At 43.4% G+C, this 72,089-nt stretch overlaps 2 protein-coding genes across 2 annotated transcripts; both read left to right on the forward strand.

Annotated features, from left to right (window-relative positions):
• The first annotated feature begins 7,481 nt into the window (after positions 1–7,481).
• LOC123503420 (neural-cadherin-like) lies at positions 7,482–15,826 on the forward strand. Its single transcript, XM_045253186.1, has 11 exons — positions 7,482–7,521; positions 7,951–8,273; positions 8,495–8,663; positions 9,143–9,268; positions 9,396–9,481; positions 9,681–9,819; positions 11,714–11,808; positions 12,400–12,519; positions 14,070–14,219; positions 15,011–15,208; positions 15,818–15,826. The coding sequence occupies exons 1-11, from the start codon at positions 7,482–7,484 to the stop codon at positions 15,824–15,826; spliced, it is 1,455 nt and encodes a 484-aa protein (XP_045109121.1).
• A 4,247-nt stretch (positions 15,827–20,073) lies between these two features.
• Positions 20,074–45,661, forward strand: LOC123503422 (neural-cadherin-like). The gene is made up of 23 exons (XM_045253187.1): positions 20,074–20,098; positions 20,363–20,432; positions 20,601–20,690; positions 20,821–20,941; positions 21,458–21,628; positions 22,765–22,912; positions 26,689–26,850; positions 27,434–27,558; positions 27,680–27,819; positions 28,427–28,547; positions 30,091–30,174; positions 30,609–30,758; positions 31,236–31,405; positions 32,373–32,565; positions 32,830–33,024; positions 33,241–33,528; positions 33,718–33,777; positions 35,385–35,588; positions 35,827–36,856; positions 37,238–37,420; positions 44,795–44,916; positions 45,090–45,183; positions 45,303–45,661. The coding sequence occupies exons 1-23, from the start codon at positions 20,074–20,076 to the stop codon at positions 45,659–45,661; spliced, it is 4,305 nt and encodes a 1,434-aa protein (XP_045109122.1).
• Positions 45,662–72,089: the final 26,428 nt, after the last annotated feature.

Consider the following 72,089-nt stretch of genomic DNA (forward strand, 5'->3'; position numbering starts at 1 on the left):
GATGGGTGATGGGGGACTGACGCGTGGGAAGGTCGAACTATAAATGGATGTCAAATAAAGCACAGTTGTGAATTATTCGGACACCAAACAATTGTAGCAGCTGTGATCACCATGAATTTGCTCCACTATGTTGTACCTTCTTTTTTATCTTCCTTTTTCCTGGAATGTCAAATTGCAGGCTTTGATATATTTTTGTTGTCACTATTTTGTGTCCTTGACCAATCACCTTCACGCACTAAAAGAGAAAAATACAACAGTTATTCTGATTTAAACCCAGAGTTGTTTAACGATACCACTCTTCTGTTGTGTGATAAGCGAACAGTGAATCCTTTCTTCTCTTTGTGTTGTAAAGGAGAGTACGAGCTATGGCCAATAAATCACGAGCACATTTGTAGCACATCGGGTTCGTTCAGTTATGTTGTTTGTCGTTAGTTGGTACACGCACGTAACTTACCATGAGCTGTTTATAGTTTGGTACATTGATGTTTTGGGCGCATGTACGGAGGAACACGTTTGTTGAAATATCTGTGTGTCGCTCAACCCCTTCAGTTAAACGACGCGTTTCCATATTCATTCTGGTTACTATTTGGCGATTCTATACAGCTTCATAAACATATGTTGGGGATTAGCATAGTGAAGACTCTGGCCATTAATCTTCTGAACTTCATAGACCTTTCCTAATATAAATAAAATCGTCTAATCATTCCCAAAACTCAAGGTTAAAATGCGTCCCAGCTTTGAGGTAGAAATGCGTCCCAGTACTGAAGGGGTTAAGAGAACCTTTATATGATGCAATTTTTACATATGTTTTTCAGATCATAAAGCAATCAATGAGTAAATGAAATAAAAGAAAATTTGTAATGAAGTATATAAATGAGTGTAAGGTAGTGCAGATGTGTAGTAGCTTAACCTAACCCTTCATAGTTTAAGAAGTATAAAGTGAAAATAAAACAGAAATTAAAGTTAAAATCAACGAAAAAAACAACAACTAAACTAAACAGGCGTTCAACTCTAGTGAATCGATGCTATATGGCTCATTAATCTTTACGCAGAGTTCTTAGCAAACCTGGTGAATGAAAAGGCGGGAAAAAACTTTACCTCTGACGCAAAATTTGTTATGCCAAAGTTCCCCCTTGATTGCTGTGTGGCTTGCAGGTGACGATGGCTTCCCTGACGCACAGTAAAGCGTTTAGCAATATAACTTTCCTCTTGGAGTTTTATTATGATGTGAAGGCGAAGGCGGCGCTGGCAATGGCGAGGACTGGTGGCGGGGGTGATGGTGGTAGTGGGGGTGGTGGTAGGTTGGTGGAATAGAGACGCAATGTTGTCCGGTGGTCCAATATTTTAGAACGCAGCTCACATCCATCAGACTAAGGCTTCGATGGACACAATACGCTTTCAGATGCATCAAAAGTCTTTTCTACAATTTGTCTGTGTGTGTGTGTGTGTGTGTGTGTGTGTGTGTGTGTGTGTGTGTGTGTGTGTGTTTGTGCCAGTATGATTTTTAAAAGTGCATAGAAAATGAAGCTAAAATCCTCATCCTGCTGTAGATGTAAAAGGACATTAAAAAATAGATAATTAACTTCCGCTGCGCAAACAGAAAGATTACAGAACAAGTAGGTTAAAAAAACTACTGAAATATTTGGTTGTGAATGAAAAAAATAATGTGAAATCAGTTACCTTTTAAAACGTAGCAAATACCAAACAGGGAAACAAGTAAATACACTCGTTAACTGTTGAGTAATCTCTTCAATTGAATAAATAAGAAAAGCAAAACGAATAGATTTTAAAATATTGAAATGTTTGGCTCTGAATATAAAGAAGAAACGAATTATTACTTTTTTTTTTCGATATCTTCATTAAAGTTGCGTTACATGTGGAAAATCATTAGCCCATTAGTGTTCGCCCCGCCGCCGCTCACAGGCCACGGCAAGGCGGTAATGACCACAACTCACACTGGGCATTAGCGCGATCACGGGGGGCGGCACGCGAGGACCTGGGCACTCGTAGATACCGCGTTGTAACATTGGACTCCATTTGCTGAGTGTTGGTGCATTGGTGTTGATCGTCGTATGCAAACACACACACACACACACACACACACACACACACACACACACACACACACACACACACACACACACACACACACACACACACACACACACACGTGATAGTTGAATGGGTACAAGTTGAACAGATAAAAAAAACAGCAGATTTTTCATTGGTAAATTAGAAAATTACAGTTTTCTCTATATATCTGTAATAAACTAAAAAGAAAGATATTAGAGGCGAGAAGTGTGTATCAGCTATGAAAATGAACAGAATATAGGGAAACATGAAAGAGGAAACATAACCGGAGGACTGTAACTCACTATCCACACAACAAACACAGCTAGTTAGTGCAAAAACACAGTAGTCTTGGCCTGTGGAGGGAGCAAAGACATGTAAGGGAAGAAAGAGAGGGAGCAGGACCGTGGACAGGTAGCACAAGGGACCAGTAGAGAGAGAGAGAGAGAGAGAGAGAGAGAGAGAGAGAGAGAGAGAGAGAGAGAGATCGGGTGGGATATTGACAAGGTTGTATTCTCTATTTTAATTTGAATTTATATATATATACGAGGGACACTGGCAAAATAGGGAGGGAGGCGAGGGTAGGGACTATTTCAAATACATCCAGGAGCAGAGACGATAAAATCAGATTGGTGACTAACCCACGAGAACCATTATCCAGATCCAGCGGGAGAAAATGACCCCCCATCCTAGTGATTATGCGAGCCACATTTTCCCTGCAGATAGCACCAGGTCGCGCGCCGCCCTCCGCACCGCCTCCCGTCTGTTGGATTGCTTCATAACTCGTCTCCATTAGTCCGTCTAACCTCCCCTGCCGTAATTTTCCTGACCAAGCGCACAGGGCGGGGAGGTTGTGAGGTGAGGCGAGGATCGGGGAGAAAAAGAAAACGTGATTGGTTAGTAATTTTATAGAAACGAAAACTCTTCTAAAAGTCATTAGGTGATTAGGTGTCTCGTCCCATTTTTTCTGGTTCTCGTTCTCGTCGTCTTCCTCCTCCTCCTCCTCCTCCTCCTCCTCCTCCTCCTCCTCTCCTCCTCCTCCTTTTCCTCTTTCTCCTGTCATAAATATTTCACTCAAAGAATTGGAATAAATATATAACTTAAGTCAGAATCATTTAGAATTGGATCGGATTTGTATGGTGTGTGAAAAGGCACTATACTTTGGTATGTGATCGACACAGCCAACGTGATCTACAAGAGTCAAATTTTACTTTGATATGGGATCTACATGTTTCATTTATTTATTATAGCTTAAACAGAACATCCTATACATACATACCTTTATCAAAATATTGAGCCAAAAAAGATAATAGTGATAACAATAATAAACACATCAATACTCGTAGTTACGAAACAAAGTGGCAGTGAAACGTACTTAGAGGCAGAGACAATACTTGAATTACGAATTCTATTACAACTACATTAAAGCGTCAATGAAAAGGTTCTCAGTGTGTCTTTCAAATGAAATGTGGAAATAAAAAAAATTGTAACACTGTTTCACATTGATGTGGAAAGTATGTAGCTACTTTTATCTCCCGAAATTACACAATATGTATTAGAAAAAAAAGAATCGAGCTTTGCTGGATTGCATCATAGAAGACTTGTACTGCTGGATAAGTTACCATGAGTTATGTATTAAGTAAACCGTTAAAATGAAAACGGATTTCAGTAAATGAATAAATGAATAAATAAATAAATAACGACGATTATGATGCGCATGACGGAAGTTAACGATCCGAGATTCCACGTTAAGAATGCGAGATTCCACGATAACGATGCGAGTTTCCACGATAACGGTACGAGTTTCTACGATAACGGTACGAGTTTCCACGATAACGGTACGAGTTTCCACGATAACAGTACGAGTTTCCACGATAACGGTACGAGTTTCCACGATAACGGTACGAGCTTCCATGATAACGGTACGAGTTTCCACGATAACGGTACGAGTTTCCACGATAACGGTACGAGTTTCCACGATAACGGTACGAGTTTCCACGATAACGGTACGAGTTTCCACGATAACGGTACGAGTTTCCACGATAACGGTACGAGTTTCTACGATAACGGTACGAGTTTCCACGATAACGGTACGAGTTTCCACGATAACGATACGAGTTTCTACGATAACGGTACGAATTTCTACGATAACGGTACGAGTTTCCACGATAACGGTACGAGTTCATACCAAAGGAACTTTATGACACGCAGACCACATACCAATGCATCACCGTCTGAAAATCGTTCTCTCTCTCTCTCTCTCTCTCTCTCTCTCTCTCTCTCTCTCTCTCTCTCTCTCTCTCTCTCTCTCTCTCTCTCAAAGGGCTTTCGTGAATTATCTCCTCATCCTCCACCACCACCACCACCACCACCACCTTCCTCTCTCCTCCTCCTCCTCCTCTTCCTCCTCCTCCTCCTCCTCCTCCTCCTCCTCCTCCTCCTCCTCCTCCTCCTCCTCCTCTACTACTACTACTACTACTACTACTACTACTACTACTACTACTACTACTACTACTACTACTACTACTACTACTACACTATCACTGAGTACGAAGAATAACAATGATAACAACAACACCGCTACTGCCACCACCTCGACACGCCCTTCTAAAACCGCCAACCTCCCACTACAGCGCCGTGCTCCTCATTATCACCTCATTACTAACCATGTCGTCAGCGCCTGGAGCCCACCACCACCGCCGCCACCGCCTCCTGTAGCTCTCAGATGCCTTCCCGCAGGACCCAAGGGCGTGGCCGTGGCGTGAGATGGCGTGGTGGTTTTGATAAGCAGTTTCCTTGATAGAACATAGGAGACTCGTCGTGTTTCTTGTTGAGAGAGAGAGAGAGAGAGAGAGAGAGAGAGAGAGAGAGAGAGAGAGAGAGAGATGCTGGGGAAGGCTGTTTCCTATTTTATTTATTTTTTATGTATGTAAGAGGAACACTCTCAAGGTTTACACAATAGCGGAAAAAATGTTAACTGAGGATATTTTTTTATTCAAGAGAGATATTGGTCAAAATAGCGACGAGAAAGGTATACTGAAGGTCCAGTCTCACCAAGAAAAGCTGGATATATCATTCAAATTTGAGAACAAGTGACACACAAAAGAGCAAATCAGGAGGAAACGGGACAATTGTAGAGTTTAAATGAAAAATGGGTGAATGATTGAGAAAAGTGAAAAACATACCTACATATTTAATGGTCACAATGGAACCATGCGTGCTTTGGGGTCCGAGGGGTCTCCAAGCGCACGGGTTCGAATCCTGTCCACGGTCCGAGTGTAGGTTGGGCTTCCTCACTCGGGGCAATGGTTTCCTAGCGGGTGGGCTTTGAGATAAGAGGTGCCCTAAAAAGTATCCCCTTTAGCCCATAAATTCCCGTGAAAAGCCCACATGCTTTAATAAAAAAAAAAAGTGGGATAGGACTATATGCATACATCGTGGCGTGGAGAGCGGCTGGCGGACCCTTGGCTGTCACCTGAGGCGGGATGTATGCGACCTGTCTTGGCTATCGATGCAGGAGTAAGTCAGCGTCACCTGTGAAATATTAAACTCACTGCTTCCCGAAAGAGCAAACACATTTTTAGTGAGTGTAAAAAGACTCAGAGGATTGTAAACAGTCAGGGAAGAATTGTGGCATCTTTCACCTTCAAGAGGCACATTGTGGGTGCGAAGAGCGCGCAGTAACATTATATACTCTTTGCTTGTCAATGATAATGGTAACTGTTTGTGGTGATGGTGGTGGTGGTGGTGGTGCATCAGTTTTGTTGTTACATGAACCACGACCACCACCACCACCACAATACTACTACTACTACTACTACTACTACTACTACTACTACTACTACTACTACTACAACTATCGCAATACTACTACTACTACTACTACTACTACTACTACTACTACTACTACTACTACTACTACTACTACTACTACTCTTGATATTATGTATTTACAACTGCATTAGGCACTAAAACTATATATACCATCATAATTCATATACGTACTACCACCATCATCATCATCAGTACTTGTGTTTTAATTCAATCATAATTTGATCATAGCCACAGGTGTGTTAATTCCTCACCTGAACACACACACACACACACACACACACACACACACACACACACACACACACACAACACACACACACACACACACACACACACACACACACACACACACACACACACACACACACACACACACACACACACACACACACACACACACACACACACACACTGACGGGATACAAAAGAGAGTAACATTTAGTCTTTCATAATATTCCTCTGTTTGTTGGTAAATACATTTCACTCGCGGGTAAACTTGGACCTTTTACTTTCTCACCTGCTTCAACCCTTTACATTAATTAACACCTGAATTATAAATGCTTAAACAAATGAATATAGTTGATAATATTCACTTTCAAACACAAACACACACTCTCTCTCTCTCTCTCTCTCTCTCTCTCTCTCTCTCTCTCTCTCTCTCTCTCTCTCTCTCTCTCTCTCTCTCTCTCGGCAAGGCAACAGTGTCAACCTGGCTCGGTAAGCACATCATCATAACATCATTATGAGAGTCACTTCCAGAATGTTGATGAAGGTGTCATTTGCATAAGAAAACCCTGATTACCACTGCGGCGAGGGCTGGAAAGAGACGGTGGAGAGGAACTGCTAATCTGAGGAGGATATGTTGAATTTACCCTTATTATTGTTATTATTATTATTATTATTATTATTATTATTATTATTATTATTATTATTGGTATATTTACGTTTTGCCTCATTGTCCGTTGCTCCTTTCTTCATCCGACTCTCTCTCTCTCTCTCTCTCTCTCTCTCTCTCTCTCTCTCTCTCTCTCTCTCTCTCTCTCTCTCTCTCTTGATATTCTTTTATAGTTTTTCTTATTCACTTTATTTAGTTTTCATCCGTTTCTCTTCTAAATTCATTTCTATTCCCCTTCCGTCATCATTAATTCTTTTTTCTCTACCTTTCTCTTTTTCCTTCCTCTTTTCCTTTATTCTTTCCTTACTTCCTCCTTCGCTTTCAGTGTCACCTCTCTTTTTTTTCTCCCTATCATTTTCTTCGCCCCTTCTTTTCCCTCCTCCTTCTCCTCCGCTGGCCGCTTTGAATCCTGGGAAAAGATGGAAAAAGAAGGACACGGAGAAGTTGATGGTGCTGATGGGACGGAAATACGATACTGACTTTTCTTTCCTTTTTTCCCGGGCAAATCGCCTCGGACATTCACGAGTTTGGTTTTGGAAAATATTTTGAAAGCGTCATCATCATCATCATCATCTGGCTTATAGTTTTCTGCAGTCATTGTTGTCTAGTTTGCTGTTAGTGTATTTGTTGATGATATGACCATTGTTTTTTCTTGTTATTGTTGTTATTGGTAAGAGCACGCATGCAAGTGAGAACTTCCACTCCAACCACACTTACAGACAGTAGGTGGTGGTAGTGGTGGTGGCGGCGGTAGGTGGACTGGAGTAGGATCGGAGTAGAGTGGAGTGGAGTGGAGTGGAGTGGAGGAGGTTGTTCCTGAGTCCCGCCGGCAATGCTTTCATGTCAGAGTTGTTTCTTAGAATATTCAAAGTGAAAGCATAAGAGATTTTCTCCCTCACGGTGGAGGATCGCTCGCAGCAATAGATCGTGACAGCAAACTGACGAAAAACGTTATATTATTTTCCCAGAAAAGAAAATGCATTGATTGAGGAAATATTAATGCAAAACATGTATATTCGTGAACATATCTGTTTCTATTTATAATTATGTTTGTTAATGAGTTTTGATATAAAAAATTTGTTAATCGTATCATCACTCGGCGCATTGCTCCTGAACAGTGTAATGTAAGACCTTTACTCTCTCACCCACAGGAGTGACGGCGTCTGCTTCTTCGACGATAGATGACGGGGAGGAGTGGAGTGTATCGTGGTGGTCCACGCTGGATCACCCAAACCAAGCCCACCACAACCACCATCACAACCACTCCAGCATCAGCACCAACAGCAGCCCCGCCGCCACCCGCCACCATAAACACTACCGCGACCAGAACCACCACAAGGTGCGCCACCACCACGACGAGCGGTCGTTGCGGCGGCGGCGGTACCTTCCTAACAGACATCAGCCAAAGTTCTCTCACAGTGAATATCAAGCCGATGTGCCGGAGAATATCCCTGTTGGTTCCACTATTATGCACGTGAGTACTTATCAGGGAGCAAAAATTTCTGAAGGAATTCTTGTCTCTGCTTGAGTGAAGCGTGCGAGTAGCGGGAAGAGGAACCTGGACTCGACACACGTGGTCTCGACAAGATGTTATACCTACATGCAGCTTGGCATTGAAATCGAATGTTAAAACTTCTTGCCGAGACTTTTCAGGGGATCTTCTTTGCTTTACCTTCCCTGTTTGTCCTCCCTCAGGTGGAAGCAACAGACGATGACCTTGATATCAATGGTCTCGTGAGGTATAGAGTGAGTGACACCGAGCACTTCGCGATAGACGATGGTGGAGTGGTCACGAACATCAAGCCCCTAGATTTTGAGCACACGAAAGGGGAGTATCGCTTCTACGTGTACGCCGAGGACCAAGGTGAGTGTGCTGGTCTGGTTATATTTCAACCTATTCAGTACTGGGATGCATTAATACTTAAAGTTTTGTGTATGATCAGATAATTTTATTTCCATTAAGAATGGTTTATGGAAGTCAGAAGATTAGTGGACAGAGTCTTCACTATTTTAATCGCCTTATAACTTTTTAATCACCTGATAGTCGGCAGAATATTTATGAAAATGTGTCCTGGTACTGAAGAGGTTAATTACTCGTACTCTTTACCCTCATATGGTTTTGAAGTCACTGAATAAGAGTTAAACAATCATCAACAGAACTTGTATATCTGCCCTTAGTCTGCCTTTTGTGTAATAGGTTAGAAGCAAAGTACATCAAACACTCACAGCATTATTATAATTGAATAGCATTAAAAACACTAGATCTCGCAAATGTAGGACAGAATTCTTAGTTTTTGGGAAAGTTAAAGCTCAGGGAGGATGCGTGTGGGGTTTGCTCTGCAGGCCACACGAGGTCTACGAGGAAGGAGACGAGGGCTGCTGCTGTCATCCGCGTTAGAGACACTGATGAGCCGCCTTACTTCGAAAACTCACAGTACACTTTCGCCATCACGGAATCAGCGAAGACAGGTGAGTGAAGGCCGAGGCAGTGAAGGAGCGAGCACTCTTTGTAAATACTTCCACTGTATATATCACCGAGACATGAGTAGCGGTAATGGTTTTATATTAACTGTCCTTTTGTTATGTGCCTTTCCAGGTGCTTACGTGGGGACGGTGGTGGCCAGGGACGCCGAACTCAACTTTAATAGATACGAACTGAGAGGAGTTCAGCCTCCTGGCACGGTGAGGCGGTCTGGCAGAGGAGTGAGATTAAGAATAAGCAAAGAATAAAAAATATATATCTAGGTGAATTATACTTATACAATTGCGTGACTGTGTGAGAGAGCACAGAGCCACACATTGCTGAACCGTAAAGGGCCAGTAATAGAAAGACAAATCTGCTTGGATAACAACCACCTATTTCTCTCCTTATCGTCTCTAGTTCGTGGTGGAGTCCAGACACGGCATTATCAGTGTCGGCAAAAACAACTTCGCCAACACGAGAGAGTTCGATTTCCAGGCAGTGGCGATTGATGACACCAACCTGAACTCCTCGGTGCCCGTCCACGTGAACATCATCGGTAAGCAAGGCGTCTAGTGTGATCTGGGATGGTGCGGCCGCTGTGCTTTGTCTTCCCTTGTCATATGTACTTGTAATGGTTTGTTAAGGCGCTTGTGCGTGTGTCTAGATGCTCTAACGTGATATTTGTTTGACTTTATAGCTTCCTACTTCTGTTGACTCAGTTGTATACTTAATGAAAGAAGTGATAGGTATTTCTTCATCTCGTGCTCAATCAACACTGAACGATGGTGATTGGTGAAGGTAGTGGAGTGGTGCAGCGTAGCAGTTCATTATGGCATAAGTTGTGTTTTGCTCCACGCAGTGTAGGGATAAGGTAAAAATAGCCTCCAGAGTATCATTTGCCCAAGTTAACACGACAACATTCTTCTTTCTCTCCTTTGTCCCGGCAGCCAACAGACCCGTGTATGGTAAGCCCGGCCACTTCCCTCCACATGATCAATGTAAATACCATCATAGGAACTCAAATTGTGAAAAGAGTGAATTTAAAATATCTGCTTATAGTCTGATATATGTAAAGTAATTAAATACTAAAAAGACTGAACAAACTCTTAATATTTATTTTCATATTTGATAACAATGAGACTCGTATTCTTAAACGCTTTGTGCATTCATAATGACTTTTCATACGCCACAGATGTCTAGTTGAGTATAAAGTGAGTTTTCCACAATAGCGATGCAGCATCCATTATGAAGCATCGCTATAATCATGGAAACACTCATTTAAAACTACAGTAACTTCAACTAGACTCTGTGAAAAAGTAATGGGGATAAAACACCGAATCGTTTGAGAATACAGACCTCAGAGATAAAAAGATAAGATGAGACAAAAAACACCAACACTAAAAATTAATCTTGAGTCTTTAATAATGACTGTTCATTTCGCATTCTCTTACACCGACGGCAGCAAGACTTACGTGGCCCAAGGGTAAGAAAAGTGAGTGCGAAGATTATACTTTGTAGTGCATGTCAGACACCAAAGATACACACACACACACACACACACACACACACACACACACACACACACACACACACACACACACACACACACACACACACTCCTGCCCTTTGGAATGCGAGAGTACATGGCAATTTGTCTCCCTTGACGGTAGATCACGTTCAGAAATGCTACAAATATCCGCATGAGCATGGAACTGATGTATTGTTATTATTATTATTATTATTATTATTATTATTATTATTATTATTATTACTACTATTATTATTATTATTATTATTATTATTATTATTATTATTATTATTATTATTATCATCATCATTATCATTTGAAGTATTGCTAGTATTGTTATTCTATTTTTTACTACTACTACTACTACTACTACTCTCTCTCTCTCTCTCTCTCTCTCTCTCTCTCTCTCTCTCTCTCTCTCTCTCTCTCTCTCTCTCTCTCTCTCTCTCTCTCTCTCTCTCTCTCTCTCTCTCTTATCTTCGTGCATTAGTATTTTGCTTGCTGTTTGTTTTTTCGTGTGTTTGTTTGTTTGTCTGTTTATTTGTTGCTTCTTCGATATTTGCTGGCAATTGTTGCTGTTTTGTTGTTTTGCTGTAGTTCTGTATGGTAGTGGCTGCGTAAGTTGTTTGTCTTGTAGCTTATGTTGAAAGTAGTCCATGTTTGTCTATATGTTATTAATCGGTTTATTTTTAAGACGATAATCCAACCTTTTTTTTCCTGTGTGTGTGTGTGTGTGTGTGTGTGTGTGTGTGTGTGTGTGTGTGTGTGTGTGTGTGTGTGTGTGTGTGTGTGTGTGTGTGTGTGTGTGTGTGTGTGTGGCAGCTCTCATTATTATGTGAATGATGCAACACGTGTGACAGCAAGAGGTGCAACTTTTACACTAATAGACCAGCTTTTCTCATTCCTCCTCACTTCCCTGCAGACGAGAACACACACAAGCCTGTATTCAATGAGTGTTCGGTGCTGGACGGCATTTCCGTGACCGAAAACAAGACTGCGGGACTCCGTGTTGTGATGGTGAGCATGTAGTCCTCATTCTTTCCTAGATTTCTTCGTGTTGTGCAGAAATTGTAGTGTTTTAATGCTTTGAAAATGCTTGTATAGGGTTTAGTAGTTATGATGGCATTGTTGTCGTGGATACAAGAGAAGGTTTTTATACATTGGACGATGACAAGGACAGTGTTTTCGGCAGATCTAAAATTTTGTGTCGTTCGTTGTTTTTTGGTGATAGACTATTTATTAATTGATTTGGCGAACACCCAGCAACACTTACCATTCTGTTGCGGATGAAAAGACCCTAAATCATTGCTTTCTTTCAATAGTTTGTTTTAGAAATAGGAAGCAAGCATGAAACTCTCAGGATTTATGAGTGAGGGGGATGAAAGAGTGAAGCTACAGTTCAATTTTATATTTGCAACGTGAAGAGAATAAGAAATTATGGATTCTTTGTATGCTTTTTTTTTAGAACTAACTTAGAACTAACTATCTGAACGAGCTTTTTTTACATTCAGATTTGTTCCATTGGCCAATGTTCTTGTACAGTAAACCACGATAGGAATAGAAACGTCACATTTAACTAATGGCCTTGCTGCGATGTCTTGTGTGCAGATGACAGCCACGGATGAGGACCAGGGCGTCAACGGACAAGTCACTTACCATCTCCTGAACGACCTGGAAACCTTCGCCATCGAGACCAAGACGGGCCACGGCTACATCACTACTACACGGGTCAGTAAACACATGCTTCTCCTTTCCTACCACCTGAGATGAGAACTGTCACCTCAACCTCCACGTTCTTCACTTAACCTTACCATTGTGTGAATTGCTTGTTGTGAACCACCAGCATCGACAATTACCTGAAAGAAATCCTACTATTCCCTCTATCACCCTCCCTTCTGCCTGGGATGTACCTAGATAGACGCGAACCAGATGGAGCAGTTCACAGCTAGCAAGTTTCATGGCAGTGGAGGGATTTTTAGCATTTGCAGTTCACGTGTATCCATTGTTTTAAAACCAGCTTTCTGTTCTCTGAGGAACTAAAGCCAAGATTGTTACCAGTAGTTGATGGCGTGACTTATAAGTAGCTAGAATTTTTGCAATGAATAGTAGTATATTTAACCCTTTCGTTCCTGTGTTTTTATTGCAAGTTTTCCGTGTGTGTGTGTGTGTGTGTGTGTGTGTGTGTGTGTGTGTGTGTGTGTGTGTGTGTGTGTGTGTGGCGAGAACGCAACGTACAAACTCTGCAAAATCTAAGTGCAAGTAATAATAGAGTGTGTGTGTGTGTGTGTGTGTGTGTGTGTGTGTGTGTGTGTGTGTGTGTGTGTGTGTGTGGCGAGAACGCAACGTACGAACTCTGCAAAATCTAAGTGCAAGTAATAATAGAGTAACAAAAATACATTGCAATAACTGCGGTATGTAAGTTCTAGGAAGCAGTGTGATGAGGCGGCTGGCACTGAGCGGCTTTATGTGACACACCGAGGGAAACATAGTGAAACTCTTCAGAATCTTGAAAACACTGCTATCAAAGAACACAGAAATGAATACTCAGGTTCTCACGGGAGTATTCCTTGTATTGACAGTGCAGAATTCTTATTACTTCACCATTAGAGTCACCAAAACATCCCCGAAGATCCCCAGTCACTTTTTAGCAGTGTCAAAAGTTATCGAGACCAAAAGGTGAAATGTTTGAGAAAGCGCCACCAGATGCTCAACTTTACAATTCACTCGTCGTCCAACTGACAGAGAGCCTCCGCCAGGTGCGCCCGGAGCCTACAACTAATTACTCACTCATAAATATTCCTAATCCACCAGAAAAAGGAGTACTAATATATTAAATTTCCGTTTTCGCTTAGGTCAAAACTTATTCCATGCCATCGGGGGACGAAAAAAAGAGTAAGAAAAAAAAAAAAACAGAACTTCAACTTAACAAGGTCGAAATGCTTGGAAAATGTTGTACTTGTCTATTCAGTTCTTTTGTTAATTTATTTATTGTATTTTTAAGCTTGCACAATTACATTTTTTTGAAGCTTACGTTTCTCTCTCTCTCTCTCTCTCTCTCTCTCTCTCTCTCTCTCTCTCTCTCTCTCTCTCTCTCTCTCTCTCTCTCTCTCTCTCTCTCTCTCTCTCTCTCTCTCTCTCTCTCTCTCTCTCTCTCTCTCTCTCTCTCTCTCTCTCTCGTAATCCACAACATATAAGACACTTGCTAATTAGTGCATCCACATCCTTTCATATAAATCACGTGCCATCAAGTTACTACGAGTGTTTTGTGTTCTGATCAGATGCTGGACAGAGACGGGGAGGACCGCGAGTTCTTCCTGACGGTGATCGCCAGGGATGGGGCGCCTCCTGACGAGGCCCTTCAGGAGACGTGCACCTTCAAGATTATCGTGGATGATATTAATGACAACCCGCCAAACTTCGACAAGCCGGTGTGTTAATAGAAGACGGGGACCAACTAGCCCTCCTCCTTTACCTGTTACTTATCTTACCTGTCTTTCTGCATCTCCCCTGTCTTGTCATTCTCTTCTCTCACTTCCATCCTATTCCCTCTTTCCATTTCTATCTTCCTTTCCAGTAAAAAAAATCTTCCCTTATTAAGTCTCCTTCGTTTTCCTCTCCCATATTTTCCTATCTCTTTTCATCTGTTTCTCTCTTGTCTCTCTCTTCTCTCTCTCTCTCTCTCTCTCTCTCTCTCTCTCTCTCTCTCTCTCTCTCTCTCTCTCTCTCTCTCTCTCTCTCTCTCTCTCTCTCTCTCTCTCTCTCTCTCTCTCTCTCTCTTTCCTTATTTTCTCTCCTCTCCGTTCACCTTTTCATCCTACTTTCCTGTCCTTTCACTTTTTATCAATTCCCGTCTTTCTTTTCCTGCTCGTTTCCCTCCTTCCCTCCTATCCATCTCCTTTCTTATGTTTCCCTCTCATCTTCCCTTTACTCCTCCCTTCCTATTTCCCTTCCAGTATTCACCTTTCATGTTGTCCATCTTCTTTCTCATCCTTCATCTCTCCACATATGCTCCTCTCTCTCTCTCCTGCCAGACCCAATATTTAGATTATAGTGCATATTCACAAGCTCAGAGGGTTAATTTTTCCCTGCAGAGAGTGATAGGGAAAGAATTCACTTGGTAAACTGGCATATAATATCTTGAGTATAGCGGTTTTTTCTGTGTGTGTGTGTGAGAGAGAGAGTGAATGCAGTGGTATGTTTTTTTCGTTCTCCGCTTCAGTTGTACGAGCAAAACATCGCCACGGACCACAACAGAGAGACGGCAGTGCTGAGGGTGACCGCCACAGACATTGACACTCTGGAGAACGCGGACATCAGATACACCCTCGACAGTGGAAACTTCGATGACTCCTCCTACTTCTCCATCAACGAGAATACAGGCATCATTAATCTGGTGAAGCCGCTGGATGAAAGTATGGTGAGTGTTGCTTTCCACACCATTTCTTCCTTCATTCTCTCTCTCTCTCTCTCTCTCTCTCTCTCTCTCTCTCTCTCTCTCTCTCTCTCTCTCTCTCTCTCTCTCTCTCTCTCTCTCTCTCTCTCTCTCTCTCTCTCTCTCTCTCTCTCTCTCTCTCTCTCTCTCTCTCTCTCTCTCTCTCTCTCTCTCTCTCTCTCTCTCTCTCTCTCTCTCTCTCTCTCTCTCTCTCTCTCTCTCTCTCTCTCTCTCTCTCTCTCTCTCTTTTTTTTTTTTTTTTTTTTTTTTTTATTTAAACTAGGTTACATGTGTTGTACATACCAGAGGTCTGAGACTATGGTATAGTTCAGGCCTATCTTGGCAACAAAAGAAAATACACAATATTTACAGAAGTGAGACAAGTTGATAATTTGATAATAGTATATAATTACACACTTTCACTGCACTTATTGGTGTCACACTAGCACTTTAGCCACTCGTTCACGCCTCTTTTGTACGCCTGGAGGCATGTAGAGTGGTGTATGTTTGTGTCTTGCACCAGCCGGTTCCACATGCGGCTGTAACGAGGGAGGAAGGAACGGAGGTGACTCTCGGTCCTCGCAAAGGGCACAGTCACAGTGAGGTGGTGGTCTATTAGGCCGGCGGTTCGAGTGTCATGTGTGGGGATGGATGGGTGGCAGGCGTAGTGGTGCCAGGTGTGGAGTCTGTTGCCTGAGGGCCTTGTACATGACGCACAGGCCCGCCACGTCTCGCCGCTGCTGTAGAGGTTGAAAGTTGGGCTGCTGATCCTGGTTCCTCATTTGCACCATCCTCTGCGCTCTTGCCTGGATCCTGTCAAGCCCGGCAAGATAGGAGGGTGGGCAGGAGGACCAGGTGAGGGGAGCGTACTCCATGACGGGCCTGACCTGGGCCCTGTAGAGGGACGCTATCCCCGGACCGTCGAGCAACTTCCCAACGCGTCGGACACAGCTCAGCCTCCACGCCGCATCCCTGGCAACCCTCCTCACGTGGGTGGTGAAAGTTAGGCCTGCGTCTACTTCCACCCCCAGGATGGAGATAGACTGCTGGAAAGGCAGCCTTTTGCCTTCAAGAAAGAAGGCTGGGGGATGGGCGTCTTCTCGCCGCCTGGAGATGTGCAGGACTTGAGTTTTCTCAGGGGCGAGGGTTATTTGCCAGCGGCAGCTCCAGGATGCAATAACTTGCAGGACAGCGTTGATTCTGTCCACCGTGTTCTGCCGGTGGTTCCTGTCGCTGATGAAGGTGAGGGTGCAGTCGTCTGCATAAGCTTTGGCCTCGGGGACTAGTTGCAGTATGTCATTGAAATATACACACCACAACAGAGGCCCGAGGACACTGCCCTGAGGGACGCTGGCTTTGATATGGTGTTGGGAGGACGAGTGGCCATCAACAACAGTGTGCAGGGTTCTGCCATGAAGGTAGTCCTCCAGGAGGTGCAGCAGTCCTCCACACACTCCAAGGCTCCTCAGTTTGGCTGCCATTCCCTTGAACCACACTCTGTCAAAAGCACCGGCGATATCCAGGGCAACGACGAACACCTCTTTCCCACTGTCTATCGCGGTGCTCCACTCCGTAGAGTTTAGGAGAAGCAGGTCGGCTGCCGACTTACCCTGCCTGAACCCAAACTGCTTTGAGTTAAGGAGGTGGTGGGCGTCGAGGAAGGCGGTGACTTTTCTCGTGATGAGGACTTCCAGCGTCTTCCCCACCACGGAGAGGAGAGAGATGGGCCTGTAGTTCTTAGGATCCGCCCTGCTACCCTTCTTGTGTACAGGCACCACTCTGGCCTGCTTCCAGAGTGCTGGCCATGTTTGGGAAGTGAGGCATTCCCGGTAGAGCTGGGTGAGTGGAGTGGCGAGCTCAGCTGCACATTGCCTGAGTATGTGAGGGCTGATGTTGTCTGGTCCCAGAGCCTTCTTCGTGTCGGTCTTGCTGAGCAGGGCCATCACCTCCTCCATGGTGATGTGCAGGCTGTCCAGCTCAGCAGTTGTTAGCACTGGGATCCTGGGTGGAGTGTTGTTTGGGTGGGTAACACTCATTTTGGTGGAGAAGTGGGCGGAGAATAGCTCGGCTTTGTCCCTCCCTCTCGTCACTACCTCACCGCTCGGTGTGGTGAGTGGGGGGGATGGTGGAGTCCGTGGCCAGGCCCTGCTGCTGCTTCAAGCTACTCCACCACTCCTTCTTACCAACATTCTGACCTGAGAGCTTTGCAGTCAGGTCAGTCTTCCACCTTTGGATGGCGGCTTTTTGCGCGTTGGCCATGTTGCGGCAGGCAGCTTTATATGACTCACGGTTGGCTTGGGTGCTGCTTGCTCTCAGTCGTCGCCAGGCCCTGCTCTTCAAGTCCGCCGCCTCACGACAGCGAAATCCAAACCATGGCTGATCCCCCTGGTCTTGATTTATATGTCTGGCAGGGCACATACTTTGACTGAAGGGACAGCAGGTGACTGGTGAAGGCCTCCACCTGTTCGTTAAGGGTGCCAGTGAGACGATCCTCCCAGTTTGTCTGGCTGAGCTCAGCTCTCAGTGCCTCCCAGTCAGCTCGCCGCCAAAGCCAGTTGGTGCGCGTTGTCGGTTCATCCCTGTCCACCCTCACTTTCACTGTCGTAAGGATGGCCACGTGGTCAGATGACCCAGGGGTACCGAGTGGGCGGCAGGTGACTAATCCTCTGGCAGATCGGTAATTACTGGATCGAGTGAGGAGCCAGAAATATGGGTTGGGAAGTCGACATGGTTAGTGAGCCCAAAATCTGTTAGCAAGTCATCAAATGCCCTCGCCACAAGGTGCTGGTTGAGGTCACCAATGATGATGAGGTGTTTGCAGGCTTGCTGGTACAGTAGGGCATCCAGATTAGTGTGGATAAAGTGAAGAGGCTCACTTCCCTGCCACTGAGGGCGGTAACACACACAAAGGAGCACTGCTTCATTATTGTGTGTCCACACCTTAAAAAATATGAGCTCCAGGTGCTCTGGCATGTCTACTTCCACCACCTGTACAGAGAGAGACTTCCTAAAGCACACGGCAACACCACCAAAAGTGCCATGCGTTCTGTCTCGGCGGTGCCATGTTGTGTAGTCCTGCAGCTGTCCGTAGTTGGCGGGCACCGAGGAGTTTAGGAAGGTCTCCACTGTGGCAATGACGTCAGGGTTGTGAGGCAGCACGTGACTGTGCGTCAGGTCGCCGATGTTAGTCTGCAGACCCCTAACATTGGCTGACAGAATAGTGAGCTTGTCCCGGCAGCGCCCGCCATTGCTCCAGTTGTTGTGGCGGTAATACTGTGGTGGTGCCGGGGGGGCGTAAGGGGGGGACCAATCTCTTGTCGTGGGAGTGGTGATTCTCTGGAGAGACTGAAACACGAGGTCTCTCGTCCGGTTTTGCTCGTTTATGAGGTGAGCAAATAACCTTTCCTGCCGCTCCTGGTTGAGGCGTGTGAGGCAGTCCTGATGTGTGTGGCCCAGGCGGTTACAATGCTCACACCTCGTCCTCCTGGTACAGTCTTCCGTGGAATGACCTCTCTTCCTGCAGTGACGGCAGTACGTGCTTGGACGTCTGTGCTGGCTAGTGTTTTGCCGTGAGTTGTGAGGTGGACGGGTGGCAGGCGCTGGGATAGCGGAGGGCGGTGGCTCGGCTCGCTGTCCAGGTCGTGCGCGCGGCCCGGCAGGGGGGTGGCGGGCGGCTGGTGCGCTGCGGCGTGGGGGGTGCTGGGTTCTGGGTGGGAGGCTGCGTTTGTTTGTGATGTTCTCTCACGATGTGTTTGTTGTTGTTGTTGTTGTCTTCGAGCAGAGCGGTGATTGTTGAGGACTTGGTTTGGTTGGTTGGGGGGTGGAGTTCCCGTAATCCCTGTTTGTGGTGAGTCAGAGGCAGGTGGTTGGAGAGGCGCAGTTTGAGTTGTGGATGCGTCAGTGGTGGGGGTGATGGGTCGGTCAGTGGACGTAGAAGGAACAGTAGAGGTGGTGGTGACGTCAGTGGATATAGGCTCTACGGTTGTGGTGGTAGAGGTGGAGATAGTAGTGGTTGTGGTGGCGGAAGTGGTGGTTGCAGGGCTGGTAGCAACCTCTGGGAGGGTGGGATTCACCTGACTAGGCACGTGTGAGGTCTGGCCAGGTGGGCTGGAAGCAGGGTTGGGAGCAGCTACTGGTGGGGCGGAATTGACCTGACTCTGCACTTGTGAGGTCCGGCCAGGTGGGCAGGAAGTGCTTTCAAGATTATGGGGATTTATCTGGCTAGATACTCGAGGGGTCTGGAAAACACGTGGTTTACCTGAGGTCCACCAGCTACGGGCTGCCTCGTTGCTGGTCACGTGTTGCTGCCACTCCTTGTCGATCCTCTCCGAGCGTGCGGTGCAGGTGATGGAATTCCTCTAGGCTTGATCTGAGCGCCACAATCCTGTCAAGGAAGTGGATGACGGACACCAAGTACTCCCTGTTTTCAGCGATGTGGTGAGTGTGAGGCTCAAACAAGTTAAGGATGGCTTTTTTTACTCCTTAGTTCCTTACGGAGTGACTTGTTTAGTTTAATGAGCTCAGGCTTGTCAAGGCGTAACAGATCACTGTCCTCGTCGTGTTGTTCAGTGAGGTCGTGCTGTGGGGGTTGGTGCTGCTCTTTGCTCAGGTACTCCACGTGTGCATTGACACCCTGAGCCTCACGCAGGTTGCCTACCTCGCTGCAGTCAAATGATGTACTATCCCTTAGGCAGTGTGTGTGGCAGGAGTTTGGGCACTCGTCGGTGTTGCAGTTGACAGAGGGTTTGTCTGCGGTGGTTTTACCGCACACCGCACACCATTGCCGCGGAGCGTACCCAAATAACCCTGGAGGTCGAGCAATAAGAGAGTGGTTTCCCGGATTGCCAGCCATGACAGGTTACACTCTAGATCACAGTAAGGTGCATTAGATCACTGAGTAGGTTACTAACGCTCACAGTTTGTCACAAAATGTTGCTGACACACACAGTTTTTCAGTGGTGGCCAGTCTAAGCACACACTGGTCTCGTACCTCGCAGCTGTCGCTTGAGACTTCACTCTTGGTATTTGTATGTATGGCGTGTTATCACTTAAGTTGACGCTTGCAGCACTGTAAGTTTCTCACAAGAATATGTTTTTATGTTGAGCAGTAACTAACACTAACACTTCACACGTGTTTAGAGGCACAAAGTTTCACTTTCCTTGAGTGTTGCTACCTTGACTGGGGAGTACAGGTAGGCACGTCCTCTCGGTGTGGTGGTCAGGTCAGGTCTCTCTCTCTCTCTCTCTCTCTCTCTCTCTCTCTCTCTCTCTCTCTCTCTCTCTCTCTCTCTCTCTCTCTCTCTCTCTCTCTCTCTCTCTCTCTCTCTCTCTCTCTCTCTCTCTCTCTCTCTCTCTATTGTCCTTGTGTTCTCGCCAGATCCAATGTGCCGAATGATCCTGACGTGTTCTTCATCCTGGTGACGGGCAACACGGGGGACACTAACGCTGACGGCACCTTCGCCATCAGGTGGGTGCTCGGTGGACGCTTCTCAGCAGGGGGGATGAAATAACCTTGAATGATGTTTTCTCGCCAATACGACTACCGAGAAATACTTTAATAACTTTGCTTCTCTTGCTTTTCTGTCTTGCGTCAACAGAAAGCTTGCCAACAATGACCCTTCGTGTCCCGCGGGAAGTCGAGGAGTTGTCATCTATCTCGCGGTGAGGAATCTCGACTATGAAACTATCACGCAATACAAGTTGATTCTCCAAGTCGTGGTGAGTTTTGCTTTACCTTCTAAAGGTTTCACTTCTGTGTTAGTAAAACGTATTGAATAGATCAAATAGATTTATATGGCTTTGCTCAACAGAGTGGAGTGATAAGACCTTTTAACCTCTTCAGTACTTGGACGCACTTTTACCGTGAGTTTTGGTTATGATTAGACTATTTTATTTCCATTAGGAAGGATCTATGGAGGTCAGAACATTAATGATTGGAGTCTTCACTATTTTAATCTCCCATGTAATTTTCTAAAGCTGTATCAAATCACTAAATAATAGATATGAAATTGCGTCATAGCACTGAAGAGATTAATTTAATCCACTCCTCTCCTTCAAATAGCTGTCTACAATCTCTCACTCAATCCACTAAGATGCGTCTCTCGCTTTTCTGAAATTCCTGACTGTATGCACTTGTATAAGTATGTACTTCTGGCGGCCGCTGTGATCACTGGATCGTTTGTCGGATCTGAACCAACAAGAATCATAAAGCACGAGTCTCGTCTCCATCCACAGAACACCCAGAACGCGAGGGTGGACGAGCAGGTGTTGGTGGCCATCGAGGATGTGAACGACATTCCTCCCCTGCTGCAGCCCTTCGACGGCGCCATCACGGAGAACTCCCCGCCCATCCTCATCACCACCATCAAGGCCATAGACAAAGACGCCTCGCCTCAATTTAGAAATGTAAGTGTCTTGATTCCTTTCGGTGTTCCTTTCACGTCTATTTCTAGTAATGTTTTGCTTTCACCACGACTATTTTCAAAGGCCACTGTGAAAATTGATTGGATTCTCAAGAGAGTTTTTCATGTTTATATTGTAGAAATTTTGTTAATTTGTCACTAGTTCTATAAAAAATACTCTTAAAAAACCGTGTAACTTCAATTAGAGCCTCTTGAAATTAGTGGATGTGAGGGCAGAAGTGTTGCAGAATATGGGTCTTAACTGAAGGCGGGATAGATTGACCTTGAGTTGTCGCCGCGGGAAACAGAACCATGGCAGGGACGTTTATGGAGTTGCTATTCTAATACGTTACCGGTCAGACCATAAGTGACCAGCAAAACCTAAGTGAATTTGGTCTGCCTGATCACACACACACACACACACACACACACACACACACACACACACACACACATATATATATATATATATATATATATATATATATATATATATATATATATATATATATATATATATATATATATATATATATATATATATATATATATATATATATATATATATATATATATATATATATATATATATATATATATATATATATATATATATATATATATATATATATATATATATATATATATATATATATATATATATATATATATATATATATATATATATATATATATATATATATATATATATATATATATATATATATATATATATATATATATATATATATATATATATATATATATATATATATATATATATATATATATATATATATATATATATATATATATATATATACACACACACATATATATATATATCACACACACACACACACACACACACACACACACACACACACACACACACACACACACACACACACACACACACACACACACACACACACACACACACACACACACACACACACACACACACACACACACACACACACACACACACACACACACACACACACACACACACACACACGTATACTTATGAGTTGTTTATTGAATCAATGTCTGTACTGGAGAAACTGAAAAAAAGGTACTGGAATTATTCAGGTTTTTTCTGTGTTTTTGATGAGGTCTGCGTTGTGTTTCTCTCAGCTCGTGTACTCCTTCGACGAGGCTGACGTGAATCCTGACGTGAAGACCAAGTTCAGCCTCTCGCCGAATGGACAGCTGCGAACCCTCATGCCGCTGGACAGAGAGGACAAGAACAAGTACATGATTCCCGTCCACGTAACTGACGGAGGTAAGTAAAATGTTCTGTATTCCGAACCCTTTGATTGCTACTGATATAGTACTTGGTATTTTATTAGAGCTACTTTGGATGATTCTGGCGGGGAGGAATTATGTTTGGCATTATTTTTTTCTGATCTGTAATTATTTTTTGCTATTGGTGACGTCTTTGAGTATTGTGTTTAAATTTGGATCAGCTCATTTCATTTTTGAGTATGAAGATAAGCCATAGTAGTCGTGGTACAGTGGAACCATGCGTGCTTTGAGGTCCGAAGGGTCTCCAAGCGCACGGGTTCGAATCCTGTCCACGGTCCGTGTGTAGGTTGGACTTCCTCACTCGGGGCAACGGTGTCCTAGCGGGTGGGCTTTGAGATAGGAGGTACCTCAAAAAGTACCCCTTTTAGCCCATAAATTCCTGTGAAAAGCCCACATGGTATAAATAAAATATGAAAAGGTTTGAGGTGATTTTATTCTATGTAGGAGATGAACCGGCTTTAGTAGCAATGCTTGTAAATAAGAGTAAGTGGCTTTTCTATTAACCTGCATGAAAATATTTTCCTCATTGAAACTTTTTTTTTCACTGGCGCCAAAAAATATTGAGTTTCTTTATGTCCTATTTTCTCCAACAAATATCATATAACGGGAATAACAATTAGGAATGAACATCAGTAATCTAATATGGAAATAAATTAATCTTTCAATATATTTCTCAAGGTAGATTGATTAAGCGTTTTCATACCGTATCATGTATTTTTCATCATTTATTTTATGCTCTGATGTGCAGCGCCGTACCATCTTAATCTTGCAGCGTTTTATATCAATCGATGCATCAACCAACCATCTGGCTGTAGGAAAGGTCACCTCACTTCTGCAAAGTCCCGCTTAATCTTCCATCGAGTTGAACGCTTGTACTCGTACACTCAGACTTTTTTAATCGTCCCTGTGCTGGAGTGTCCTCAGCTGCTGGTATCGTGACAGGTTAAAGGTGAAGTTTGTGAAAGAACACTGTAATGAGAGGAAAATATACAGATTACGTATAACAAAATGCGCTGCCTGCTCGTTTATTGAGAGTCATCTTTTAAATCGGCCCACTAGTCATACAAGAAACGATCCACAATTGTTTCGTAAACTGCATAGCTTAAACTCGACCACAAAATCTATCCTCAATCAAACATCAAGCATTGAAATCAGCGCTATTGATCGGCACAAGATGGCTTACTGCAATACGACTAACGATTCAGCGTAAATCTAGTCTTCCCAGCCCACGTTCACCTGGCGCCCTCCTGTCCCGCTTCAAAGCCACACTAATGAGTTCGCTATTGCCGCTTCCTGGCATATTAGTGATCATCGGTTTAAGCTTTTGTGGCGAAGAGAGGCACGTGTCCTTCCACCACCTGCCCGTCCGTCCCTCACAGGTAATGCAATATCCGTGTGAACTGTTAGAGCTCATGTGTGTGGAACGCATGACTTTTGTGAAAGTAATAAGTGTTTGTTGCTCATGTGTAAAGGTTATTGCATGTTGTTTTGATGTGTATTTTTCAGAGAGAGAGAGAGAGAGAGAGAGAGAGAGAGAGAGAGAGAGAGAGAGAGAGAGAGAGAGAGAGAGAGAGAGAGAGTTAAATTTAATGGAAGTCATGTTAATCAATGGACGAATATATTCAAGTGTGATTATGTTCTTATTTTAATGAAAACACTCCAATGCCAATACAAAGCTTCCTTTTATTTCATAGAAATACTCAGACACATTCACTTCAGAGGAAAGACCTTCGCTCCCTATATATAGAAGCCAGAGAACGAATTAGCATTACATTTCCATCTAACGAGTATTTTGCTTCACTCACACCTTTACTACGAGCTGTATGTATCTCAGTGACACGGAAACCTAACCTCAAACCTCAGCATGGTGCGGCAGTGTGGGGGCAGTGTGGGCGGCAGTGAGTGGGTGTTTTGCTGACTTAACACAAACACAGGTCACGAGGGGGGAGTGCTACCTAGCTCTCCTCCGTCCTCACAGAGTGTTTATTTCCGTTCGTTCCTCTTGTTAACTCAACTGATATGAGGAAAATGTAAAGATAACACTGCTCATTGTGTTTTGTAAGTGTAAATAAAGCGGTAGAATAAAGTAAACAAAGTGATAAAATGAGGTGGTGCGTGGGAGTGGTGATGATAGATGTGGTGGTGGTGGTACGATGAGAGTGGTAGTGATGAGTGTGATGATAGTAAGGGTGGTGAGTGTGATGATAATGGTGATTAGGTGTGATGACATTAGTGGCAAGTAAGTGTGATAATATAAGGTGTGATGATAGTGATCGTGAGTAGGTATGATGATAGTGGTGGTGGAAGGGTCTACTGATGGTGGTGTTGAAAATGATGATGGATACAGTGGTGGTAGTGAATGTGGTGAGTGAGTAACAAAGCTTCCAGTCATGGCAACACTATATATCACCTCATCACTGTGACGCCTCAAGTTGTGACAGGAGGCGAACAGTGACGTAGTAACGATAACCTCCACCGCCACGCCACACTATACAGTAATACTTATAAGTGTGGATGCGAAATCTCATAATACTTCCGACTTCATAATATTTGCCTCTGAATTTTATGTGCATTATGAATCAGTTTAACATATGTAACCACAATATGCGATCTTTTATGAACTACATCAATTACTCTCATATACAACGACATGTAAGAAACGAATGTGTTTGCTGATTTTGTCCTTCCAGCGTCGTCCATTCTAGACTCGTGTTCAGAAACGCTTTGCTTTCTCACCGCAACTATTTTCAAAAACCACAAAGATGATTGCCTGGGTTCTCAAGAATATTTCTCATTTTAATATTGTAATTATCTCGTAGATTTGTCACTAGAACCATGAAAATGCCCTTGAAATACGTACATTTCTTCTGTTAAGTCAGTGTTAATTTCTTTAGCACCACATATGTCACGGAGCTTCAGTACACAAAGCCACTTCATTTCCTGCCTTCTCGTTTTATTTATTTTCTCGAGCGTTTTTTCAGTAAAAGCGTCGAGGAAATGTTTTATTGGTCATACCTTCCCTCTGTTGTCAAACACTGGCTGCTGCAGAATGTTACACAGCTTGTTTGCTTGTTCGTCCAAAACTATTGCGGCTCGAATACCGAGTTGAAGTTTTCAATATTCACTTTACAGTATCATGGGTTGGGGAGGTTCCAGGCGATTCTCTCAGATTTAGACGGGTTTATTAATGAAAGAACACTGTCTTTCTTTCTGTCTGGGTATCTGTCTTTCTATCTGCAGCCAGCGCTTTTTCAGTAAAGAGTAAGAAAAAGCAAGGTTTGAATAATTATGTCTCTATCAAAAGTCACCAGTAAAAGAATATGACAGTACTAAGAATAACTCAAAAGGCAGTAAAGGTCTTCACTTCAAAAATACATCTTTTCTGTAGACAGTGCCAGAAAAACGTACTACTGTTTTGATTTAACACAATTCACACCGCAGTGTCTACATGTGGCCAGCTCCGTCACAGCAAAAGCCCACTGAGTGACTTAAATGAATAATAATTGAAACTATTCCATCGAACATAATTCGCAGTCGCTTTATAATGATTGAAATCTTTCTATCCTGGCTGTTATTCTTTTACTTACTATTCACTTTTAATTGCCATTTAAGGCTCTATCTGCCACCATGAGACCTTTCTTTATTGAGTTCTTCGATGTTTTGAGGTGCATTTCTTGGTAACATTTCACTAGCACCAACGTCCACCAACACGTATGCTAACCGTGCTGTGATATCCGCCTCGTCTTCTCTCAGACCACAACCGCACCTCCATGTACTGGATCACGGTGCAGGACATCAACGACGTGCCTCCGCAGTTTGACGAGAACCTAGGCGTGTACGAGGTGGAGGTGCCCGAGGACAAGGCTGTCGGGAAGAACACGGGCATTGTCCTCAAGGTTATCGATCCGGATGTTGGTGAGTTCACTTACTGTATGTTGTCTCTTTTTTCTTACTCTTTTATTGATCCTTGTGTTATTGAGTTGAGGCTCATTTCTCGTATCAGGAGCTGTGGTGAGTTTTCTGTTTTGTGCATGTAGAATTTGATTGGCTAATGGAGAGAGAGAGAGAGAGAGAGAGAGAGAGAGAGAGAGAGAGAGAGAGAGAGAGAGAGAGAGAGAGAGAGAGAAACTATGAATTTTTCTCCATTACGCTTCATAAATATCTTTCTGTCTGTACTTTTACGCACATTACTCATTAAAGCAATGCAGGAGATGGAGGGTAAGTCCGTTCATGAAGCAAACACATCTCCCAACAATGAGCGTGGGTTTCTCTACACCAGAACCTTAACCCTCTCTCTCAACAGTGAATTGGTTTTCAAATAGGGAGCTTTAAAAGGAGATTAGACAAATTTATAAATGAGGATGAGATAGACATGTTTTAGATATGTTTTGTAAAGTAACTGACACGTGCAGGCTTGATGTGTTCCTGCATTTTCCCTTATTTTTTCATGTGTTCTTATGTTGTGACGCACGATCTTTCTTCCTCTCCCTCTCTGCAGTGAACCACAACGACTTCCAGATCATCACGGGCAACCAGCAGCGCAAGTTCAGCATTGATTCCACGACGGGCGAGGTGACGGTGGCCTCCAAACTGAATTACGACGACCCAGTGCGGGATAGAAATGTGAGTTATGCATTAGAAGTACAGTAACTGCTGCTCTGGGCTCCGTTCAGAGTAGGAGCCTTTACACTCCCTCCTAGTAGATGCATGAGTAAGATAACGTTTGTGTTTTCCTTCTCTCCAGTTCACGATGTTGGTGCGGCTGAGTGACGGGGCTAACCAGATGGCGGAGACGTACATCACCATCGTTGTCATCAATGTGAACGACTTGCAACCAGTATTCGACAAGTCCTCCTACTCCTTCACCGTCACCGAGAACATCCAGTGCGATATTCCCTTTGGCCAGGCGAGTGGACCTAATGATGGTAGTGGTGGTGGTGGTAGTGCTCGCTCAGCTTGTGTGGGTCTAGGTGTTGGTTAGCTCTCTGTCCATGGCCGGTGATGAGTGGGGTTCATGTTAGGTGGATGGATAGTACTACAAGAATTGCTGCTTCTCTTATAACTGCTACCTCTACCATTACTATTATTAATACTTATTCTACTATTACTACTATTAATACTTATTCTATTATACTACTACTACTACTACTACTACTACTACTACTACTACTAATACTACTACTACTACTACTACTACTACTACTACTACTACTACTACTACTACTACTACTACTACTACTACTACTACTACTACTACTACTACTACTACTACTACTACACACACACACACACACACACACACACACACACACACACACACACACACACACACACACACACACACACACACACACACACACACACACACACACACACACACACACACACACACACACACACACACACACACACACACACACACACACGGAATATACAACAAATAGATCAATGATTCAGAGCTTTAATTCCATTTTCTTTCTGTCTTGTCCAGGTCTATGATGGACCCCGACTTGCCCCCCGATGTGGACCAAAACATACAGTATTACTTGGCGGGCAACGAGAGGATCAACTTTACCATTCACGCCACCACTGGGAAGCTCTCCATTGTTGGGGTGAGAGAGAGAGAGAGAGAGAGAGAGAGAGAGAGAGAGAGTCTGTGTGTTTGAGTGTATGGTGTCTTTGCAAGTTCAGTCTTTCTCCCACGCTAATAAAAGTATGCCTGCTTGGGACAGGTAAGTTTTTAGCACACAGTCGCTGCTCACTGCCGCTGCGGGAAGCCTCCTTCACTCCACATTAGCCATGCTCTTGAACCAAGGAACTAGATTACGTATTTATTCTGTGCTTCTATACCTCATTTACTACATCACGAGTCTGCAATTGCTTGTGTGTATGTACAGTATGTTTGTGTGTGTGTGTGTGTGTGTGAGAGAGAGAGAGAGAGAGAGAGAGAGAGAGAGAGAGAGAGAGAGAGAGAGAGAGAGAGAGAGAGAGAGAGAGAGAGAGAGAGAGAGAGAGAGAGAGAGAGAGAGAGAGAGAGAGAGAGAGAGAGAGAGAGAGAGAGAGAGAGAGAGAGAGAGAGAGAGAGAGAGAGAGAGAGAGAGAGAGAGAGAGAGAGAGAGAGAGAGAGAGAGAGAGAGAGAGAGAGAGAGAGAGAGAGAGAGAGAGAGAGAGCAAGTTTTGGTTTGAGAGGTGAGAGGTGGTTTACATGAGGCTGCGGGCAAGACATGGTTGGCAGGTGCAGGTGGTGGGGCCCTCCTCAGCATAGGCACAGGTGTAATGAGTCTGTCACCTGCCTGTGCACCTTGTCGTTTGCTCCGGGATGAAGTATAGACCAACAGGATATACTTAAGTTTGGGATATGTCGAGCAAAGTGTCTCAGGATTTAGTTTCTCGTGTGTGTGTTTTGAAATAGTTAAGGCTGAGAGTGAAAGCATGACGTAAGGCTGGCAATACCTCAATTAAGCTAGCAGAAAGGTGTGCGTGTGCGTGTGCATGTCTGTGTTTGTATATGTGTGTGTGTGTGTGTGTGTGTGTGTGTGTGTGTGTGTGTGTGTGTGTGTGTGTGTGTGTGTGTATTTATGCTGTTTTTTTTTTTCGTTTTTATTTTTATGTACGAAGAAGAAAGACCGAGATCACAAACCTGGAGAATATCCTGCCAAAATGTATATCCTGGGAAAAAGAATGGAAATGATTTACGTTTTAGGAATGTCGCTGGAATCAAATGCTTCCGTTAATTCATTACTGCACCATGAGACATGAAAGGAAGGTTAATTGTGATATTGAAATTGGCTCGCATTGTTTTCCCGCCACAAGAACATTTCCATTAAAAACAATATTTATGTTTGGTGGGAAATCGATTTCAATAGAACTCTCGCTAAATCGACGTTCTACTCTACAGCCATAGGATGTGTATAAACAAAGGTACACAAACTTGGCTTCGTTGTTTGTTCCTGCAGAGCCGTGTTGTGCTCCAAAGAGCACCATGCGTTGGCCACCAGACCTATAGAGGAGTCAGGTCCCCTCTTGGCTATTTCCTGAAGTCCTCGATATGTATTTCGCGGCTTGACTGGGGGACAAGAGGGCGGCAGGCGGAGGCACAAACGCCTGGTAATCTCTCACTGAGAGTCAACTGGTGAATCTGAACGTTTGCGCAAGAGCTTTATCGTGAACTTCAAAGCCTTGTCTGCCGCGCTGGAGGAGAAGCAATGGATGGGCGGACTCCCTGCTGGCGAGAAAATGGTTTGGGAAGTCCTCGCTGCTGCACACACACAGCGAGGTAGAAAAAGAGCGAGGCAGGAAAACGAATCCTTTGCTTGCTAATTACTCGGTTGACACTTTCCTCTCAGGCCATGAAAAATTTGTGTTTTGATTATTTCTCAGTTGTGGCGAGTCTGCACTGAATTGTTACTTATTCGATCATAACTTTATCGGTTCGGTGATTATTTCATTGTGACGCATGAAGAAAGACCTAAATTCTCCTATGTATCCAAAATAATTTAAGAGTGTGTGTGTGTGTGTGTGTGTGTGTGTGTGTGTGTGTGTGTGTGTGTGTGTGTGTGTGTGTGTGTGTGTGTGTGTGTGTGTGTGTTAAACTATACAAAGTGGAATGAATCTTCTGTAATGGTGATACACGTGCTCTCCTACTGACCTTGCGTGCTTGCTTGTTCCTTCAGTGTCTGGACCGTGAGGCAGCAACCAGGGGCTCCATGACCATCTACCCGAGGGCCAAGGATGACGGAGGGGATGGTTTTGACGCCGACCCGCCCGCCGTCACCATCAACATCATCGACGAGAACGACAACCATCCCTTCATCCAGAGTCCGGTAAGTCTCTCTCTCTCTCTCTTTCTCTCTCTCTCTTGGACATTTTTCAGTTCTATTTTATTTGATTTCATTTTATATTTTGATGAAATTTATACTGTACTTGTAAAAAAAATAGTAGTCAATGAAAAAAAAAGATCATACAGGGATTGCCGCTTGTAGGCCTAATGACTTTCTACATCTTTTATTATTGTCTCTATTCCTTACGTTCTTATTTAATCTTGAACTTAACCTCTTCAGTACCATGACACGTTTTCATATTTATTCTGCTTACTATTTAGTGATTCTGTACAGCTTCAGAAACTTATAAGGGGATTAAAATAGTGAAGACTCTAGCTTTTAATCTTCTGACTTCCATAAAACCTTCCTAATGTCAATAAAGTCGTCTAATCATATCCAAAACTCATGGTAAAAATGCGTCCCAGTACTGAGAAAAGTTAGCTCGTTCTCAGTCGGTCCATACCCCTTCTCTCCCTGCAGGACAACAGCTACACCAGTTTCATGGAAAACATGGAGCCAAACACAGTGGACAGCGTGATCATCCAGCTGGCGGATTGGGACACGGAGGAGCACGGCTGTCCCTGCACACTGGTCCTCGATAGCTCCGCCTCAGCTGACAGCGACAAGTTCGTGGTGGAAGAGGTGGTGGGGTGAGTGTTGCCTTGAGTTTGGGTTGTGTGTGTTGTCTTGGGGAGTGGTGTGTGATGGTGGAATGGTTGCAATGGTTATGAAGTGAGACATGATTGAATTTGTTGAGTTTGTTTTGTCTATGAGAGTTTTTGTCATTGTTTGTCTTTTTTTTTTTTTTTTCTTCTTCTTCTTCTTCTTCTTCTTCTTCTTCTTCTTCTTCTTCTTCTTCTTCTTCTTCTTCTTCTTCTTCTTCTTCTTCTTCTTCTTCTTCTTCTTCTTCTTCTTCTTCTTCTTCTTCTTCTTCTTCTTCTTCTTCTTCTTCTTCTTCTTCTTCTTCTTCTTCTTCTTCTTCTTCTTCTTCTTCTTCTTCTTCTTCTTCTTCTTCTTCTTCTTCTTCTTCTTCTTCTTCTTCTTCTTCTTCTTCTTCTTCTTCTTCTTCTTCTTCTTCTTCTTCTTCTTCTTCTTCTTCTTCTTCTTCTTCTTCTTCTTCTTCTTCTTCTTCTTCTTCTTCTTCTTCTTCTTCTTCTTCTTCTTCTTCTTCTTCTTCTTCTTCTTCTTCTTCTTCTTCTTCTTCTTCTTCTTCTTCTTCTTCTTCTTCTTCTTCTTCTTCTTCTTCTTCTTCTTCTTCTTCTTCTTCTTCTTCTTCTTCTTCTTCTTCTTCTTCTTCTTCTTCTTCTTCTTCTTCTTCTTCTTCTTCTTCTTCTTCTTCTTCTTCTTCTTCTTCTTCTTCTTCTTCTTCTTCTTCTTCTTCTTTTCTTTTCTTTTCTTTTCTTTTTCTTTTCTTCTTCTTCTTCTTCTTCTTCTTCTTCTTCTTCTTCTTCTTCTTCTTCTTCTTCTTCTTCTTCTTCTTCTTCTTCTTCTTCTTCTTCTTCTTCTTCTTGTTCTTCTTCTTCTTCTTCTTCTTCTTCTTCTTCTTCTTTCTCCTGTTCTTCTTTTTAATCCTCCTCCCGTTCTTCATCTTCTTCCATGATTTTTTCTTATGTACAGGGAAAACTCTCGCTTCTCCATCAAGCCTCGCGTTGTACTGGACCGCGAGGCTCAGAAAGTGTACCAGTTGCCTTTCCGCACCACTGACCGGGAAGGAGTGAATGGGATCCGCTATTTGACCGTAGAGGTGGGCGACATGAACGACTCCCCGATGACTGACGGAGAGAGCACCATCCAAGTGTACAACTACCTGGTAAGATGAAGAGAACAATATAAGGGAAAACTGCAAGAAGCCAATATATTTCTACCTCTCTTAAATTGATCTACTTATAAGGTCCCTCTTGTCTCGGTACTGACTGCGTGATTACCAAATGTCTTTTAGTCACTCACCACTCTTTTTTCAAGCCAGTTTCTTCGTATTTTTATTATGCATCTCGTTTTTAGAAAGAATACCAGATTTTTTTTTTTTAAGATCTCCAGAAGCATGACATTGCATTCCCTTTGTTCTCCTGTGCAGGGCCAGTTCCCTAAGATGGTGATCGGGACAGTATACGTGACGGACCTTGACGATTATGACACGGCTGATAAAGTGTTCGAGATCGACCCGACAACATCCTTGGAAGTCGACACGTGGTTCGATGTTGACTATAACTCCGGGGAGATCACGATGCTGAAGGACACGCCGAGCGGCACGTACCTCCTCAGTGTCAAGGTGAGGCGATCAGGTCCCGAAAAAAAAAAAAAATTCACTCGACATTGGCGCGAATCGAAAAGGCTTTGCTCTTTCATTACAAATATCATAAGTAGGTCTTCTCAAGATTGTTTCTCCTCTTCATGATGTAAAAAACTGGTTCATCTATCACTAAAACTAAAAAACACTCTTAATGTCGATTTTCCTCTTAACATATTGCCTTCCTGTGTCCCGTAGGTAGAGGACAAGTTCAGGAATGAGGTGGCCATCGGCTCGGTGACTATTAAGGTGGTGGACTTGACGGAGGAGGCTCTGATGCAGTCTGGATCCTTCAAGGTAGAGGGGTACTCGTCCACAACACTTCTGCAGCAGCAAGACGTAAGTAGCTTTGTATTCTTGTGGCCCTGCAGTGGGAGAGTGGTGTCTGGGAGAGTGGAAGGTACATGGGAGAGTGGATGGCACATGGCAGACCAGAGTGTCCTTGAGATAGTGGGGAGTTTCTGGGAGAGTGGAGGGTTTCTTGAAGTGTGAAGAATTTTCCAACAAGAAATAAGGAGTGTTTTAGTGGCTCAGTCGAGAGGAAGCAGATTGTTGTGCATTCCTCTTTCCCCCCACTCTATGTACCAAAATGGACATTGAAATTCCTGGAAGACAGAACACCTTTCATGCGCATTGTTTATTGTATTTGTGTGCACACCTACGGTTATGTGCTAGCCACCCATGAGTCGGTACCCATACGGAAAGAACCCAGAGCTCGTACTTACCGACCTTCAGGTAAAGCTTGAGACCATTTACACATTATACACCGTGACAGCGAGGTCACAGCCTTTGATTTTTTTTTTTTTATTACAGTAAGGCCTATAGCGCCTGTAGGCACGCTTGAAGAGTGTTCAGCTTCCGCCCATTAGTGGCGCAGGCAATTTTATTTATAGTGGTACCCATATTAGGGCCCATATCACCACCCAAGTTCATCTTGAGTGTAACCACCTAGAACCTGGGTATCATGGTGACATGTAGGTAACTTTAAACCACTCGACAAATGGCAAAGTGTTTTAAGGCTGTACGTGGTGGGATTCGAACCTTCGCGTGGACGTCTGCCCGATCCCACGCTCACCACCTTATCCACTATGCCACCGGGAGTTACATCCCGTGCCTAAGTGCAGCCAGGTGAACAGGAGCTACACATTAAAAGATTCGCCCATTTCCTTGGCCTCATCCGGGAGTCGAACCTGGGCCATCTCAGTTATGAGAAATGTGTGTGTGTGTGTGTGTGTGTGTGTGTGTGTGTGTGTGTGTGTGTGTGTTTGTGTGTGTGTGTGTGTGTGTGTAATTTACCTCGGTCGTCTGCTGGTCACGCGGCCAGTCTTCCCCATTACGGAGCGAGCTCAGAGCTCATAGACCGATCTTCGGGTAGGACTGAGACCACATCAACACAGCACACACCGGGAAAGCGAGGCCACAACCCCTCGAGTTACATCCCTTACCTATTTACTGCTAGGTGAACAGGGGCCACAGATTAAGAGGCTTGCCCATTTGCCTCTACGCTTACCGGACTCGAACCCGGCCCTCTCGATTGTGAGTCGAGCATGCTAACCACTACACTACGCGTGTGTGTGTGTGTGTGTGTGTGTGTGTGTGTGTGTGTGTGTGTGTGTGTGTGTGTGTGTGTGTGTGTGTCTCGGTCGCCTGCTGGTCATCCAGTTAGACCTTCCCTTGCGGAAAGAACTCAAAGCTCATACTGACCGATCTTCGGGTAGGACTGAGATTAAACCACACGCCATACACCGGGATAGCGACCCCACAATCCTTCGAGTTACATCCCATACCTGTTTACTGCTAGGTGAATAGGGGCTGCACATTAAGAGGCTCGTCCACTTGCCTCGTTGCTTCCGGGACTCGAACCCGGGCCGTCTCGGTTGTGAGTCGAGTGTGTTAACCATTACAGTACGCTGTGTGTGTGTGTGTGTGTGTGTGTGTGTGTGTGTGTGTGTGTGTGTGTTTCACTGCAGTCTCTGACGGGACAGCCAGACGTTACCCTACGAAGCGAGCTCAGAGCTCATTATTTCCGATCTTCGGATAGGCCTGAGACCAGGCACACACGACACACCGGGACAACAAGGTCACAACTCCTCGATTTACATCCCGTACCTACTCACTGCTAGATGAACAGGGGCTACACGTGAAAGGAGGCACCCAAATATCTCCACCCGGCCGGGGAATCGAACCCCGGTCATCTGGCTTGTGAAGGCAGCGCTCCAACCACTGAGCTACCGGGTGTGTGTGTGTGTGTGTGTGTGTGTGTGTGTGTGTGTGTGTGTAAGTGAGTGAGTGTGTGTGTAATGTTTGTCTCTCTGATCGGGTCCTCTTGGGGCTACTCCCAGGCTGCTGTCACGGGCACGAGCCTCTATGAAAAACTCAAGGTTGCCATCGGGACCATCCATCAAATCCCGCCCGAGAACGTGGACATCTTCAGCCTGCGGGACGTTGGTAATGACGTTGACGTTCGCTACAACTGCCACAAACCACGTTACCCTCACTTTACCTCCGCGACGCTCAACGGGCTCATGCTCACCTTCTTGTCGAAGGTAAGTGGCGCGGCTCTAATCCGCTTAGTAGTACCTGTGTATTTCTTTCAACTTCAGTGCCAGTGAATTAACTAGATCTGGAAAAAAATGGATGAATTAAGTACATGAATGCTACATAAAGTACGGGAAAAAGAGATCTGAGACAAATTTTTCTTTTTTTTTCTTCTTCTTCTTCTTCTTCTTCTTCTTCTTCTCCTTCTCCTTCTCCTTCTTCTTCTTCTTCTTCTTCTTCTGACAGGTCAACACTAACCTCGGAGTGAAAATATCTAGAGTAAACCTGGATCGTTGTCTGTATGAGGATGTCCCAGAATATCCGTGTGGCACCATCAACGGTGGCATCACCAGTTGCCAGCAGACTCTGAAGCCCAACATGACATCACCTCTGCTCGTGGCGGGTGAGACAGTTACGATGGTTGGCGTCGATATCACGGACGAATACGATTGTAATTGTGGAATTCTGGAACCACTGCCATCTGTGTGCTACGATGGCTATTGCCTCAACGGTGGAAAGTGCATAGCAGACAATGACACGCTAACCTGTGAGTGTCCCGTCCCGTCCAAAGAAGACTATGGACCAAGGTGTGAGATGCTGAGCGCTAGGTTCGAGAGAGGGTACGCCTGGTATGAGCCGCCGAAAGTCTGTGAAAACTCGACAATTTTCATGTCTTTCCAAACAAAGGAAAAGAATGGAATACTCATGTACTCTGGTCCCACGGTTACTCGCCCTTGGATGACCTATCCAAGAGACTTTGTCTATGTTGTCCTCAACAACTGGATGTTGGAAACTTACATGGAACTCGGCACCGGGACTGTTAGTATATCCATCCCTCTCGAGAAAAGCATACATCGTACCTTCGACTATTACATTTCTTGGAATCAATTAGGGATCACCTTTGAGGTCATCAATTGCTCCGGCAATTCCAGCGCGGGAGCCAATACTCACTGCAAGAAGACTGTTCCCTTACTGGGTGGTGGAGATGCGAGTCACCTCCTAAACCTGTTGGCACCTCTACAGCTGGGCGGAATGGCGGCCATGCCCAGTTTTCAACAGTTGGCAAAATCTTACGAGTGGTCCATGACACCGCCCAATATTGATCCCTTCCTTGGCTGCGTCTTAGAGCTCCGCCACAAAGATTATCTTTACGACCTCAACTCAACGGACTATGGCAAGAATACATACAAACCTTGCGACGCCCCCACCCAGGCGAAGGTCATCATGGGCAAGCAGTCAATAGTGATCATCGTCGTCAGCTTGCTCTGCCTCATCAGTAAGTAACCTTCTTAATTTCTTTTTACTATATATGGGGACAAGGGGAGGTTGGAAGTAGGAATGAAGGACTCACATCAAGCACTACAAACACAAGGCACGACCTGACTTCATTTGTATATCAAAATATACTCACGCATATTTTGTTACTCCGAGAATGCACAACTGAGTGTAGGACAAAACGCAGTGGTATCATTAGTATTCTTTTGTAGCTTAGGAACGTGTTTATCTCATAAGTCGTAAGTGAATTATGAGCAGCAGAAAAAAGTAAAATAAAGAAGATAGAGGCATAGACGTAGCTGCCTCACACTACTGCAGGCTGAAATATCGGAAAGGTAAAGGTAACGGGACGTGGCTGCATCACCCTTTTGTCCTCCTTCAGTGTTGGTGCTTCTTATCCTGTGTCTGGCGAGGCGCAACCAGAAGACCATTTCATACCCAGAGCTGGACGGTATCGTGAAGGAAACCATCGGCAGCACGGACATCGAGGGCTTTGGCGAGAAGGATATGACGCAGTATGACCTCAAGCTTCTACGGGTTGGTCCTGACGGCTACCTCTTTAACGGTGAGTTTTGTGATGGTGACATTCTTCTCTTACTCTTTCTGTAGTGCCACGTGGATTAGACGCTACTAGTGGAACGAAAGCAGGAAATGCAACAAGTGTATAGCCATCAAGGGTAGTTATTTCCATAGTTGCCTTTTAGCGCCATGGCAGTACAGTGACATGGCGTCCAGTTGTTTCAATAGATTTAACTGAAGAAGGTAAGTTTTTTTTTCTTCTTTCGAGATGCACATAAATCTCACGAAGAGTATGTCTGCTATTGATACTGTGCGTGTGAGACGCCATGTGTTTGTCAGGTATACACAACAGGCTCGTGGGACAGCCAGACAGACACATACTAAGAATCTTTTGCTGTTTTCTGTTAGCAATCTGATTAATGGTGTGGTTTGTTGTATCTCAAACTCGATAGAGAATTGCGCATTTAGAGAGAGAGAGAGAGAGAGAGAGAGAGAGAGAGAGAGAGAGAGAGAGAGAGAGAGAGAGAGAGAGAGAGAGAGAGAGAGAAGATACATATTGATTAAGTCCATAATTAAGGCTAAGATGAAGGTTGTATTAAGTAAACTGATACAAAATTTCCACGCCAACTGCCTGTCTTTGGCCTAGAGGTGGTAGGGCGACATTTCTTTACCCGAGGCAAGAGGAGGGGAGAGGACGGACGCTTCCTGCTGGCCTCAGGTACACAGTAATGTCACACTCGCGTTCACACCTGCACTATCTTGGGCCTCCTCACCTGCAGCACTTTAATTAACCCTAATGGGACATGAAACCGATGGGAGGAAGAATAACGTAGCCTCGAAGTGATATGTCTGTGTGTGTGTGTGTGTGTGTGTGTGTGTGTGTGTGTGTGTTTACGTGCGAAAAAAAATGTTGCTAAAAGGTGGAAATATACCAGAAAAAAACGTAGGTAGACGTTTGCTCCTTAAAAAAAGTAGCAAATCTTTCCAATTGTATTTTTTTGGTAAATTTCCGTAGGTGTCTTGATAGTCACTCCTTGAAACAGCCAGAGTCATAGGAAAGTGGAAAACAATTACGTAGAAACTTGCAGAACTTAACGGCGAGACGGATTAGAGAGTGAAAATAATGGAGAAGTCTTCAGTAGCAAGGTAAAGAGAATAATGGCCGCGAGTAAAGAGAGAGAGAGAGAGAGAGAGAGAGAGAGAGAGAGAGAGAGGAGAGGAGAGGAAGAGAAAGAGGAGAATGAAAGATGAGAGAAGCAGTACCAAGAGAGGAGAAGGGAGGTAAGAATACAGAATAAGAAGAAAAATGAATGCAAAAACAGTACGGTACAAGAACAGCAGAGTGTATAGCCGACTGACTGTAGAGAGAGAGAGAGAGAGAGAGAGAGAGAGAGAGAGAGAGAGAGAGAGAGAGTGAGAGTGTGAGTACTAAGTGTGTGTCAAAGCAGAGATGGGAAACAAGCCCCATAACACGGCTCTTACCAGGACAGGAATGAGGCAACAGTCGCGTTAACTTCAGTATCAGAGGTTTGCGATGAATTGAGACTCCCTCGGTTTGTGTCAAGCGCCCAAAGTTTAGCGGACGAGCACCTCCCTAGAGTCCTCGCGTCTTCCCCTCCTGGTCCCTCTTGGCTTCTCTACTTCCTGCCCGTAGAGTGACTTCTCCACCAACTTCGATACGCTTTCTCACAAGTAGGGAAGGTTTGAAGTTGGGCTTCCGCCTTAGAAACTGTCGGTGTGGTTCCCTCCTCGCCTCGTGAAGTAGGAGAGACGGGAGCAGGACAGACGGTCGCTCCTGCTGCTTCCTAAAACTCTCTAAACTTTTCCAACATGTATTTTGAACTGCCACATATAGTATTTGTGTTTTTCTCTCTCTAGCATGCCTTTAACTCACGTACGTAGCTGTAATGTGCATCCTTTTCTCTCCTCACAGGCTTTTAGTCATCTTTTTTCCACTAATATTACTAGTAGTGTTTTCAGGATGTTTGTGTGTATGTCAAGGTAGTAAGTAGCTCACAGCACACTGACTAACTTTGCTTTTGTATTACACAAAGAACGAGGTTTATAACAACAACAACAACGACAAAAAAAAAAAAAAAAAACGTTTCACATGATGTTTCCTTTCCGTGTCATTTGTGTTGCATATTCCGGAAGCTTATACAAATGGCCACAGATGAATCAGCACTTTGAATAATGGAAATGCATCAGTATTTTGCATTGTTTACAATAATAAATAAATGAAACGGAACTGACATGCAAATGAAATATGTGAAACGATACCTGGTCATATATCACTGATCAAAATAACGTGCTTGGTTAGTTAGTAAGCTAGCTAATAGTGTTCAAAGAAGTTGTCGCCAGTGTGACTAACATTAACAGGCCTCTGCACATTGCCAGTACTTTCAGACATTAAGACGGAAGTTTTTAACCCTTGACAATGAGGAAGCCAAGCACCATAACTCACCAATACACCTTCATTTAAAGTAACCAGTGAAAACAATGTAAAACTAAGCGCCCCCGGTGAAGAGACAGTCATGTAACGCAGTGGTGTGTGTTCTCTTTGCCTCCAGATGCTCATGGAGAAAAACAGTCCTATACTAACCCTCTAATGTATGAAGGGTTGCAGGGAAACGCAGATTACGCCACGCTAAGTGAGTATTGGCTAGTGTAAGGCGGAGTATTGTTGCGTGAGCGGCCTTCCTCCCTCACTCCCTCCCTGCTTCCCTCCCTCACTCCCTCCCCTGGGCCGTGGTGCTGCTCGCCAGACACTCACGACCACAATGCAATGCTGGCTTCTTCGAATATAACGTAACTGATTCAATTGGGAGATTATTGTACAGTTGCATGTGTGATGGTTGCTTTTCATGTGTGTGTGTGTGTGTGTGTGTGTACGTAAAGGGTTTGCGTGATTTGGATTGATTATGGCTTGTTTTGCAGTTGTTATGAAGTAAGGTATGTTTGTTTGATTTCTTGATATGTATTGTTATTGTTCATTTTGACTGTCTTGGTAAGGTGATGTATTTTCAATGTATTTTCTTTTTTTTTTTTGTGTGTGTGTTTTGCTGTTAAGGTGAGTATCAAGGCTTTTGTGGGTGAGAAATGTGTGAAAGATAGTTATTCTACACACACACACACACACACACACACACACACACACACACACACACACACACACACACACACACACACACACACACACACACACACACACACACATGCCAGAGGACCGGGGTTCGATTCCCCGGCCGGGTGGAGATATTTGGGTGTGTCTCCTTTCACGTGTAGCCCCTGTTCACCTAGCAGTGAGTAGGTACGGGATGTAAATCGAGGAGTTGTGACCTTGTTGTCCCGGTGTGTGGTGTGTGCCTGGTCTCAGGCCTATCCGAAGATCGGAAATAATGAGCTCTGAGCTCGTTCCGTAGGGTAACGTCTGGCTGTCTCGTCAGAGACTGCAGCAGATCAAACAGTGAAACACACACACACACACACACACACACAGCACGATCGGCTTACAACCGAGAGAGTCCGGGTTCGAGCCCCGGGCGCGGCGAGGCAAATGGGCGAGCTTCTTAATGTATAGCCCCTGTTCACCTAACAGCAAGTAAGTACGGGATGTAATTCGAGGGTTGTGGCCTCGCTTTCCCGGTGTGTGGAGTGTGTTGTGGTCTCAGTCCTACCCGAAGATCGGTCTATGAATTCTGAGCTCGCTCCGTGATGGGGAAGACTGGCTGGGTGACCAGCAGACGACCGAGGTGAATTACACACAATACAACAAACTCTCAGGTATTAGCACTCCATTTTCCACCTCAAGACCTCTGCAGTGATTTTCGTGATATACCGATCGACAAATATCTCTCCTCTGTGTGCATTCAGATCTAAGGTACTCTGTTTTACCTGTCTATTTTGAGGTCACTGCATATCTCCTGGGGATCACTTGAGGTATGCATGTATTGATTAGTGACACTTGACACCTGACACCTGGACCATCATGTCACCTTTAACCCCTTCACTACAAGGATGCATGAGTTTAGGCTATGATTTGACGATTTTAGTTATATTAGGAAGGGTCTTTGGAGGTAAGAATATTTATGGCCACAGTCCTCACTATTTTAATCCCAACGTAAGTATCTGAAGCTGCATAAAATCGCTAAATGGTAAACAGAATAAATAGGAAAAACTTGTCATGGTACTGAAGGGGTTAAAAGGAAGCGTTCTCTCGTTCGTTTATTTACTCATTGCGTTACTCACTCACTCTTTCACTCATTCATTCGTTCATCCACTCACCTCATGCGATCATCTTCTCACTCGTTACTCGAATTATTAGTTACTTTGTCACTCACTCACTTATTCAATTCCTCATACCATTACTCAAACACCCACTCACACTCTCACTCACTCTCTCACTCACTGTCTTTCACCTCACAAGGATAGTGTCGATGTGTTTCTTTTCACTCGCTCTTTCACTCATTTGTTCATCCACTCACCTTCTCATCCAATCATTCTCTCACTCGTCCACTCATCCACACACTCGTACATCAAATTATTAGTTTACTTTGTCACTCCCTTATTCAACTCCTCATACCATTACTCAAGCACTCACTCACTCACTCATTCACTCACTGTCGATGCGTTTCCTTCTGTGTGTGTGTGTGTGTGTCTTTGAGGATGGTTAGGTTCGCTGTAATCCCTTGTACAAAATATTTACTTATTCCGAGGAGTCTTGTTATTTTTTTCAGTCTTTATGTAAAATCATGTTTCTTTATACATTTCTGACTTTGCTTTCATGGATTACAGTTCTGCGATTCTGTTTTTTTCTTTTTCTCTTATTTAGTTTATTGATTTATGATTTTTTCTAGAGGGTAGGTAGTGGGTCGTAAAAACACAGTAATGGTGTGTTCAGTATTCATGGCTGACTTGCCTGTGTGCTCCGGGAAGGTTTAATTCGCTCGTGCTTCCTTCCCTTCCCTTCCCAGCACGTGAGGTGACTAATGGCTCGCTAATCTTTTATCGCATCATTCTTTGTGCTCTCCTTAATCCTTTGCTTTTTATTTCTGTCTGTCTGTCTGTCTGTCTGTCTGTCTGTCTGTCTGTCTGTCTGTCTGTCTGTCTGTCTGTCTCTCTCTCTCTCTCTCTCTCTCTCTCTCTCTCTCTCTCTCTCTCTCTCTCTCTCTCTCTCTCTCTCTCTCTCTCTCTCTCTCTCTGTCTCTCTCTCTCTCTCTCTCTCTCTCTCTCTCTCTCTCTCTCTCTCTCTCTCTCTCTCTCTCTCTCTCTCTCTCTCTCTCTCTCTCTCTCTCTCTCTCTCTCTCTCTCTCTCTCTCTCTCTCTCTCTCTCTCTCTCTCTCTCTCTCTCTCTCTCTCTCTCTCTCTCTCTCTCTCTCTCTCTCTCTCACACACACACACACATATAAACACACATATACTATTTGTACTATATAATTTTTTTAGGAGTTGGTGCTGCATGCACTTAGCAAGATGAGTTTGCCTGCACCTGAGCAAGAATGCACACACCCACATGCAACACTCACAATTACTGGCACTGTTATAGACTTGCGACGCGTTATTCCTTTCAAACCCACATCGCTTTGTAATTAGTTTAACCCACATTGCGTGACAACTCTATCTGTGTCATTCGTTTGCTTCCAAATGGAGAACTTTAAAGCCTCTTTGACCTTTCATTCAAATTACCACGCAGCTAAGTGAGCCATGAATAGTAGTGATGGCTGTGCTTGGGCTTGCTTGGCTGGCTGTACCTGACACGGATGGCGGCGTGGCACAACCTGACTGATGCTTTAATGTGTTGATCTGGTGATGCGAGTCAGCAGACAACGCTTGTTTGACGCTGCACCCCCTCAGCAGTGTCTACGTGGCGGCGGAAATCCTTGTGAGCTAACATACACACACACACAAAAAAAAAAAAAATAAAATAAATAAAAAAATAAATAAATAAATAAAATAAACTAGGGCTATTTAGTGAGAAGATATCGTACATTTTCCATTATGAATGTTTATATGACTACCATCGAGCGTAATTGTAAGGCAACACCCGCGTCACCAGGAGGAGGTCGCTGTGCACACTCACTGATCAACACTAGCACGCTAAACCTTCACTCCCTTACCATGACGCCTTGCCTGTCTCACCACACATTTTCCTTACACTTCCCACTAGAACACACAACACAGTGTATCTCATTTTCTCCTTTGCTATGCTCCGTGTGCTTCTTTAACCCTTCATTCCACCTCCACATCACTGCCTCACCTCACGACCCTTCGAGACGCGCGGGCCCTGGGCTGACAAAGGAGGCGAAGTCTCATTTTATACCACTGAACACGGGGAGGTAGACTTCAGACCCGGATTTGTAGCCTCCTATTCACTGGTGCTGGGATAACAGAGGGATGGGGCGGCAGGATAAAAGGGAAGAAGCTGGTAAAAGGGAAGGAATCAGAGGGCGAGGAACAGGCGAGCGAGATGTAGCAGGAAGAGAGAGAGAGAGAGAGAGAGAGAGAGAGAGAGAGTAGAGAGTAGAGAGTTATCATTGTTATTGCTGATTTTGTTGATTTTTCTTTATTCATTTCGATTACTTGTGCCGCATTCTTAATATTCCTTTGGTGAGGAGGATAAGAAAAGAAACCAGCTAACCTTTGCCTACTTACCTCTGAGACATTAATGAACCAAGCAATTAGCTACGTAAATGTTGGATGTTCTGTATTTCCATGCATTGTTTTCCTGTTTTTATTTATCTCTCAGGTGTTCATGCAAGTTTTATCACAATATTTCCACTCCATGTTTCTTTGTGTTTCATGTGTTATTTGTATTTTCATGCGTATTGAGTTTTTTCTTGCTTTTTCACACTTTTCTTTTCTATTTTTCCGTTTCTCATTCGCTTTTCTTTTCATCAGATATTGTACCTCACTGATGCTTTTAATGTAATTCCTTTCCCCTCACACAGCTGAAGATACTTTTATATTATTATTCTCCTAGTTCTTAGTCTATTTTCAAGCATAAAAATAACCTGAGTTGTATTTAATTTCCTTTCCACATTTGTTCGGGAATCTTTCATTTTATCTATCTGTATTCATATCTATATTTGTGCTTACATGTATAGATGAATGTATGCAGATAGACAATAAGAAGGAAAGACTATACTAAAAGAGAAACTTCGCCAAAATATTACTGGACCTTTACCCGTTTCTCCTCTTTCATTGACCTGTCTATATAATAATATCTGTGTTTTGTTTTGTAGATTTTTTTCCCTCGTTTGGACTGAATTAATTTCACTGTAAGCTGATTTTTCGTGCACAACTTTGCCTGACGATTGAAGCGTATTTACTGTATGTGCTGTTACTTCTGATTGGCTTCCTGCTGCTCCTCTCTCGCTTCAATGATTGCTTGCTACACGTGTCTCTCTCTTTTATTCTGCAGACAGGGATGGTAAGCGTCTGCCGGATGTAGCCGACGACACCCTTCAGAAGCGCAAGGCTCCGATAGCCTTGATGCCCGAGGGACTCAGCATCGGAGATTTCATAGACGATAACATCAAGAAGGTGAGAATCGTCCACAAGTCTCGTGGGTAGCTTTAGACACGGAAAATCAATTATTTTTTTATATATTATTGTTTCATTATTTGCTTCTGTTCTCTCTTTATTGGAGTGTTTCAGTACATGCCGCTTTGAATTGTTCCTTTTTCTTATCCTCCTTGATCGATCTTGCCTTTCAGGTGGACAAAGATCCTTCAGACTTCGACGACGTGCGGCATTACTGCTACGAGGGAGACGCGATGTCGATAGCGTCTTTGTCTTCCATTGGATCGGGTGAGTATCTGCTGCCTCGGTGCTCCTTTTACACTCATCGCAAATGATCGTTGAAATATTTTGTGAACAAATGTGTAGACAATTGTTAGATACGTTGTTTTTCTATTTTTCTTTAATAGGAGGGTCGACTGACAGCAATGAGACATTTGACTACAAGAATGACTGGGGCCATCGGTTCGAGAAGCTCAACGACATCTACAAACGAGGCTCCGACGAGGAGGATGACAGCGACTTCGAGTTCAACGTTCCCAAACAGAGGAAGCGCGTGTCTCTGCCTCCGCCCATCAGCGATACCAGCCCGGCCACATCCCCTGTCGATAAGCCAGTCACCACCTCACGGCCCACCGAGGAGCCCACTGTCACTTTCTCCGGGAGTGGCAGCGAGGGCGGTGAGAGGCCTGCACCAAGGGCCACCACTGAAGCCTTCAACCCAGTGTCCCCCTACGACGAAGTGGGGGGCGAGGAGTCGTGGTGCTAGTAGACGACCCCAGGTAGAGTGAAGGTGAAGGTGGTGATGCACGCCGCCGGGGGATGCGGCCTCAGGTGTGTTTCCAGGTATACAAAACATAATGTATCTTCGCCGTAAGTGGTTGTATGAATTCAGTAAGGCGTTGCTAATATTCCTAATGTTGTTTAGTTGTATTATTTTTTTGTTCCAAGGAATTGCTTTACCGCTTTTCCTATTGTGATACGAACCGCACGTAAGTCAGTGCTGAAGGCGACCAAAACCAAAGGTGCTTCAATCAAAGCTTCACCTCCTCCTCTCTCCCCTCCCACCGCCTCACCTCCCTCTGAAGGTGCCTGCGTGTGAGTTGTGAATCGACGCTTGTCTGGAAAACAAAAAAAGTAGGAAGTGAATTTTCGTGCTCGTCACACTTTGATAACACAGCTTTAGAATTTGTACTGGAGTGATTCATCACGGTGATCTTTTTTCCTTTCGAAGGTGTGTGATTGTACATGAAAGTCATAAACAAACCGAAGATAGGTGTTGCTTAGTTCATAAGAATTGGTGTCCCGCGTACGGTCAGTGTGTGGTGTTCAGTGTAATGATAAGTTCTCCTGACGACGGCTGCAGCAGGGCGAGTGCTGTCAGATGGCGCTCGTCATTTATCTTTATTCTTTTTTTGTTATTGCTTGGAAATTGCTCTTCTGGTAAAATTAGACATGATGATTTTGATATGGGTTTGTAATCTTCAAAATTCTGCAGTATGTTCAAGTTACTATGTTTAGGTATATGATTAGCTTATCATTTGTGCGTGTCTACTATAGGTACCACATTTAAAAGATAAGTTTTGTGATTCTTGCTCAATTGTGGGCGAAGCAGCCAGGCGACAGCACCTCCAGCGCTGGCCAGGCTAGGTGTATGGCGCAGCTGCGGGACCCTCGGTGACGGGGAGCCTTCCGTGGCGAGTCCAGTGCCCGTAGTGCAAGAGCCAGTGTTATTCACTAGTCGTGTGTGTCTTGGGAGACCAAACAGAATGACCAAATGTACCGGGAAGGGCGTTGCTTGACGCTCTCAGGGGTCAACATGCCACTGCCTTTCTTTTTAGATGTAAGGTATGATTGATAGTTTTTTTGTTGATTTTTATTTGTGATTTTTACGACTATTTTATACACCAAGGACGGGAAGGAAGTCACATTATTTTGTAACACTTAATATAGTGTAGCTTATCCGAGGCCAAAGTGTTTGTGATTGCGTGTATCTTTTTATATGATAATTTAAAATAAGGAAATTCTAATTTTAATTGTAGTAGAGGGACAAAGAACTGATTTAGATAAATTGTGACGGAGACGACTCACTGCTGGCCACCACCTGTACTGTAGGTACAGAACTGTCCCACCAGCAGCCCATCGGAAGCTGTCATCTGCCATCCTAGACATGTCTGAGCAAGAAGACCAAATAAAAGGAGACCAATAGGCAGGAGTAGTAACGCTGGTCACTGTGACTGCCTAGGAGGGCCCGTTGTGAGTAGGACAAGAAGCCCGCGCAGCTGTAAGAGCGGATAGACGGGCGCGGCGTGGTATGGTGCAGCACGGCAGGTTGGGGCATGGTGTGCCTCATGGTCATGCTTTAGATTGTTTTGAGTTTTATTGAGGTGCTTGTTATTTTCTTATTATGTTATGAACTGGATGAGGTAAGAGTATGTAGGGACATTCCAACTGATAGCCTTTATCACACACACACACACACACACACACACACACACACACACACACACACACACACACACACACACACACACACACACACACACACACACACACACACACACACACACGTGATTTCTATTGATTTCTGTGCCTCGCCTGGATGGAGCCGGGCAGCGTACTGGCACAGGGTCATCTGGGCTGGCGTAACAAACTTGACTTATATTCATATCTGTTTCCTGACATGGAGGTGGCGCTGCTATCCTCTAGTCCTCACCTCGATTCCTTTGAATGTATAAAGAGTAAGTCTGTGTACATATCATAGTGTTTCAAGCTGTAGGTGTGTGAGTGTCTCGTGCCGAGAACACTGTTGTTTCTCACCGCGCCTTCCCTTAACACAGAGCGCCCTGTTCCTCGCCCTACTAAGTGCACTTTGATTGGTCATTCTGAAACAGCTGTAAACCTGTGTTTCCAGTGGATTACCAAAATATTTACCTACCCTATGAACACGATGCTTAGTCAGTTTTATGACACTGAAACACATCCACACCAATCATATTTTGTCATGAAATACTGATTTTTTTATACATTTCATAATCATCTAAGTCTGCCCCTTTCCGTGCTGGCTGGAACACACACACCTACACACAAGTGGCTGTGGCGCGGCGGGAGTAGCCGGGCGGGGTGTTAAGGGTGCGGGCGACGGGACTAATGACTGGCCTCAGTGATTATTGTGTGGGGTAAACTATGTTGTGCAACAGCTGTTTTGTATCGGCCATATAAAATAAATAACTTTATTTATACAGTATAATTTTCCATCCTTTACTGGTTAATTTTAGTTTTTAAGCGAGACAGCACTCGTGGCCCTGAGGGACAACTGAGGCTGTCTTGTATGTGCATCATGTATGCGGTGGCGGTGGCGTAGTGGGTAAGGTGGTGAGCGTGGGATTGGGCAGACGTCCACGCTTAGGTTCGAATCCCACCACTTACCGCCACGAAACTTTGCCATTTGTCGAGTGGTTTAAAAGTTACCTACAAGTCACCATGATACCCAGGTTCTAGGTGGTTACACCAGAGATGCACTTGAGTGGTGATATGGGGCCTAATATGGGTACCACTATAAATAAAACTTCCTGCACCACTAATGGGTGAACAACGCTTCCCAGTTCAGCGCTTTCCATTCATACTCTTCAAGTAAACCAACCGGCGCTATAGGGCATAACATACAAAAAAAAAAAAAAAAAAAATGCTCGGCGATTCCCCTCTACTGTCTGGTGAGGATATAAAGGTAAAACTTTTCCATAGTTCGTGGGAATAAGATTGACAAGATTATTGAGAAGCAGTCATAAAGAATACAGATATAAAAAGGTATACTGAAGCACTCAATGAAATAAAGACCAAGTTATGTAGTAACTGTTCACAAATGTGTGTGATGGGTTTGTCCAGGAAGTGAGTATGAGAATAACAGAAAAAAGTTTTGGTGTATTTATGTAACTATTATTTTCAGAAATTTAACTCTGCCAAAAACATTCAGTTATTACAAAATGTTTGGTCTTTTCCTTCCTTTCCCTTCACTGATTTGCTCACCGTACATGCTTTCCACTTCCCTACACTTCCCACCTCACCCTGTGCTTCTCAGGCCTCAACACCTTCCCTTGCCGGTCCTTTCCCGCCCACCCAGTCATATCTCTCGCTAAAACCTGTTCTGTTAAGCCCCTATATTGCATTAGTCTCAAGAAGAGAGAGAGAGAGAGAGAGAGAGAGAGAGAGAGAGAGAGAGAGGCGCTACTGCTCCTCCGTCTTCGTGATGTATGACGTAACGACGAGTATTTCTTGGTCCTCTCTCACAGTCTCTCTTCCTATAAATTTTCCCCACTTTTATAAAATTTTGGGTATTACGCGTGTGGCCTGTTGGCGCGGTGGCGGAGAAAGGCGGCACACACAGGCTGGAGGTGTTTGCTGTCGTTTATTTCACCGGCCATGGGTGTGCACGTGTTGCAGGAATACAATTACGAAAATGTATGCATTGCACATTCCAAGGCGCCCCGAAAAAGGCCTCAACACTTCCCGCCCGCCGAATAATAAGAAAACCAAGAAGTGAAGGGGCTTTGGTGTGCTTGTTCCGGGACTAATTTGTATGCCACGTGGAGGCACAGCGGTGATGAGAACCTTCGCGATAATTAGTGGACAAAGCTCATGAATTAAACGCGCTAAATTTGGCTCCGAGGCGGATTATGTTAATGCGGCGTTTGTATTCTACTGCCGGTCCGGACACGCGAGTTTTGCAATGAGACGTCGAAGAATGATGACTCTAATTAATTAATAGATTATCTGCATCGACTCAATACTCGGCAAAATGCTGCCGAGGTGCAGACAATAGTTCTTCAGGACAAAGGACTCCACTGGTGCGACTCTGTGTGTTACTTCCATGTTTTTCAGAGACAGAGAGAGAGAGAGAGAGAGAGAGAGTTCTGGGAGGAAAGCGGGGGAGATCAACGTCACATACTAAGTTCGTTTTCCTATTATCCTCATTTATGGCAAAGTAACATTGATAGAGTAACACAACCGTACTACGTGGCAGGTAGAACAGTTACTAAAAGACTTGATAATGTGTAATGCATACAAAAAAAACTCCCATACTTGGGTTCACTGTGGCGCTTCAGGTCTCGGAGATTCGAATGAAAACTCAGACCTTGAATCCCATGAAGCAGCTGCATCTCAGTGAGCGCCGCGGAGTGACACTGATTGATGGTGAGTGAATTTATAGAATCACATCAAATACTGAGTTTTCTCGGGACCTGCTTATATCATTGACACAACCTCGTTAAAGCCCCGGCAGTACAGAGTAGCTGAACCTATAGGCAGTGCCAGTGGTAAGGAAGTAACATCTTGAATTAAGGTGATAAATATTGTTGAGGCTGCCGTACTGTTTGTCAGCCGGCTGGTGTCTACGAGTGAGGGAAGGACAGTTACCAGTTTGTTTAAAAGTAAGTATTTCTGTTTCTTCATCATTTTCTTTGATCACCTGGAGGACTGACGTGTTTCAGGTGAGTGTTGTGTTGTAAAGATGCGATGAGGTGCTGTGTAAGAGAATCCGACGGGAAATTCGTGAGTGGAGGTAAGGTTCTGATGGAGTCTGGCGGAGTGTAGTAATGGATCGCTGGCGGCTGCGAGTGTAGTGTGTCTGCCTGTCTGCCTGTCGTCTCGTGTGTTCAGAGCAGTGTGGTTGGAATAAACTGAGGATGTAAATAAAATCAACAGTTCATTCTCAAGTAGAAAAAAAAAATTGTGTTCTATACTTGTCTGGCAAAATGTTTCCTTCTATAGTCAGTCGCTCCAGCCTTTCCCCCTTCCCTCTATAAGCCTCACAGCCTCTTGTTCTCATGCATTGCCAAATACGACATGGTCTCCTTTGTGTCATGTCGCTTCTTTACATGGGTTGGTGGGAGGAAAACTGTTGGAGGTAGTTTTGCAAGTCTCTCGTTACTAATCCATCAAGAAGGGAAAGAAAGGGCAGCGTGAAGGGGAATTTAAGAGTGAAATACTGTGGTGCCATCTCGCGCATTGTTTGGGTTGCTTTAGTTAAGGTGAAGTACGTATGTAGATTCTGATAACGTGATTAGCAAGGAAGGGTTTCTCTCTCTCTCTCTCTCTCTCTCTCTCTCTCTCTCTCTCTCTCTCTCTCTCTCTCTCTCTCTCTCTCTCATACTTTGTTTCCTTTTAAGAAGATAGTAAGCATACCAGCCTTTGCTCTTAAGTTTAATATGGACATTGTTAAGAATACATCGCTATAAAGAAATGTAACAAGTAAAAGTGATATGTTTTAATTTGAAGAGGTAAATAAGTGAGAACAGATATCTCTCAAACACACACACACACACACACACACACACACACACACACACACACACACACACACACACACACATCTGTTGACCCTGAATGACAGGTTTCATTTTCCTTGTGTCGAGAGTGTCATGCAGCACTGGGATGCGTTTTCATCGTGGTAAGGGAAGTGAGAGACAGAGTGACTGATGGTGATAGCCCTCCTGGGAAGGTGAAGGTGAGGAGCAGTGCAGCATTGTCACAGCTCACGGGAAATGCATCAGTTACAATAGCAAACACGGAAAGTTCGTCATGGAGGCGAGGTAGAATGATTGGGGAGGGAAAAGGTTATCGTGTGGGTGAAAAGTTTCACATGTAATCCCGCCCGAGAGGAAGAGCAATCCTGAATCCAGACCTCTCGTATTAAAAGTTACTGTAAAAGTCCCAGCTTATTGCAATTGCAAAAATGTCGCAGATTACCTTTCGACAAAAAAAAAAAGTTGAAAAATAACAGAATTCCGAGCAATGTAGCAGACCTTGGTCACTGAGCGGGGGCCAGCAGTGTTGACACAGAAATGAACGATGGTCCTTTTATGTTACATGTATAAAAGACTGTACACGGTCCAGAAATATGTGCTAGTATGCAGTGGAACCAAAACTGGTGGCTGAGTAATTTATCTCTTTAAAGATTTCAAGTTGTATAAAATGCTAACAAGAAAAAGTATTTTCAAAGAGTTTACTATTGAAAGAGGGAGACAGAATGAAAGCTAACATTGGCGTCAGTAAAGCAGGTGTAATAAGTTATAAAAGTCTTTTCAAAACTCTTAGAAAGTAGATATGTATATCCTGTTATCAAGAATGTATTGCAAAAAGAAAATGATTGAAATAATTTTATCATATTATAATAAATTATCAGAGCTCAAGAATTATTTTCACTGCTTCCTAACTTTAGAATACAATAGTAAAGTAACCTGCCAAACGCACCTTCTCTCTTAGAACACCTCACTCAATTCTAAGCTCTAACATGCTGAGAATCTCCTTATAAAACCTGACAATTGGTATATTATAAGGTTAAGCCAGAAAGCAAAACACAGAAGTGGATGCCAAAGCTTATCCGTCTTCTGACCACAACTGTAGCACACTGATCAGATTAAGTTAGGTCAGGTTGCCGTAATGTGAAAGTTAATAAACTAAGGAAGGCTTACTAAGGAACCATCTGAGACACTGCGGCTGCTTAACCTACTGGTGCGTCGTCTGTTCTGTAAACGTAGAAACAAGCTAGAAATGTACCCAAATGTATTCTTGTTTTGTGACGTGAATGCCTGAAAGTGAACATGCGACAACTTAGAAAAATACTTTAGTCACCCTATAGTTGATAGTCGTCCTGCCATCCCCTTCCCGCTTGTCCGTACTCCTTCAATCTCTCCCAGCTATTCACAAGTGGTTAGGGATGGGGAGGAAGAGGGTCAAACAATGGTAGCCGAGTTATTTTTCTTGGTGGCTGCGGAGGATGGAGTGGGACGGCGTTGGGGTGAGAATGGCATGCTGGGGAATGATGGGTAAAAAGGAATCACTAGTAACGAGGTTTTCCGACGCACTGAATTTGAAACCATGCAACTTTTTTCTTTCAGTTTGTGAAGAAAGTATGAAGTAAAAATTAATCTCATCATGATTTTATGTAAATTGTTCCCTCTCAAAAAACTGTAAAGAAAAAGAAAGCTTTGTTTAGTATGCTGATGAATCATATTGTTCGTTTCTACAACTTTAAATACAAAACGTAATTATGGAAAAGTAATGCGTGTAGGAGCTTTTCATTTATTATTTCATCACTATTATAATATCCACCGCTACAAAGAAAAGACCTCATATTGTAGCTCTGATATGCTTATAAATTACGTTGCTTGTTTCTTCACCCCTGCATTAGCCACTCATGTAATTTCTACCCATGTTTTTACTTTGCTTGATGTAAGGCGGAACATTTTCCTTTTTATTTTACACAGTATGAAAAATAGACGGAGTTTGAGCAGTTCATACACGCTCCCTCAAATGCTCTGTCTACATGATGTGTAGAACATTCACTGCAGACAACAAACAAATAATTGACAGTAATAGTAATAATAGTAGTAACAATAGTAGTAATAATAGTAGTAGAAGAAGTAATAGATGATAATAAATAATAAATGATAATAGTAAAAGCCAGGGAAAGAAGAAACGTACTGCTTACACACACACACACACACACACACACACACACACACACACACACACACACACACACACACACACACACACACATAAAAAACTGCATTACAGATATTAGATGCGGCCACAGAGAAAATAACAAATATTTATTCGTGTTGCACCACACAATATTTTTATTCCTCGGTGTGGCCTGACGCGTTCTGTGACTCGCCTGGCAATCCTCACTGGGCATGCAAACTTCATCTTGCGGCGCCACCTCGCCTCACCCTCTTCAGCCAATTGATCGCTCGTTGCTCCGGCGCCAATCTCTCTTCAATGAATCAATATCTTGTTTTTATGACGACAAACGATCTTCAGCCGATGAATCACGCGTTCTTGCGGCGCCAAACTCTCTTCAATGAATCAATATCTTGTTTTTATGACGACAAACGATCTTCAGCCAATTGATCGTTCGTTGTTGCGGCGCCAAACTCTTTTCAATCAATCAATCTCTTCTTTTTGTGATGGGAAACAGTCTTCAACCAATTAATCACTCGTTGCGGCGCCAATTACTTTAATCAGTCAGCGCCTTTTATAAATATGTACATAAGAAACACCCTATCACTTTCTAATGAGTTTAAAGAGGCTTTCAGTTTTGGTGCATGGAGTGAGACATATATATGATCTAGTGACTATCTATATTTTCAGAGTGCTTTATCACGAAAGAGGTATATATGTGAAATCACGTAAAATAACACTCATACAAATACCAAAACCAGGGATTTAAAAACTGCTTAAGAGCCAAGTATAAAAAAAATAAAGAAAAATGTAATATAATTTACTGATTACTCAAATTTTTTTTCAGCGGTACTCTTGTATATATTAAAGAAAAAATATTTGTTTAAACATAGAAAGCAGCTAAAAAAAAAAAAAAAATAGAATAAAAAAAAAACGTGAGCAAATAGTCGCTGCGGGAGATTGAGGAAAAACAAACATCAAAGTTCCGATAGCGTGTTTGAGGTCTGGGAGAGAGAGAAAAAAAATCATAATTACTTTGGAATGCACGACTGCACGACACTATTTAGTAGCCTGAGATCACGTAGGCCTATCAGATGGGCCTTGCTTTAGTCTTAGCCTGCACAGTGTCAATTTGTGAGCAGAGCTAGAGGGACGAGACTAGGAGATTAACCCCTTCAGTACTGGGACGCATTTTCACCTTGAGATTTGTGTACGATTAGATGATTTTATGGACATTAGGAAGGGTCTATGAAGGCCAGAAGATTAATGATCACAGTTTTAACTATTTTAATCTCCAACATAAGTTTCTGAAGCTCTATAGAATCACTAAATAGTAACCAGAATGAATGTGGAAACTCGTCATGGTAGTGGAGGGGTTAATTCATGTGTAGAGGACAGAGGAGGAGTGCTTGTGAGGGAGAAATGACCATTGGAAAGAGACGTACTGAAGGAAGACTGGCGTAAGATTAACCCCTTCAGTACCATGACGCGTTTTTATGTTAATTCTGGTTACTATTGGCGTTTTTATGCAGCTTCAGAAACTAACGTGTGGGTTAAAATAGTGAAGACTGGCCATTAATCTTCTGACCTCCAAAGACCCTTCCTAATGTCAATAAAGTCATCTAATCATGCCCAAAACAAAAGGTAAAAAAATGAGTCCCAGTAATGAAGGGGCTAAGAATAAACACGCATTGATGAAAGGTAGAAACGAATTAGTTATAGCGAGTGGCGATCGGGAATAAAGAATAGAAAGATTCAGCATGACTCAACAATCGTGGCTTATTAGAGTTACCAGATCGAATGTGAGAAGGTGAGGAAGGAAAAGGATTGATGTACTGAGGCGCTGATCAATGTTGACCTCAGGTGTTTTCAATTTGTTGATGTACAGGTACGTGTGTTATATTCCTGTTGTGTAGTGTGTGTTCTGTGATTCTACGTATAGTCAGTGAATTTTACCTGTCTATCTATCGATTTATCTATAGGTGTTTTCGATTTCCTCCTCCTCCGCCAGCTCCTCCTCCTCCTCCCTTTCTTCCCCTACCTCATTATTTTTGGTGACACTCTCCCCTTCTTCCTTCCATGTTTCTCTCTCTCTCTCTCTCTCTCTCTCTCTCTCTACGGTACTCCCCAAACTGACCTTCCGCCTCTTCTATAATGGTGCTTCTCACTCTCTATTGCCGAATTTTCCTCTTTTCCTTGTTCAAATCATCTTCCAAGTCACTCTCCCCTCTGTCACTTCCCTCCCTCCCTCCCTCCCTCCCTCGCTCCCTCCCTCCCGCCGCTAACAAGACCCAAGTGTAATCAAAACACCAATTACTTACGTCATTACCATACACTTCCTTCTCTCTCCCCTCCCTTGTAATTTTAGACAGCTCCCCCTCCGCCAACTTCTCTTCCTCCTTCTTAACCCCCTCATCCACCTCTCTCTCTCTCTCTCTCTCTCTCTCTCTCTCTCTCTCTCTCTCTCTCTCTCTCTCTCTCTCTCTCTCTCTCTCTCTCTCTCTCTCTCTCTCTCTCTCTCTCTCTCTCTCTCTCTCTCTCTCTCTCTCTCTCTCTCTCTCTCTCTCTCTCTCCTCTCCTCTCTCCTCTTCCCTTCTCGTCTTCCATTCTTCCCTTGCCACAGTTTTCCATTCTCCGTTTTCGCTTGTCTTTCTTTTTATATCGTCTTATTCCTCCTCCTCCTCCTCCTCCTCCTCCTCCTCCCCATCTCGTCTATCTTCGGTTTCCACTATTCTTATCTTCGCGCACTTTTTCCTTCTTTTCTTCAGTTTCCTTTCTCTCCTCTCATTCTTCCTTCTCCCCTACTTCCTTCCTTTTGCGTCTTAATATCCACTATCTTGCATCTTTATTTTCTTTTCTCCTCCTTTCCCGTTCTTCTCTTTCCTTCCTCCCTTCCTTCCTTCATCCCTATTTCATCCCACCCCTGGTCTTCCCTCCCTCTTTATCTCATCATCCTCATTCACCTTTTTTTTTCTTGCCTTCTTTCTCCCCCAATCATTCTCCTCACCTTGCATCTCCTCCTCCTCCTCCTCCTTCCTCCTCCTCCTCTTTCTCCCCTTCGTCCTTCTGTAATTTCTTGATTGTCTGTCTCTCTAATCTCCACCCTCACTGCATTATCCCTCCTCCCTTCTTTCTTCCTTTCCTTCTTTCCTCCTTTCTTTTCTCTTTCATTTCTCAACGTGTGTGTGTAAGTCTTTCTTCTCCATCTCCTTCTTCTCATCTGTTTCTTTTTTAGCCTTTTTCATCCGCGTCTTATTTATATTCTATCTCTTATTTTTCTTGCCATCAGTTTTATTTTTATCACATTTTCTTCCTACTATTCTATTCGCTCATATTCTTTACTCTACGTCTTTTCTCTTCTCTTTCATTTCTTTCTGCTCTTTGTTCCATTTCGTGTGTCTTCTTTTGGTTTTCCTTTCTTCCCTATTTCTTTTTTTCTTTTTTGCGTCCATTATCTTAAATTTTGTCAGTTCTTTTCTTTTCTATTTATCGTATCTTTTTTCTTCTACTGTGTCCTTATTCTTTTGCATTTTGACTCCCCTTAATTATCTTCTATTCTCTCTCTCCCATTCTTACCTCTCACCTTTTCATATTCATCCTTTTTATGTACGTTCTTCCTCCCTCCCTTTTCCCTTCTTTTCGTTTCCTCATACCTCTTATTATTATTCTTTTCATCATTCCCTATTTTCTATGGTTAATTTTCTTCTATTTTCATCCATCCCTCCTATTCTTCCCCTCCTTTTCTCCCTTTTTTTATTATTATGATCTCCGTTTTATACCTTTTTATTTCTCTGCTTCATTTCATTTCTTCCTTTTCTGATATAATCCCACTACTCATGTTGATTCCTTGCCTTCCTTTAATCCCACCTCTCTCATCATTCATCGTAATTCTTCACTATCCTCTCCTGCACTCCCATTCCTTCCTCTATCTCCTTGTAGAGCTCCCTTGGCCCCCTTCTTAACCTCGCTTCTTGCTCCATCATCCTCCGTTTTATTAGCCCTACCCGCCATAATCCCCATTCACTGCCATTTCTTCCTCTCATCGCATACCTGCATCTTTCCCCCCGTAGACTCACTCGCTTTGGTACTTGAGAAACGACTGGTAGCGTCCCTTCCGTGTGTCTCTCTCTCCCTCCTCACCTCGCCGCTTATTGCCTGGAGGTGTAGCGCAGGTAATCTCGAATCAAGGGCACCACCTGACGGGAAAACGCCCTCTAGGGAATTCGTGATGGGTGAAGAGGGAAAGGGAAGTGTCTTGTCTTAAAAGCGAGGCAGATGAGTAGCTGTTTTTTGGTGTGTGTGTGTGTGTGTGTGTGTGTGTGAGAGAGAGAGAGAGAGAGAGAGAGAGAGAGAGAGAGAGAGAGAGAGAGAGAGAGAGAGAGAGAGAGAGAGTGAGTGTGTGTGTGTGTGTGTGTGTGTGTCTTTTTATCTGATCGACTTGAAGTTTATCTCTCTCTCTCTCTCTCTCTCTCTCTCTCTCTCTCTCTCTCTCTCTCTCTCTCTCTCTCTCTCTCGTGTTTTTGTTTGTAAAGTGGTTAGTATAGTTGGTGTAATATTTCGAGTTTGGGTTTCGTCTATTTCTTAATGGCTAAATTGTCTCTCTCTCTCTCTCTCTCTCTCTCTCTCTCTCTCTCTCTCTCTCTCTCTCTCTCTCTCTCTCTCTCTCTCTCTCTCTCTCTCTCTCTCTCTCTCTCTCTCTCTCTCTCTCTCTCTCTCTCTCTCTCTCTCTCTCTCTCTCTCTCTCTCTCTCTCTCTCTCTCTCTCTCTCTGATAAAAGCCCTATTAAATTTCTTATTCAGTGTTTACCTCTATTGACCGTAATGCACTATACTCAGATTTACTAGGGAAGGTACATAGAGGCTGAGGACAATACGTACAAACATTCACCCTATACCTGAAACAATAAAATATATACAATAACGTACGTACTTTCACCCTATACCTGGAATTGGCTCATCTGTAACTAGTTAATCCTCATGCTGGTAGTTCATAAGGGAAGGTTCTCTACTTGCCTGGCTGTTTTGTGTGAATTTGATATAGTTATGTATGTGTCGGAGGTGAAAGTTATAGAAAAGGCAAGGATGTTCTGGGAGGAGTTTGTTTGCGAGGAGTCTGGAATATATTTGCCCTGTAACACTTGTCTCTTTCCACTTCCAGCCTCTTGTGTGTGTGTGTGTGTGTTTGTGAATATATGTGTGTTTCCAAGGTAGTTTCAGAGAGGCAGAGGGAATGCAGTGGTTGGAATGAGCGTGGTAGCGTTCTTGTTACTTGGGTTGACTCTGTGATGTCAGGTTGTTGATATCAAGGAAGGAGATAGCATTATATTTGACGTCACCGAGGCCAGGTCACCGGGAAGGCAAAAAAAAAAAGGACCTTCGTTTAATTAGTAGCAGCTGTCTGTATTCTCGATATTCTCTCTCTCTCTCTCTCTCTCTCTCTCTCTCTCTCTCTCTCTCTCTCTCTCTCTCTCTCTCTCTCTCTCTCTCTCTCTCTCTCTCTCTCTCTCTCTCTCTCTCTCTCTCTCTCTCTCTCTCTCTCTCTCTCTCTCTCTCTCTCTCTCTCCAGGTTCCGTTCTTCCTCCTCCTCCTCCTCCTCCTCCTCCTCCTCCTCCTCCTCCTCCTCCTCCTCCTCCTCCTCCTTCTTCTTCTTCAAATTATCTTCCTGCATGAGCCTTTTCTTGTCTCTTTCTTTGTTTTATATTTTCTACGTACATATATTTCGTTCTCCTCCTCCTCCTTCTCTTCCTCCTCCTCCACATCCTCCTCCTCCTCCTCCTCGTCTACTTCCTTCTCCTCATATTTCTTGTCCTCCGCTTCAAATGACCTTACTTTGCGCCGTGCAATCAATACCGCATTTTCTATAAACTACATCGGAAGCTTCAAACAGTTTGCCAACGTACATGTCTAGTTTCTCTAACGCTGAGATGCTGAAAGATCTAAGATGATTCGTGAAATAGCCTCACATGTGGTACTTTCCTGCATACTTATGGTGTAGTGTGCCGTAAGAAACACTGTCTGCAGAAGATTCCTACTAGTATCATTCTTACATAGGGTTCTGTGTTTTATTGGGCTGCGTGTTATCCAAGAGTGATGTTAGAGAATTGAATCTTTGCACGAGTACTAAGCAGAGTTGGGTGTAATGTATTGCAATAGACATTGAAGTGAGAGGAGGAGGAGGAGATGCAATTGGTGGAGAGAGAAGAAAAGATTGTGATTGGTGAGAGAGAGAGAGAGAGAGAGAGAGAGAGAGAGAGAGAGAGAGAGAGAGAGAGAGAGAGAGAGAGAGAGAGAGAGAGAGACGAAAGGATGGAGAGAAAGGAAACGTAAGAGACGGCTGCTGGTAATGAGAAGGGAAGGGAAGGAAGAGAGAAGGAACAAATAAAGAATGAAGGGAGGGAGGGAGAAAGATGAGATTGGGAAATGAACTGATGAAACTCCTGAATGACGACCTAATTTGAAGTCCTTGTTTTATCTTGTCTCTTATCTGCCATTTGCTTCGTCCCTCCTCGTGATGGAAGACTTGTACCACTAGAAATGTGTCTGTTAGTATCATTTGCATTATTTCTTGTAGTGTCCATTTTTTTTAAGGCGTTTTAAGTAGTTTATAGATAATGTTGCAGGTTTACTCGCCGTCATGCGCCTTCAATGACTCAGGGGCGAATATTGCTAAACATCTCGTCTTTTTATTGTCTTCTACTTTTTGACACTGGTTCAGCGACTATCACTTCAATTGAGTCTTTTATATCTGCGAGTTTTTTTTGTGTGTTGGGTGAATTTTGAACTTTCACGGAACGGTACTGTCAGATGTCAAGAAAACAACGATAGTGTAAGGAAGTAACAAGGAGTAAAAGAAAGGGAAAAAAAATGCAAAAAGGGACAATTGATAGAAAAACAATAAAAAAAATGTCCTGGAACGCACATTCTAATTTCACCGCGAACACAGGTCACAACACCCAAAAAAAAACTCATAACCAGTTCTCGAGAAGCTTATACTGTGCTCACTTTGCGGCTGTAGAAGTTCGTTGCCCTGGGAAGAAAAAGAAAAGACAAATATATATATACTGTAGGAGGACGGTCGCGTTCACCTCAAGACCTTGAATGAAAGAATCCTGATCCCCCTACGTGGTTCACTCAGATATTTATTGGAATGTCCTTTTTCCTTTCATCTCGGCCACGGCAGGGCAATGGAATAAAGACATCAAATTGGAAGTAGTAGCCTGAAGGAAAAAAGGAAATAAAAACTGAAGGGCTGTATACAAATCAACAATTGTATGCCATAAAAAGATGGTTTGACTTGGCTAGTTTAGGTTAGATTACGTCAGGTCATGTCAGGTCAGGTCAATCTCTCTCTCTCTCTCTCTCTCTCTCTCTCTCTCTCTCTCTCTCTCTCTCTCTCTCTCTCTCTCTCTCTCTCTCTCTCTCTCTCTCTCTCGCTCTCGCTCCTTACACACATTGCTGCCTCCGTCGGTGTTTTCACAACGAAAGGAAACACTTGAGGTATCTGCATAAACGTCATTCAGTTGATAGCAATGCGTCACAAGCCATTAACACAACGTGCTTGAAATCTTGACCGAGACACACACACACACACACACACACACACACACACACACACACACACACACACACACACACACACACACACACACACACACACACACACACAGAACATTAAGGACCGTAATTCTATATTTTATTGTTGTCAGATACCGTATTAACCAATCACCACTCGAGGCGCTCACGTCCATGTGGTTCTTTAGCGGTCTTATTAATTAGTAGGTGAAAATTGTCTGGGTGTGGAGCCAAATGAAGTGTTCAGGTAATGGCCTTGTTAATTAACGGAGATTACCTTTCACGGTGGCATTTGAGAAGAGAGTGAGTATGCTTGCTAATGTACCAGTTTTTTTTATATATTTATTTTGTCGATATAGGCAGATCGTGAGTGAATATTAACCCCTTGAGTACCATGACGCGTTTTCATATTCATTTTGGTTATTATTTGGTGATCTTATACAGCTTCAAAAATTTACGTGGGGATTAGTATAGTGAAAACTCTGGCCATTAATCTTCTGACTTCCATAGACCCTTCCTATAATGTCAATAAAATCGCCTAATCATACCCACAACTCAAGGTAGAGTCCCAGTACTGAGGGGGTCAATTGGGATGCCTATGTAGTCGTTATCACCATGGACCGTCACTTAGCGTTCCTTATACTGTTTCTGCTCACGCTATACATTCAGCACACAAAGCATCTCTTGATTCGATGGTGCAATCCTTAGCCAACCTCCGGGTATCATGGGCAGGGGTTTCAATCTCTGTTAGCGTTGGCGACATGCAGGTTACTTTGTTATCTTGTCTTGCGTATGCTGTAGGTAACTGAAACCAGCTAAGGAATATGTATACCGTGGAAACAAACTCGGCTGAATTGTCTCTCTCTAAACAAGAATAATGATAATTACAAAAAGAAGACCAGTTAATCCCAATATTGACATATCTTTCTCTTCATTGAGTCCGTGATACAGGAAGGAGGAGAAAGAGAAATACAGGAAGATAAAAAAAAAAAAAAATACGGCTGCCTATCCTGACTATACCATAAAGAGACGAAAGAGACAAAATGCTGTTTTATTCTTCATGAACGACATGGACAGTATAGGGGTGAGAGAATTTGTAAGTTCATTCTCTCACGAATGATTTATTTAAGACATTCCTGATTAAAAGAAAAAAACAAAGTAAAAAGAAATGAAAATAATTGGTCATCAAGATGCCATAGTCCACTTAGAATGATTTCCCTGCTATAGCCTAAAGATACGAAGCAAAAAGCAAGGAGTCAAATTTAAGCCCATTATAGTATTTCTGTCTTTACAACTTAACTTCTTCACGGATGCAAGAGTTGGGGGTGTTGGTAATGGCTGAGCGTGGGCCAGATCCGTCTCCGCTCCCTGCACGGAACCCGGACGCTGGAAGACTCTGTGCGGTGACAAAGACCAATTTCTGAAACACAACCTCCACTTCTTTCTAAAGGTTCTAGTTGAAATTACTGCTGCTTTTAAGAGTGTTTTTATGATTCCAATGAAATATTAACAAGATTTCTACCTTATCAAGAGGAGAAACAGTCCTGAGAACCTGGCTAATCATCTTTGTGGCGGAAAATATTCGTGGTGAGAGGACAAATCGTTTCTGAATACCGGTCAGAGTGTCGCCTTGCATCCCCTCCAGCTGATCACTCATGACGCTCGTGACGTGACAGTGATAAAAAAAAAAACTTTGCAACTACAGCATTTTGTCGTGTCATGCGTGCAGCTGTGACCACCCACACACGCTCCCACGCTCTTGTTAATTTTTCTTTGTCGCATCAATTGTCCGATGAACCCTGCTTGCATGTGACCTTTGAAATAATGTCAAAGAAACCCTCTTCTTCAATTAATGCCTGTTTAATAGTAAGATTTTAGACAGATACGAGATAGATGGTGTGCGCTGGTGAGGAAATAATGATCTACGTATCGCTAGTCTGTGACCTTCAGAGAGTGAAGTAATTCCGGTGAGTGCACAGTCAGATGTTTATGGCAAGCTATGAGTTTACATTGTTTGGATACACGCGAGTCTTACAACAAAAATAAAACCTATATTCTCTTCATCCTCATTTCCGCGGAAGGCGAAGCTAAAAGAAGTAATGAAACCAGCGAAAGGCCAAGGTTAGTCCGTGGAAAAAGCCAGCCAATAACGCTAACGTGTGGTGCAGGAGGCCCGCACCCGCCGCTAGTCCCCTCCAGCTGGCCGGGTCACGGGGCCGCTACACCACTGGCCGCGCTCTGCCTTGCCTGCCGAAGTGGTGGCTGCGGTGTGCCTGTGCTTGCTTCACCTTGGTATTACACTGGGGCATTACATAACAGTGCCAAACATTACATTCTTCCCCAAAATTTTCCCAGTTCGCTTAGATTTCAAGGAGCAATATAATAAATTGCGTCTTCTGCGTGTTCTGATAAACTTGCCTTCAGACGATCTTAAATTTAGGAGGAAATGTCCAAGTAACCTCAAGGAAGACTATATAGGAAAACGCTCATGATATTCCGCGAAAATAAAACTGTGTGAGGAATGGCCGCGTCAGCTGAGGCGCGTTTAGGTATTTTCACTCGCATAGTAGATAGTTGTAGGTAATATTTATGATATGCGTAAAATATGTTCTGGACGTCCTCCATTCTTTATATTGTGAATGGCTAAATGTATCGGCCCACCGTAGCTTTCCGTGGTGCAGTGTTTTCAAGCACAGAGGAAAAAAAAATGCGCCCGGGTAATAAACAATAACAGCAATAAGCATATTTTTTCTCCTTGAGTCATTGTATAGCGGAAAGTAACAGCTGCACGAGAACTGCCTGCGGACGCTGATGACTTCATGCACTGCCACGGTAAGGGGAGTGCATCGGGTGGCGTGGCGCGAACACTGGGTGGCCATTTGCAACAGACGCTGTGAGCCGCTGGGCCACGCGTCTCCTGACAACCTCCGGAAGGTTTGCAGGAGGATGAGGAAGAGGAAGCGGCAGCGTGACGCAGTGTCTTGGGGGAAGGAGGAGGAGGAGGAGGAGGAGGAGGGAGGACGTGATTTCTGGCAGCAGTGCGTCACAAGATGTGCTTCTTCCCTCACGCCCGACGCCGCCTCTAATTATTGTCGTTACGCGGAGATTAGCTTGCTGCGTGGGGCGGTGGCGTGACCGGCGGCCATCATGTCTGCCAGTAGAAACCCGGATGAAAAACACGCGGCGGGGCACGTTGCTGCTAAATACCGAATAATTTTAAAGTCAAAATAATCACCTTGACAGTTATTTTGAGAAGATTGTTCTTGTGGGCGAGAGAGAGAGAGACAGAGTGAGAGAGGGAGACCTGCTGAAGAACGAAGGAATGTTCATCCTAGTATTTGTGTAACTAAAGCAAACACGTTCACGCATGTGCTTTCCAGGAACGCCTGAACAATGGGTCTGTGCAGTGCTGGGGCGAGTAATGTTAATGACTGGCGAGCTTTTATTTCTGTGCTTGACTTATTTTTAATCTTTTCCTCGCATTGACTAGAGGAATCCGGATCAAACTCGCACTAATTTCTCCATGCATTCTGACTCGGGTAAGGAAGGAGCTGCGAATAGTGATACGAAAGCTAAATGTTCTATTAAGTGTTTAAGGTTAACTCTTACTTTTCACATGTGCTAAACTGGTATTTCTCTCGTATTGGACACCGTGAATTTTGTTTCCTTTCATTCATATCCAGAACAGCATCAGATAAATAATAAACTATGCATATTGATTGAGGCTTACCATTCATTCCCTAAGTGATGAAAACTATTTAGTATTATTTTCTGTGCTAAGCTGTTGTTATTCTGTACTAGAATTCTTAGGGAAGTCAAGGAACTATGAGTACTGTTCTAAACTGTCTCTCCTTCCTATTATCTAAAGTTTCTAGCTCTCATTAAAGTCCTTCACGTAAGCAGCCTCGGAGAAGCAAGGCGTTATGAATAGTGATCGATCCATACCCGTGCTTATAAGTGGCCTGGTGAAACTTTTATTGGAACTCGGCGCACCGGTAACTCACTCCGCATTGATACAGTTCATAATGCCTCGCTGTGATTTGTAAGGGCAGTAAACTTGAGCCTTCTGTTGTGCTCTGTTGTTTAGTGAGCAAAATTCGTGCTTTAGTCTATTGATCAACCCAGACTGGCGGCGTGCCTTGTGCTTCCAACTGAAATTTATGGTGAAAATGATTTAGAACACCGCCAGTATTGTTTCCGCATTAATTAGAACGGTGTGTCATATGCACAAAAATACTTCACCCTGACATACTTTTTGTGCACTGGTCAACTGGTTACATGAGTCAGACACAATTTTTTCCATTATCACAACAGAAAAAAAGCTGGAAGCGGAAATCCAAATATAATAGTGTTATTTAATGCTCTAAATATAAGGCAGCAGGATCTCTTTCCCCTCACGTTTCGGGGCTTTTGACGACCCAGTAAATCACGCGTTACTGAACTAAATTTAGGATACACGTGTGGTAGTAATTACGAAGGTGTGCGCCGCCTAATAAGATGTTGCCACGTTGTTGACACGAAACGCCCTCCTCTTACTGGCAGGGAAGGTGATTTAGTGCATGCCAGTAGTGTTATTTCTTCTAAGTGTTCCCTGTGTGTGTGTGTGTGTGTGTGTGTGTGTGTGTGTGTGTGTGTGTGTGTGTGTGTGTGTGTGTGTGTGTGTGTGTGTGTGTGTCTGTCTGTCTGTCTGTCTGTCTGTCTGTCTGTCTGTCTGTCTGTCTGTCTGTCTGTCTGTCTGTGTGTGTGTGTGTGTGTGTGTGTGTGTGTGTGTGTGTGTGTGTGTGTGTGTGTGTGTGTGTGTCGGTATCAAACTGGTACATTCATATTATCGTGTGTAGTGATTTGTTGCAAAAAAATAATGAAAAATAATGGCATCGTTGAAATAAATAGGCGAGCGAGAAAATGTGTTCATTAGTTTTGATTTATTGATATGCCAACAGATGCTCGCCTCAAACCTTACGCTGGAAATACTTGCTCAATGTTTCTTTTTTAACAAAAAGTACAAAAAAAAAAAAAAATATTACTAATTATACGTAGGAGAGTTTCAAAAGCCTTTTTTTTTTTTTTTTTAACATCAGGGAGGTCAGCTTCTCCGGTAAGAGAGGAACAGACGGACTGGAAAAAAATAATTCTAGAAGAGAAAATGCAAAATGTTGAAAAAAATAGAGAATAAATAAAAAAGAAAATAGATACATAAAAGGTCAAAATAAAGGGGTCAGTAAGATATTGTGTTCTCGGATTTATTGTACAAAGACAACAAAAGAAGGAAGGGCAAGGAAGGAATCATCTAACTGACACAAGACCAGAAATCAATTAAGTATATATTCTATACCACCTAATTGGCATGTCTGACAGATAGTAAGGTATTCCTCATATTAGACTGTGCATACCGTGAGTGGCCTGGATCCGTACTCTGAAACGCTGTGCCCTCTCATCACGACTGTTTTCCAAGGCCACAGGAATGATTAGCTGGGTTTTCAAGAATGTTTCGCAAGTTATCAATGTAAAAATCTTGTCACTTTGCATCTAGAACCGTGAAAACACCTTAAAAACTTGTATAAAATTTAGATTAAGCCTTTTGAAATAATTTAGGTGAAGCACGAAAGTGTTTGAGAATATTAACCCAAGTATAAGTTTCCCTTACGAATATTCCATGCGCGATATTTCCCATACAAAAAATAAATCCTACTTTGTTTTTAGAATAGGTTAGGTTTAGGAAATTTATCACAATGAGGATCTATTTTTTGGCTGAGAAATTCCTAGTAATATTTTCGTGAGGGGAATTTACTCTGGTGGAGTTTATTGTGTTTGAGTGTTTGTCTGGTTCTTTACATGTGCGTGTTTCTTGGTTCACGTTCCTGTTGCGATAGTTCTTCTCCGCCAAAGCTCTGTTCTTTCACGATATATGGAATAGCAACGGAATAGAAATGTGTGTGTGTGTGTGTGTGTGTGTGTGTGTGTGTGTGTGTTTACCTAGTTGTATTTATCTAGTTGTAGTTTTACAGGGCCTGGGCTTTACGCTCGTCTGGCCCCGTCTCTATATCTACACTTATCCAATTTTTCTTTAAAGCTATGCACACTCTTTGCTGACACCATGCGTGCTTTGGGGTCCGAGGGGTCTCCAAGCGCACGGGTTCGAATCCTGTCCACGGTCCGAGTGTAGGTTGGGCTTCCTCACTCGGGGCAACGGTTTCCTAGCGGGTGGGCTTTGAGATAGGAGGTACCCCAGAAAAGTATCTCCTTTAGCCCAGAAATTCCTGTGAAAAGCCCACATGGTATAAATAAAAAAAATCTCAACACATCTTTGCGGGAAACTATCATTTTTAACATCTCTCACATTTTCCCTTCCTCAGTTTTTTACTATGCGATCTCTGTGTGTGTGTGTGTGTGTGTGTGTGTCAGTATGTTAAGAAAAAAGTGATCTTCGTAAACACCACTAGCAGAAAAAATAGATAAATAAAAAAAAAACTTGTATTTCTTTTTCTCTCCAGCACAGGTAAGCGTCCACTTCCCTGCGATGGCTTACACCTGTTTACCTCTTTTCCGGGCTGCTGAAGGTTTTACGGGGCAATTACCTGATAATGATTTCACCCATTTAATGTCCTGAAATAACTGTGTGATTACTATATTTTTCCCACGTCATCATTATATTTGTGTGTGTGTGTGTGTGTGTGTGTGTGTGTGTGTGTGTGTGTGTGTGTGTGTGTGTGTGTGTGTGAGTGTGAGTGTACTCTAATTGTGAAAGTTAAAAGTGTGTGCATGCATCCCAATTACTGAAGTGTGTGTGTGTGTGTGTGTGTGTGTGTGTGTGTGTGTGTGTGTGTGTGTGTGTGCGTGTGCGTGCGTCGTTGCATAACTCTGCGTGGATGAGTCACCTCTTATCGGACCATGAACCCAAATATTTCTGCAGGAATTACTCGCAGCTTTAAAAATTTTCAACACTCACACTTCCCCAGCCCAGCCACCCTTCACTCACCCACCCACGTACCCAGCCTCCCTCCCTCCTACCGCATGTCCACACCCTCGCAACACACCTCAGCAGCGGAGTCAAGGGGTCAGGCGGTGAGGAGAATAGGTCATAGTGAAGTGAGGTGAGGTGAGGTGAGGTGAGGTGAGGTGAAGGGAAAGGTCCAAGAGAAGTCCAGTCCAGGTTGCGTGACTAAGGTGGCTGGTTCAGGCGTTAAGATCGTGAAAGATATGACAACGGCTCTCTTCCTTCCTCCTTTAATGCCTTTCTTTCTCCCTCCTCCTTCCTTCCTTCCTTCCTTCCTTCCTTCCTTTCTCTTTTTTTTTACTGTATTTCTTTTATTGCTTCTCTCTCTCCATCTATTTTTTTTTACTTTTTATCTTTTTTCTATTTTGATACGTTTTATTTATTTTCTCTATTATTTTTCCTTTGGTGTTCTTATACTTCTTTCTTTCTTCTTTATTTCGGTATTTCCTTCTTTTCTTTTCTTTTTTCCTAATGTCTCGTGTATTTTGCTTGGCTCCCCTTTCCTTTCCTGTTTATTTCCTTCTTCTTCTTTCCTTTTACATTCTCCTTTTCGTGTTTGTTTACATTTCCACTTCATTCCTTCTTTATTGAGTTTTTTACCCTCTTTCCTCCTTTTTTTGTTTTACTTTTGTCCTTGTAGTGTTATCCATTTTCCTTTCTTCTCTCATTCCCTTCCCATCTTTTCCTTCTTTCTTTCCTCCCTCTTCCTCTTTTGCTAAGCGTAATACATTTCTTCTTTTTATATATTCTTATTTCCTGTTCTTTCTTCACATTTCGTAATCCTTCGCTTCCCTTACATACTCAGTCATCCCTTTCCGACAATTTCTTTCTCCTTTTTCCTTGTGCATTGTCTTCCCTTTTATCTCCCCTCATTATCTACACCTTCCCTTGCTTCCTATATACCTTTCTCCTTTACTTACGCGTCTTTATTTATATACCTTCATTTCCCATTCTCCCCCGAATCTTCTCTCTGTCTTATTTATCTATCACCTTTTCCCCTCCGTTATCCATTCTCTCCCTTCTCTATTTTTCTCCTCCTCTCCCTATTCCCTTGCGTCTACTCTTACCTAGAGAACTATTCGTCTTTGGTTCTTCTAGTTCTGCTCCCTACTCTCCTTTTTCCATTCGTTTATCGACTCTGCTCTTTGTCTGTCTCTTTCTCTACGTATGCCTGTCTGTTTGCTTTTGTGTATATCTCCTTTTCTGGTTGCCTTTTTGGATTGTCTCTCTGTCTGTTCGGCTGTTTCTGTCTATTTGTCTGGTTGGTTGAATAATTTCTCTTTCTGTTCATCGACTCTGCTGGCTGTCTCTTTCCGTATGTATGTCTGTCTGCTTGTGTGTGTCCCTCCTTTTCTGGTTGTCTTTTTCATTGTCTCTCTGTCTGTCTGTCTGTCTGTCTCTGTTATCTGTCTGGTTGAATGACTGCTTAATTTCGCTCTCTGTTTCTCTGTCTGTCTTTCTCTATCGGTTTGTTTTTCTGTATATTTATTTTTCTGTCTCCTCATTGCTTGTTTGTGTGTTTGTTTATGTTGGTTTGTATGTCTTTGTCTAACTGATTGGTTGCTATATCTGGTACATGCACACACACACACACACACACACACACACACACACACACACACACACACACACACACTCTCTCTCTCTCTCTCTCTCTCTCTCTCTCTCTCTCTCTCTCTCTCTCTCTCTCTCTCTCTCTCTCTCGTCTTAATTATCTGACTCATTTCTTATTTTCACTCTCCCTCGATGATTCACGTTTCCCCTTCCCACACATTGGTAATTCTTATTATTTCTTACACGCCTCCACCTTCATTCCCTCTCCCTAGTTGATCCGCGTTCTCTTTTTAACTGTGGCGCATGCATTCCTTATTCTTCTTACCTTTGCCTCTCATCTTGCATTCACTCTGTCTTTTATTCGCTGGATCTCAATAACTCACTTTTATATTTCTCTCTTTTATCTAGATTATTATTGTTTTTTTTTCTTGAGTGTTCCCTCCATCCCTTTTTTCTGTTCAGTCTTTCTTCTTCTTTACCCGTTTTTCTTCTCGTTTTTTTTTTTTGCCGTTTTCTCTTTTGTTTATGTGTATTGTGCTTTCTTAACTTCGATTTGTGTTTATGTCTCTTTCTCCTTCTTCCTCTCGTTCTTCTCGTCTTTCTTTCTTTCCTGTTTACCTCTCCTTCCGTCTACTGTACCTTGGCTGTTCTACTTTATTCAATTAGCTTTTATGTATTATATTTTCGTGTTTTGCTTCCTTTACATGTATTAGTGTTTATTTCCTCTTCTTCTTCTTCTTCTTCTTCTTCTTCTTCTTCTTCTTCTTCTTCTTCTTCTTCTTCTGCTTTTCCTCTTCCTGTTAGTGTTTGCTGCTCTATTTCGCTTAATGCTTGTCTTTTTCACGTGTTCTGCTTCCTTAACTTATAATTTGTGAGTATTTCCTCTTTCTCTTATTTCCCTTTTGTTTTCCTCTTTGCTGTTTTCTTTTTTATTATCTTTTTTACAGATTTTTGCTCCTATATACTTTTTTTGCATCCTTGTCTTGTATTAACGTGTATTTTTTCTTCCTTTGCCTCGTCCTCTGCTGTTTCTACTCTTCCTTCTTTTCTCCCTCTGCTGTTTTTCCTCTTCCTTCTCGTTGTTCTCTGTCTTTCTGTCTTTTCCTCTTCCTTATCGTCCTCTGTTGATTTTTTCCTTCCTCTTCTCGTCTTCTGCTATTTTTCCTCTTCCTTCTCGTCCTCTTCTATTTTTCCTCTTCCTTCTCGCCTTCTACTGTTTTTCCTCTTCCTTTTCATCCTCAGCCTTTTTTTCCTCCTTCCATTTCCTCGTTTTCTGCTGTTCTTCTCTTCCATCTTGACCTCTGTTATTTTTCCTCTTCCTTCTCATCCTCTTCTATTATTCCTCTTCCTTCTCCTTGTCCTCTGCTGTTTTTCCTCTTTCTCTAAGTCCTTGTTGTTCTTCCTTTTATCAGTTAGTGCATATTATCTCCAATTCGAAGAGAGATCCTGTGTTCGCATCATGGTCTGGGAAGTTGATCCAGGTTTTTTTATATTTTCACTGGTTTTCCCTTGTTCACCTGACAGTGTGTAGGAAGTGAGTGTAGGGAGGTGAGCAGGGAAGCTAGCTAGTGCCTTGTTATCGAGTAATATCCACAAAGACGCTCTATAAGTTGTGGTGTTTGAATGAATCACGTTGACTTTTGAGTGAGGTGCCATTCTATAGTGGAATTGATAGAGACTGGTTCGAATTGATTGTATAGTTGGTGTTGATAGTCTCGTAAGATTTATGTACAGTGTGTGGTTTATTTTTCCTTGTTTTTCTGTGTTGTTTTGTCTCCTTGTCACGATCTCCTCCCTTGGTCAAGTTTCTCTCTCTCTCTCTCTCTCTCTCTCTCTCTCTCTCTCTCTCTCTCTCTCTCTCTCTCTCTCTCTCTCTCTCTCTCTCTCTCTCTCTCTCTCTCTCTCTCTCTCTCTCTCTCTCTCTCTCTCTCTCTCTCTCTCTCTCTCTCTCTCTCTCTCTCTCTCTCTCTCTCTCTCTCTCTCTCTCTCTCTCTCTCTCTCTCTCTCTCTCTCTCTCTCTCTTACCAAATTAGCACTGCTTACTTTTCCACTTATCCCTCCCTCCTATCCTCCCTCCTCCCAATTGCCTTTTGTTCTCTCTTCTATCGTTCGTTTTCTCCATCTTTCTGTTCTTGCAGTCTTCCTCTCTCTCTCTCTCTCTCTCTTTCCTTCTTATCTTTATGTCTGTCTTTTCCTGTTTATTATCTCCTTCATTTCTTTTTTTCCATTATCATTTTTGTTCGTCCTTTCCTATTGGCTTACATTTTATCTTTCCTTCGTCACTCTCTTCTTTCCTTTTCTTCTTTCCTTGCATATCTCCTTGTTTCCTTTGCTTCTTCCCTCTCATTCTCCTTTTCTCCCTTTTCACTCCATTTTATCATTTCTACTTCCCTGCATGCTTTCCATTCTTCCTCCTTCCCTTCTCTTTGTTTTCTGAATTTCCTGCATCCTTCCTTTCTTCTTTCTAAAACTATTTCTTTTCCACATCTGCTTCCCTTTATTATCTTCCTTTCCTTTGTACTTCCATCCTTCTATCCATTCTCTTCCTTTTGCTCACTTCCTGCATCCTTACCCTCTGCAAACTAAGACCACCATCCCGTTCTCCCGCCACTACC

This window comes from Portunus trituberculatus, chromosome 14 (genome assembly GCF_017591435.1).
Source record: "Portunus trituberculatus isolate SZX2019 chromosome 14, ASM1759143v1, whole genome shotgun sequence".
Classification (NCBI taxonomy): Eukaryota; Metazoa; Arthropoda; class Malacostraca; order Decapoda; family Portunidae; genus Portunus; species Portunus trituberculatus.

Bases quoted from the DNA above. Each gene is read 5' to 3' on its own strand.
- LOC123503422 (XM_045253187.1), top strand. From the start codon at position 20,074: ATGACAGGTTACACTCTAGATCACA. The intron at 20,433-20,600 runs GTGTGGTGGTCA...TGTTCTCGCCAG, and splicing joins CAGGTAGGCACGTCCTCTCG to ATCCAATGTGCCGAATGATC. The intron at 27,559-27,679 runs GTGAGTTATGCA...CCTTCTCTCCAG, and splicing joins ACCCAGTGCGGGATAGAAAT to TTCACGATGTTGGTGCGGCT.
- LOC123503420 (XM_045253186.1), top strand. From the start codon at position 7,482: ATGCAAGTGAGAACTTCCACTCCAACCACACTTACAGACA. The intron at 8,664-9,142 runs GTGAGTGTGCTG...TTTGCTCTGCAG, and splicing joins CGTGTACGCCGAGGACCAAG to GCCACACGAGGTCTACGAGG. The intron at 9,269-9,395 runs GTGAGTGAAGGC...GTGCCTTTCCAG, and splicing joins CACGGAATCAGCGAAGACAG to GTGCTTACGTGGGGACGGTG.